The sequence below is a fragment of the Lactuca sativa genome, chromosome 7, assembly GCF_002870075.4.
Source record: "Lactuca sativa cultivar Salinas chromosome 7, Lsat_Salinas_v11, whole genome shotgun sequence".
Taxonomy (NCBI): Eukaryota; Viridiplantae; Streptophyta; class Magnoliopsida; order Asterales; family Asteraceae; genus Lactuca; species Lactuca sativa.
This window is the reverse complement of record NC_056629.2, coordinates 63,663,152-63,726,913: the sequence shown is the minus strand read 5'-3', so window position 1 is coordinate 63,726,913 and position 63,762 is coordinate 63,663,152. Positions and strand designations below refer to the sequence as shown.

General features: G+C 36.2%; 3 protein-coding genes and 1 pseudogene across 5 annotated transcripts; 1 reads left to right on the top strand and 3 right to left on the bottom strand.

Annotated features, from left to right (window-relative positions):
- The first annotated feature begins 17,033 nt into the window (after positions 1–17,033).
- Positions 17,034–19,073, top strand: LOC128127473 (uncharacterized). 2 transcript variants are annotated; one of them, XM_052765953.1, is made up of 3 exons: positions 17,034–17,137; positions 17,235–17,367; positions 17,991–19,073. In XM_052765953.1, exons 2-3 carry the CDS (start codon positions 17,243–17,245, stop codon positions 18,949–18,951), a joined length of 1,086 nt encoding a protein of 361 aa, XP_052621913.1. In that variant the 5' UTR covers positions 17,034–17,137; positions 17,235–17,242; the 3' UTR covers positions 18,952–19,073. The 2 variants fall into 2 exon arrangements, with proteins under 2 accessions (XP_052621913.1, XP_052621914.1); XM_052765954.1 differs by having other exon boundaries at positions 17,662–19,073.
- Positions 19,074–19,429: 356 nt separating this feature from the next.
- On the bottom strand, positions 19,430–20,540 carry LOC111877797 (1,4-dihydroxy-2-naphthoyl-CoA thioesterase 1). The gene is made up of 3 exons (XM_023874298.3): positions 20,079–20,540; positions 19,819–20,010; positions 19,430–19,753 (listed from the first exon to the last, which is right to left on the bottom strand). Exons 1-3 carry the CDS (start codon positions 20,217–20,219, stop codon positions 19,616–19,618), a joined length of 471 nt encoding a protein of 156 aa, XP_023730066.1. The 5' UTR covers positions 20,220–20,540; the 3' UTR covers positions 19,430–19,615.
- A 25,945-nt stretch (positions 20,541–46,485) lies between these two features.
- Positions 46,486–53,317, bottom strand: LOC111877817 (uncharacterized). 2 transcript variants are annotated; one of them, XM_023874326.3, is made up of 20 exons: positions 52,181–53,317; positions 51,438–51,924; positions 51,278–51,365; positions 51,015–51,196; positions 50,749–50,885; positions 50,475–50,541; positions 50,280–50,400; positions 50,007–50,106; positions 49,823–49,898; positions 49,414–49,596; positions 49,107–49,267; positions 48,930–49,032; positions 48,641–48,830; positions 48,208–48,506; positions 47,859–47,980; positions 47,626–47,770; positions 47,459–47,551; positions 47,267–47,340; positions 47,057–47,110; positions 46,486–46,960 (listed from the first exon to the last, which is right to left on the bottom strand). In XM_023874326.3, the coding sequence occupies exons 1-20, from the start codon at positions 53,203–53,205 to the stop codon at positions 46,663–46,665; spliced, it is 4,005 nt and encodes a 1,334-aa protein (XP_023730094.1). In that variant the 5' UTR covers positions 53,206–53,317; the 3' UTR covers positions 46,486–46,662. The 2 variants fall into 2 exon arrangements, with proteins under 2 accessions (XP_023730094.1, XP_023730093.1); XM_023874325.3 differs by having other exon boundaries at positions 51,278–51,924.
- Positions 53,318–54,746: 1,429 nt separating this feature from the next.
- Positions 54,747–62,220, bottom strand: LOC128127261 (inositol oxygenase 5-like; annotated as a pseudogene).
- Positions 62,221–63,762: the final 1,542 nt, after the last annotated feature.

Genomic DNA, 63,762 nt, shown 5'->3' with positions numbered 1-63,762 from the left:
TGGTAAGAAAGTCAATAGAGTATTGATTTCTAGAAGTTCAGCTGATCTTTGAGTACATGTCAGAGCTAGTGGGAGTATAAGTGTTATGCTAATAATCATCATGTTAGTGGGAGAATGATAATTATGATAATTATTGCAAGTTAGCAATGTTAATTATAGAAAACAAAAAGTTTCAATTCGTGAGGTTGCAGGGGTTGGAAAAGTTGTTTTGCTATAATTAAGGGAGAGGAAATTATACTTCATCTCAAATCTATAAGCTTAGATCGTGAGGTTTCAATCATTTAGTCAAGGATATATATGAATTTCATGTTGGAATGGCTCAACATAAGGAAATTCTGTATATGGATCCATTATTTGCGTTCTAAAATTCGATTATGATTACGGCATCCCTTTTCATAATCTGAATTATGAGAACTTGGCAAATTGAAATGGACATATTATAGCAAAAGACTGGTTTAGTCTTTATGTGAGACATCATTAATCGATTCCCATATGCTTCGGATATAGGATCGATTACATGTGCTATATTCATCCTTTCTAAATTTTTCCAAATGCCTAGGGCATTAAGAAGGGAAAAGGTTTAGAACTGGATATGACTAAAAGGATTAAACAATTGTCGAGGACAATCTAAGGTTTACCAAAGATTGGTTGCTCAAGGACAGTTGGAAGTATAGTGATAATTCTGGAAGGACCATATTGACATAATCTGTAAGGAGGCAACTCTTGTTCAGAAGTGATAGTCAAAATGGAATCTGGAAATGTTTCAAAGTTAGAATTTTCAATCTGTGTAAGATTAAGGAAACTTAATGCAAGAAGGATGTTTCCAAGGAGTTGATCTCCTTTGGAATGCTCTGTAATGATTGTTGTCAAGTCTTTCTGATTTTGTACATAATCATTACAAGAAGATCAATGCATATAAGTTTAGAATCTAACAGATTTCAGTAAATGGCATGAATTTGGAATTCTTGCATTTGCAGTAAGGATTTGGGAGTGTGAAAAAAGAATCATTGAAGTTATGTTCAATTGATCTAGTTCACAAAGTAAAGATCATAGACAAACATAGTATGCATACTTGGTGTGTGGCATGACTAGTGTTTAAGAAAACATAGTGTACATGCTTGGAGCATGGGACAACTACTGTTTTAAATTCAAGAATAAAGTTGATAGCTGAAACAGTATACAATGAATAATGTGTAATCATATGGTGATAAATAAAAGGTGTTTTATTTATGTTCAAAGGGTTGATACCATATTGGATTCAATTATTATTGTGTTTCATTTTGCATGTTTTGACTTCCCGAATAAACTGAGTTATTCTTCCGGAATGACTAAGTTATTCAAACCATCCACAGTCGGTCATATGTTGGAAGTAGATATGAATTAAGACTGTCATGGGTTGGCTTGTAGAGGTCTAAGGTGTTGGACAAAGGGCTACAACACTCATGAGTGCTCATAAGTTCTGAGTATTGGATTCAACCCGCGCTCATTGGAATCACTTCATGGATTTTATCACGAGTGATCATGAGACGATAATATCTTATATTCTTCAAACCTAGAGATATGAGTTGTTACTATGAGTTGATAGTACATTGATTGCACGAAAACGCATTTGGTAACTCGATGCTATAAAACGTGCCTTTGTGTATGATTCAACAAGTAGTAGAGCAAGCCATATGAGTCGAAGTTTATCCGTTCCTTTTACCTTCGGGATAAAAGCGATATCTGTGGGCCCCTCGATGATTTGATGATGACAAATGGAAGTGCTCGGCCGGGCCAGGACTGATTTGATTTGTTCAATTAGTCAGTCGTCATAAATCGCAAATCGGGAAACAACAAATGGACAGAGAGAATGATTATAATCCATGTCTCAGTCCATATGATATCTAGAATGGAGGAATATATGATCCCTTATCTAATGGACAAGTCATTGACAAAGGTCAGAGTTCATCGACAAGGTCAGAGTTCGACATAAGCTTTTGAGAGCTACGATTGCATTTGGTTCCTGAAGTCATACGTAATAATAGTTTTAGACTTATCCAAGTGGGAGACTGTTGGATTAATGTCTAAGTCCATAACTATAATTGGTAAGACTTGACCCGACCCGGCATGGTCCATTTGGGTTGCATGGCATCATGCACTTGGATAGAATTTAATGAGAGAAATAAGACACTTATGGTTATTAATATATTATAAGTTCTAGTATATTAATAATAAGAATAATAAGATTATTTAATTAGTATTGATCAAGAATTAATCTAGGATTAATTAAGTGATCAAAAGTAGACTAATTAAATATATGGGTTGATTGTGTAAATCATCCATACTTGTATAGTGGGCTAATGCTCCATGGATAATCAAGTTGGGCTAAAACCCATAGGATGGTTCATGGATGCTCCATGGTGTATTTGTACCCATGGATCATGGAAATGAAAGGCCATGTCAATTAGGGTTTACATGGTGTAACCCTAACTATATAAGCATCTTATTCTTGACCAAAATCGGCCACTAGTGTGTGGTGTAAGAGGGCTAGCCGATTTCATGAGTTGTAGTTTTCTCTCAAGTCATTCCATGTGTATTTGGTGTTGTGTGAACCATTTGAGGTGTCACACTTGGGGCACTAGGCACTCAAGCTTCATGAAGACTTTCTACACCAAAGAGGTATGTATTCTATCTTGCTATAGTCATTGTTTTTGTATGCTAGATTAGGATAATACCTTGGAAGTTCTTATTTGCATGTATAATAGAGAAAACATAGATCCAAGGTATTTAGGGTTGCATGTACACTTAGGAGTGTTAGAATACTCAAAACCCAACAGGGTAATCTTGGATATTCATTCTAGATTCTCCAAGATTGCAGTACCCCTCACTCGTGTAATGATGAAGGGGTGAATTTTCGATGGGGCCTAGAGCAGCAGTCGGCATTTGATACCCTTCGACAGAGATTACGTGAGTCCCCGGTTCTGACCCTCCCTGAGGGAATTGAGGATTTTGTGGTATTCTGTGATGCATCCATCATTGGTTTCAGGGAAGTCCTCATGAAGAGTGGACGGGTGATAACTTATGCTTTGCGGCCTCTGAAGCCTCACGATACGTGGTATCCCACACATGATCTGGATTTGGGGGTAGTGGTTTTCACCCTCAAGATTTGAAGGCACTATATTTATGGGGTCTGATGTACTATCTAAACGGATCACAAGATTCTGAGGTAAATTGTAAGGTCCTGAAACTAATCTTACCAGTGATCAAGCAAACAAAACAATCAATAACAAGGAGAATGAAGTAGAAACAGAAATCAAAACAAGCTTGCACACGCTTCTATTAATGAAAAATGTCTGGTACAACTCGTCTACAGCAACCGTGAACTCTGATGGCATCAACAACCAATAAAAGACTTATAAGACCTCTATATCTAGTGACATGGGCCGACTTATGTTTTTGGCCATAAACAGCTTACGACCGTAAACTCATGCTCTGGCCGTAAACAGCTATACAAGCTACCAAAAATGTATTTATACCAAAAAGAACCTATTGCAACGAAAGCCTAGACCAAACCATTAATTAGACCCTTCAATCTCCCCCTTGGTTTGGTGCTAGCTTGAAGTTAATCTTTGTCAATTACCATCACATCTGCCTGCCCCATTGTCCCATGCCACATGCGTTTATTTATGATCTCGGCAACCATGGATGTGTATTCCTTCACGACTGAATCAAATATCTCCTCAGCAACTTTAATTTGATGAAGGCTTAGATGATGAATGTCCCATTTCCTGAACTGGAACAAATCCCTTCGATCGTACAAACGGATGCATCCATCTTTTAGTTTGATAACAGTAGATGTTGTATTTTCATCGAATACCCAATAAAGCATGGAGCTTAGGTATCCATCCGGGTAACTTTGAAGCACGAGGATTTGTTTGACCTGATTTGTTGTAGGCCACATCACCACCTGAAGTGGATGACCAGTTTTGGGATCTATGACATCAAGATAATTCTTATGACAGACTCATCGGTCTTCATGGAGGGAAAGCCGTTTTTCACAGGATCTTCAAGAAAATGTTTGAACTGAGTTGCCTGTTGATTATCTGAAGGGTTTGCAAAAGGAGATTGGGACAGCTCTAAAAGATCCACCCTAGTCAACGAATTAAAATCATGACAATCTTTATAGAGCTCCGTGTTACCATACTTTCTCCGCACGATCCACATATTTAGGGTGTCATGAAATCCCCAGGAAATGATCTCTGATCGATCACCATACGTGTCTCTAAACCGTACGGCCTCAAGATCCGTAACAGTGATTGCGGATTGACTCCCTGGTGCGTTTTTGTCGGAACTTCACTTGAACAAGAGTTGTCCCTTTTGAGCAGCTTTAGCTTGTCTATCACGAATAATTTTTGCAACATGTGGAGCATGAGCGGGTTCTTCTTCAAAACGGTGCACGACCCGTGAAGTTTGAGCAGTTGGCACAACAATAGGATGAGATTGAGAATAAAGATTGATTTTGTACTCATCTACATATGTTTTATATTTGGCACCAATATCTTCTTCAAGCTTCTTCTTTAGATCAAAATAACTAGAGGTCAGGAGATTAAAATGAGCTTGAAGCTCAGAGATTTGCTTGGTCTTTGTTGCCTTATCTTCCTGAAGATCAGAAACTTGAATCTTCAGATTTGTATTCTCACTCAAAAGATCTTCGACTCGAATACTGAGCTCTATATTCTTCTGGTCAAGCACATTCACTCTCCTTTGAAGCTCATCAACCACAGAGTCATCTTCTCCTCAATGACCTTCTCTAAAAGCAATTCATTTAGCTTTAGAAGAAGGTGCAACAGTTTGTTCATGGGCAAGATGCAAAGCTAACCGCACAGAGGCCTCATCAAGATCTGGCCTTGGAGTAGAAAATCCTGGTGGAGCAGAGGAGCCACCGGCTTCAAAAATGGTGCTAGGACCTCCACATAAAGGTTTTGTTGATACAATAGTAGGGGTAGTTGTTGGCGTAATCGGCAAACCATGAGTCAAGTTAGAATCCAGAGGCCCAAACCTAGGATCACGTCTTCTTCTTTTGGATGGAGGTTATAAGGTCTGGTCTGTTGTGCGATCACCCTGAAGTGGTTCAAATGTAGGTCAGGCACCGTCAAGGGGAGGAATCCCTAACACTGTCACCATTGGAGTTGTAGAACCAACCACTTGCTTTGTAGAAATGGGTGTTGAATCAAGAACGTCTTCAGAATCCCTTATCTCCGTTGCTGGGAGAGCAACATCACTGATATTATCAAGCAAAGTGTTGAGGTTGACATTCGACAAGAAGTCATCATTGCTTCCAAAATTGGTAGGAATTTCATCTCTATCAAAACCTGTAAGGTCAAGGTCTTCATACTGATCAGTCTCATTCGCATTCATGGAAGACCCTTCATTGTAGTCACTTTCAATTCGAACTGATCGCAGGTCATGCTCCTCAGTTACAACCACATTAGGAGCAACTGTCTCCTCCCCTTCCTGATCCGATATAGTGATCACATCTCCTTTTGAGATCACCCTTTCTGATGAAGTGTGTTCTGAAGATATCTTATCAGAAGATCCGTGGGACTCGGATGCCTCATTCGGCTCGACAAATCTTCTAAATTTAACCGACGGATATAGTCCTTGAAAAGTAACATTTCCATTGCGATTTTGTTTAATTAGACCAATAGTGTGAGGGCCCAAGGACTTCATATCAAGTGTATCTCCCTCCTTTACCATGTCAGGAAATTGTTTGTTGATGAAGAGCTTAATGAATCTAGGATACATCAAAAAGGTATCCAGTGTGATGGCATTGATGTTGACCACAAATTCATCCAGGATAAACCTTGAAAAGTTGAAACCAATTCTTGCAGCAAGAGAAACTATAGCTACAATGTTTCTCAGGGATATTTCATTTGCACTAGACCTCCTGCCGGAGATGCAGCTCATGAACACATGGGCTAGGAATCTCCAGTAGGGTGGCAGAAGCTTTTTCATTGTAGGAGGAGAATCGCCTTCATACCCCATCTTCCTCAAAATCTTCTGAGCATCTTCAATACCAATTTCGGTGGGAAAACTCGGTAGGTCATTGATCAACAAAGTTTCTCTGGTGAACTGCTCATTTATCACAACTTTGCATCCTTGAACGATTGCGTCTACAGTCACAGCTCCATCATCGTCTCTTGTCATTTTGGCAGTCTGCCAGAACTCTCTTATGATTTCCCGATAAACAACGGCGTTCATGGTGATGGCGAAGGCCAAACAACATTCTCTTAGTCCATGAATCATTGACTTGAAATCTACATGGGCCACCGGAGGATCAGCCAGTACCATTGCCAGATTGTACATGTCTGCGAACTTTAAGACTGTCATTTGATCTGCACTAAAACATACTAAGTAATACAAGAAAGATATCTGAGCAAATAATATTTTAAATGATTTAAATTCGAGCCCAAAAGTGAATTATTAATTTTTTTTAAATTAAGTTTAAAGTCAACTGGGAGTTTATGGTCAACGTGGGTTTATGGCCGTAAACTCGTGACCGTAAGCCTATGGCCGCAAATGGAGTTACGGCCGTAAGCTTGGGCCGTAAACTCCGACGATTCCTTTTTCGTCGATTTTAGGCTCAAAACTCGTCAAATCCCAGAAGTAAACACATATCTATGGACGGAATCATGATACCTTCGAAGTGATCGAAGCAATTTCACAAAAAAACAAGAAATTTTTTTGAGGAGAGAGAGAGAGAGAGAGAGAGAGAGAGAGTTTGCGGCCGGAATCAGAAGAATGAATGGGTTTCCGGCTGTAAACTCTATTTATACCTTTGACCATTTTACCTGTTGACCACACAGTGTAAGGCACAGTCCAATATTTTCAAAAACAAAACTTTTGAGGATTAAAATTAAAATTAAAATTAAAAATAAAATAAAATTAATAAAATTAATTTTCAAAATTTAAAAATTAACAGTTAAATAAATAAATAAAAATAAAAATAAATAAGACAAATAAAATAAAATAAAATAAACAACCTAAAAGTTTTAATTACTGAAAATAATTTTTGTGACATTGGGATCAAAGTTGTTGGACAGCCCTATTCCATTTGTCAGTACCCTTATTTTCATATCTTCGTCTGATCGATCGTCAGTATTGTGGTCCACTTAAGCACGAAACATTTGTGACAGAATTTGGACAATTTACGAATGACACGACATTTTTAGCCCTTATTCTTAAATAAATTTCCTTGGGACCATTTAGCTGATTACAACCATGGATATTGTTGTCCACCTAAATTGAGCAACGAGATCTACAGACAATCTGTATGTGTTTAATTTAATTGTATTAGAACGTGTTTCCCGCTTCCTGATATGCTCCAGCAATCAAGGACTTTCAGAATACTCCTTACACCGAGTGAGCAGACAATTATTAAGAGAGAAGATAGATTTAGAATGCATATGCTATACATCCAGGTCGGATCTTTTCCAATCACGCAGAGGATGAAACATATGACTAACTGGAGTTTTAGAGGGATTGAGAAGAGAATGATGCATATACTGTGTACCAGGTCGGATTATGAGTCACGCAGAGGAGACAGTATATGGCTAACAGATAGAAAGAATTGCATAGAGAGAAGATGCAGAGAGATAGAATTGCATATGTTACAGTCCAGGTCAGATCTCTCGATCACACAGAGGAGACAACATATGACTAACAGATAGAAAGCAAGAAAATAACCTTCTACAGACCTAGTTTATCGGAATTCCCTAGTCACCCCATTAAAACCGGAATTAAGGACAGAATATGCACATCGAGGAAAAGTTAATCCACAGTTCTAGATACAGGTTCTTTTAATGTGACCGGTAGATTCTCATGTATATCTCCCTGCTCAACCTATCCGAGCGTCGTATTGTCAGGCTAAAGGGATCTAACTAGTTCAATATTTGTCAAGTCCTTGAATTCCTTAAGTTCAACTCTTCCTAGTCAAGTCCATTTAAAATCTTTTGTGCCTACCAGCTCATCGAGCACAGAGCGTAAACAATTCAATTTTGGTACGTTATGCAGATTCAGATTGCCCGTTATCACTTGATAATATCACTTCCCATCACAACACCTACAAACAAGACTATTAGCAACTATTAGCAACATTTTTAATAGATCCGCCACATTATTAGCAGTGGGAAACTGTTCCAGCTGGATGAGTGAACATTCATAACAATCTCTGATGAAATGAATTTTAATATCAACATGCTTGGTTTTGGAATGTTGGACAGGATTTTTGGCAATTTGAATCGCGGCCTCATTATCACAGTAATAGGGGTTTCTAAGTAATTCAAACCGTAGTCCAACAGTTGATGTTGGATCCAGATAACTTGAGAGCAACAAGCAGATGCAGCAACGTATTCCGCCTCCGCTGTTAAGGTTGAGACAGTGTGTTGTTTCTTGCACTACCACGACACTAGCCTGTCACCAAGATATTGACACCCTCCTGAAGTAGATTTCCTGTCAAGCTCACAGCCTCCATAATTACTGTCAGCAAAAGCATATAAATCAAATTCAGAATTCTTCGGATACCAAAGACCCAACTTTGGACTGCCTTTGATATACCAAAAAAATTCTTTTGACAACAATAAGATGTGAAATTTTAGGATTAGCCTGATAACGTGCGCATTGACAAACTGCAAACATGATGTCTGGACGGCTTGCAGTAAGATACATCAATGATCTGATCATCGATCTGTAGAGTGTCTGATCTACAGAATCGTCATCAGTATCTGGAGTCAGAAGAGGTCTTTCATCCATTGGTGTCGATGTAGGTTTAGCGTCTTGAAACCCGAACTTCTCAAGAATATCCTCCACATACTTGGCTTGATGTAGCAGGATTCCGGTTGAATTTTGTTTGACCTGAAGCCCCAGAAACATGGTTATATCCCCCCAATGGACTCATCTCGAACCGCTTTTTCATAACGCCTTCGAATTCCTTGCAAAGTTGCGAACGGGTCGACCCAAAAATAATGTCGTCAACATAGATTTGAACCAGAATCTGATCATTACCGACATGCTTGATAAACAAAGTTTGATCGATAGTGCCACGAGAGTATCCATGCTCGAGCAAGTGCTTTGTAAAAGTCGCATACCACGCTCGAGGAGCTTGATGTAACCCATACAATGCCTTGTCCAACTTGTAGACATGATTAGGAAATTTCGAGTCAACGAACCCAGGGGGCTGATCAACGTAGATTTCTTCCTTCACCTTGCCATACAAGAAGGATGTCTTGACGTCCATTTGATAAACAGTGAAGTTCATGTAAGAGGCATATGCAAGGAAGATACGAATAGCCTCTAAGCGAGCTACTGGAGCATAAACCTCAGTGTAATCAAGACACTCGACTTGTCGAAACCCGCGAACCACCAATCTAGCTTTATTTCGCAATATAACCCCTGAATCGTCCTGCTTGTTTTCATATACCCAGTGTGTGTCAAGAGACTTTTTTCCCTTGGTCAACTCAACCAACTTCCAAACACCGAGTTTTTCAAAATGATGTAACTCTTCATGCATAGCATCTACCCAGCTGGGCTCATTCAGAGCCATTTCAACATTCTTGGGCTCTATTTGAGAGATAAAGTAAGAGTAAAGACAGGTATTGACATCTCCACTCTGACTTCTGGTTTTAACGCCTTCGCCAAGCTGACCAATGATGTTCTCGATCGGATGATCGCGTTGAATCCTTGAGGGTATCTCCTTGCTGATTTCATTAAGCGAGACAGGAAGATTGTGAATATTGACACCTCCTGCATTTGCTGATTGTGCCACACCAGATGACTCTGCTACAAACTCATTAGAAATGTTTTCAGGAAAGAGTAGTTCCATAAAGGTTGAAGTGACAACGGAAGCATCTTTATACATTAACTCTCTTTCTACAGGAGTAAGTGGTGTAGTTTCAGCATCAGGAGTATCATTCTGAACTGGAGATTTTAGACTATCAAGTGGTACAGATGACTCCCCCTCAGGCGAAGTAGAGGACTCCCCCTCAGGCGGTGAAGAGGATATCGTTGGGGGTCTGTAGACAACTTCTTCGTCTTCGTCTTCAGAAACATTCTTCGAACCAGAGACAAATCCAGATGAGCTATCCGAAGACACATTTATGGACTTGAAAAGCGATGTGTAATCAAATAACCAATCCGGACCCACTCGAGCATCCGTCTCATTCTCCTCCAACCAGCACACGTCATAAGATTCCACAACCTTCTTTGTCTTCTTATGGTAGACCCTATATGCGGTGCGTGCAGCATACCCTACGAAGTAACAATCATCGGCTTTGGCATTAAACTTTGGGTTGGTCTCTAGGTGAAGAAGTGTGAAAGGGCAGCCAAATACACAGAAATGACTGACTGAAGGCTTGTGACCATATAGAATCTCATATGAGGTCTTCATCTGAGCTTTGTTGATCAACACACGATTCTGAACATAGCAGGCAGTGTTAATCGCTTCGGCCCAAAAGAAAACTAGTAACTTGGAGTCACACATCATCGTCCTTGCAACGTCTTTTAAAGTTCTATTTCTCCTTTCAGCAACACCATTTTGTTGAGGGGTGTGAACTGAGCTGTATTGATGCGTAATACCTTTTTCTATGCAAAAATGATCTAGAATATAATTCTTGAACTCTGTTCCATTATCGGTACGAAGCGCCTTCACCCGGTTGTTAGTTTGGTTCTCAATCAACACAATGAATTTCTTAATTAGATCAACAACACCAGCTTTGTTGGATAGAAAGAAAACCCACGTAAAACGAGAGAAATCATCAATCACAACTAGATAGTATGAATTTATGTTAATACTGAGAATGTTGACTGGTCCAAACAGATCCATATGTAGCAATTGAAGCACCTGACTGATTGAGTTAACCTGCTTCGGCAGGTGTGGTTTTCTATGATGTTTTCCTTATGCACATGACACACACTTTTCAAAAGTTATAAAGTCTTTGACAGGCAAACCACGGACCATCTCATTCTTCACAAGACGATTCAAGTTTTTGGCGTTAGCATGACCGAGTCTTTGGTGCAACAGCAGTGCATTTTGTTCTGAGACCTTTGAAAAGAGGCACGTAACTTGTTCTGGAAGATTGCTATTCTAATCAATGATGTAAGCATTTCCATCCCTCTTAGATTTGACAAGAAACCATTCTTCTGGGATGACAATGCCTGGATTGAGGATCATACATTCCTTATTAGTGAAATGAGTAGAATAGCCTTTATCACATATTTGAGACACACTCAACAAACTATGCTTTAATTCGGGAGCAAAATTGACATTCTCGAAACTTAACACCCCATTTGTGACGGTTCCTCTTTGACTGATCTTGCCACCTTCTCCACCCACAAAGGAAACATATCCCCCATTAAAAGATGAAATGTTGTTTAGTTGAGAGATATCTCCTGTCATATGTTGGGAGCAGCCGCTGTCGACGAACCAGGGTTTGACGACATTCCCTCGCAACTGTCCCTGCAAAATGTGCAGGATCATTCAGATTTGGGGACCCAGGTCATCACTTTCCTGGGTGGACCCATTACTTCTTCAAATTTATCATTATTTACTAATTTTCTAGAGTATACTGATGATGACTTGGAGGTTATTTTGGGCAACCATTAGTAATTAGGTTTTCTAACAGTCCCCGATAGTTTTGAAATAGGATTTTTATCAGTTTGTATTGAGCACTTAGGCTTTTTACATGAATTGGTTGAAGACCCATAGCTGCTTCTTGACGAAACCGACCTTGGCTTAGCCATGTTCGGTTTTGTCAAACTGTTTGGAACTTTCTTATGAAAGACCTTTTTATGCTTTTGAAAAACTGCCCGTTTTCTACTACGATCGTTTGTCCAATGATTATTCCGAGAACGAGTTCTAGAGGACTTTCTAGTTAAAGCCCTTCCTCTAAATTCGTTCTCTCCACTTGGTGACATATAATGTACAAACATTCTATTAAGACAATTCCTAGCTATATGACCACCAATACCACTATTGAAACAAATCTGTTTGTTATTGTTAAAACCTATACTACTCTTTTCAGATTTGCTTTCCATACCGACACCCTTGCTTTTCTCACATGAACAGGAACAAGAAGTAGGTTGTGAGATAAGTGAGGGTGTACCAGATGGAGAAGCTTGTGGAAATGGTGTATTTTCATTAGTATCATTACAAGCATCAGAATTATCAACCATCTCATCAAACACTTTAAAAACATTCAAACCAGTATCAGAAGGTGTAGGAAAATCACAAAAAACATTGTCACTTTCAACATCAGAAAAATTAATGTCTTTATTTAAAACTAAAACTTTAGGTTCAGAATCAGTTTTATTTTCAGAAACAGATCCTTCAACTTCATGCTTTGACTGATTTAAGGATTGATCTACAGGAGAAGTAGAAATGTTAAAACTTTCAACATTAATGAATCCTCCCGAAACAAAACCAGATGGCTTGCCATAAACCATGGATGGTTCATTGGCAATGTCCTCATTGGACAAAGGTTGAAATTGATATGAATGGTTGAAAGGAGGAGGCACTTTATCATACCCTAGACCCTTTGATTGATTATGTTTAAATTTCATGCAGTGGTCTATCATATTGGCAACTACCTCACTTGATACATCAAATTTTCTAAAATCAAAATCAGCAGTTTCAAATTTTCCCTTTAATGTTTCAAGTTTAGTAACTAACTTAACGTTTTGTCTCTTTATGTAGTCATAATTTTCACATTTATTACTATAGTCTTCTTGAAGTCTTCTAAAGTCCTTTATTTTAGTTTCTAACTGGGCCTTAAGAGGTTTTTGTCCTTGTCTAAGTTGATAACCCTAATATCTAAGGTCCTCTACTTCTCTACGTAGTGTTTCAATTTACTCATGAAGAATTTTAACATAATCAATACAAGATTGAGAGCAGGAAGGCATACTTACCTCAATTTTCTTTGGTTCAGAAGCAGAAGAGACCATCAACATAAACTGCAGCTCCATCATTTGATCTTCAGCTGCAACACTCTTTGCGGAAGCTTCACCACCAACTTGAGCCAAATGAGCATTTTCAAGTCTTGATATATTCAGGGCCTGCATCTGATCCTCCCAGTCAAATGATTGCGCAACCATAGCCTTCTCACTATTGACTTGAGCACCGCTTCGATTGTTTCCTACTGCAACCATTGTCCGGTCATTGTTTAATCTTCTATCCGACTTCGGGCACTCACGAGCAAAATGACATGGCTCATGACAGTTGAAACAACGCAGTTTTCCCTTGCTGAACCCTACCTTTTTATCAGCACTCATCCCTCAGTTATTCTTCCCGGTCTTCTTTGCAAACTGTTTTGCCCTGAAAACTGCCATGGCAATTTGCCATGTAATATCCATTTCTTCTACGTCTTCAGGATGAATTTGATCATGATCAGCAAATGACAGTTGTGGCGGAAGATCCCCAACTACAAGAGCATTGTAGCAGTTAACAAGTCCTGTAGCGAGAGCAAGATTTTCATCACACTCCTTGCCGTTTGAGGAAGAAGCCACATTAGAAAGAGAAGCAACTTGAGTAGCAACGAATGATTGGTTCTGAGAGAAAGGCATGACTGATGCAGCGGGAAGTGAGGTAGCTAATGGAGTGGAAAAGGATTGAATCTGAGCTTGTTGAGCAGCAAATGACTGACCTGCAGAGGAAAAGGTGAGAGATGAAAGAGCATTGTTAGATGATATCCCAAGGTTTGCAGCTGAGTATGAATTCACATGATTTATCTCCTGTTGTTTGTCATCAATATCACAGGCCTTGATAACTGCCATCATTTCAGCAAGAGTAAGCCGACTTAGATCCTTGGTCTTCTTAATAACAGCCACATTCATGTCCCATGACTTTGGGAGAGCAGTCAGTAGCTTTTTATTTATTTCAGACTTTGTGAAAAAGATCTCGGCTACAGTCATCTCAGTGGTAAGAGTTGTGAATAATTGCAGCTGTGCCTCCAGGGTTTCTCCAGGAATGTAGTTGAACATGTTAAACCTTTGCCGCAGCATATCCTGTCGGCTCTCCTTCATGTCTTCATTCCCTTCATATACCTCAATTAGGGCTTCCTACAGAGCCTTTGTTGAAGCATACTCCCTAAAGCCTTGAGCAATATTTGGAGACAAGGCCATGGTCAAAGTGGCCAAAGCCAGTTCCTGCTCCTCAACCTTCTCAAAATCTTCATCAGTGTAATTTTCAACCACTTTGTCAACTACTTGCCCTGCAACAGTGGCGGTTATTCTGACAGGATTTTTAATGATGCTTCTCCAAATTTTGAAGTCCTTCATTTTAATGTACTTCTCTATCTTGTACTTCCATTCAGGAAAACCTTCAGCAGACAGCAGTCTTGGAATGCGAGTGGTTGTGCCCATTACAGAGTCCAGCTCATGGTGATGTGTTTGACTTTGTGAATCCATTGATCATTAATTTCAAAAACACAAATTTTATTTATTATTATTAATTAAAAAAAATTTTAAAAAATATGAGTTTCCGGTCAACACATAGGTTTACGGTCAGATTTAGTTTGCGGCCGTAAACTCGGTTTACGGTCTATCCAAGTTTACGGTTTTTGAATGCAGTTTTGCGGTTAATGAAGGTTCTTGATGTACGATCTACGAACATTGTTTACGGTTCAAGAAATATCTTTAGTTTGCGGTTGTAAGCTGTGTTTATGACCGTAAGCTCTTGGCCGTAATCTCCCATAAATTCAAGAAAATACGATTTTTGGATTAAACTTTGATTCCTTTTCGCAATAAACACCAATTCCAATCTCAAGCAGTGAGGAATATCGCGAAAAACTCGATTGTAAGATGCCTTGACACTAGTTTTGCTCTAATACCAATTGTAAGGTCCTGAAACGGATCTTCCTAGTGATCAAGCAAACAAAACAATCAATAACAAAGAGAATGAAGTAGAAACAGAAATTAGAACAAGCTTGCACATGCTCCAATTAATGAAAAACGTCTGGTACAACTCGTCTACAACAACCGTGAACTTTGATAGCATCAACAACCAATAAAAGACTTACAAGACCTCTATATATATTGACATGGGCCGACTTGGGCTTACGGCCATAAACTCATGCTCTGGCCGTAAACAGCTATACAAGCTACCAAAAATGCATTTATACCAAAAAGAACCTATTACAACGAAATCCTAGACCAAACCATTAATTAGACCCTTCATAAATTATGGATCAGTCGAACCTGAACATGAGGTTGGCAGGTGGCTGGACGTAGGTCGAATTTGAAGTTAGGGTTGGAGGAAGAATTAGGATTAGAGAAGTTAAAGTGAAAGTCGTTCCCCACTACAATACTTTAAATAACGGTAGATGAAGTTTGAAAGGAATTATAGATAGATTAGTTAATGAGTCTGCCATTGATGACAAAAAGGAGCGGATGGAATTTGATGCAACTTCATTAGGCCTAAAGATTAGGGTTAGGGGAGAGAGAGAGAGAGAGAGAGAGATGTAAGCACATTTTTTTTCTTATTTATTAAATATTAAAAAAAATCCTTAAAAGTAAAGAAGTGTATAATAGTTTTTTTAATTTGAACATGGATCAAAACCGCAAATAAACTTGCTGAAAATTAATGACCCTTCATCTATTTTTTAAAGGGTTTGGACATTCCAAATTAAAAATAATAATAATAATTATCAAAGAGACCATTTTTATAGTTATATGACTTTTATCTAATAATAAATAAACCATATGGTTCGAAAGTTCATATTATAAAACTCATTATTCTAACATCTTAGAATACATTTATCCATGATCTTAAGTAGTTCAATCAAGGGCGAGCTTTGTTAGGACGAAGGGGGCTATGACTCCTCCTGAGTTTTTGGTTAGAAGTTGTCCATATACTTTAATTTTATAAATATTAGGCCTAAAAATATAAAATTTTAGGTGTGGTGAAGCTCGGCCCTATGTTCAGTCTTATATTATATAGACAATAATCAAAACGATTGAATATTTTTTAATAAACGATTGTACTTATTTGTGTGGATGATGAATATAGTTTGACTGTCTTTAATTTGTTATGCGAATAACAGAACATCTCGGAACAAATTATGACGACTCTTGTGACTCTTGTGTTGGACGTATATTAAACTAAACTCAAAATGATGTCAATACAACAAATCACAATTAATGACAGGTACACATGTCGATTGTATGCGTCTACATCTTACTATTTGTTTGTTTTTTAATTGTATAACTAGTTATTCATGCATTAGACTTAATGAAACCAAATTGGTTGTCACTTCAAAGAAACATGAATCCGGCCCCATTCCCCTCCTAATCCTGAAATTATATAAAAAAGTTAAGTAAAACTAGATTTATTCTGTGGAACAAACATTCTTGTATCACTAACACTTACACTATCACGTGTCTACATACATTTTTGAGTTTTTTGCAAAAAGGGGCACTTTTTAGAAAGCTTGGTAGAAATCTATAGAGCTGTTTTAAATGTGTTTGTAGAAATGGGGCTCGCCCACAGAATAAATACGTAAATGTATATTGAAATGAAGGATCCCTCACAACTTACAACAATAGTCCTTTCTTTTTTATTATATGTTCAAATTTTATCTTTTTATATATTTTTTCTACATTTACCTAACTATTTACCTAATTTATGTAGCTTAAATATATTATTAAATTTTATATATAGCATTTAATTATTCTTACTACACAAACGATCTCATTTATATTTCAAAATTTTAGAATATTATATACTATTTTAATTATACAAATACAATTAACATATAAATATTGTTAGAATCATATAAATTAAAAAATAAATAGTAATATTTATATATGATTTGTCAAATCAAATAGTGAATCTGTAAAAGCAAACACTCTATCCAAAACAAAAGCAACACTCTATCCAAAATAAAATGTCACTATTTATTGAAAACTCTTAAAAAGCTAAAGCTGCATGAACTGTCATGTCTAAAAGTTTTAATTGAACTAAATTTACTTTTTGATGCTATAAATTTGATCTTACGAGCCAAGGTTCTTCATCATTCTTACAAAATTGTTTCCACGCAAATATACATTCTCAGTCTTTCATGCTTCCATAATATTCACATTATTAGTTCTTTCATATATTAAACATAAGGTATATATAATTTCTAAATATTTTTGCATATTTTTTTGTCAAAACGCTATATATATGATACTAATTTACATCTGTTATCATACAATTTGTCTTGCAGTTATATTTATGGCTCTAAATCGTCCATTTATGATTACTCTCTATTGGGGTGGCAATGTTGAATATGAGAATGGAATCATCAAGGGCGACGAATCAACTATGTCTGCTTCAGACATTATTAGGCAAAAAATACGGTATGAACAATTTCAAGATTTGGCTTATGCACTTGTTGGAGTCGAAAAATCTTCATATAAGTTGAATATGTCATTATGTTACCAATATTCTGGGAGATCTAATATCGCACCACTTATAAATGATTCAACCTTAGACATGTATTATTTAGTTGCGACTGATGAAAATTATTGGGGTGAAGTTTGTGTTGAAATTGAGAAAATAGTGATACCTACAAATACTAGTTTGGTAGATCTCCTTCGTAATTTTGAAGTACCATTTCCTTTGCCGAGTGATGATAGATTTGAGCTTTGCAGGCTTCAAACCCTGATACAATTGTCAAGTGGTTTCATAACCAAAATAGCTCATCACAAGTGGCAAAATTCAAATATATTTTTTGGGCTTTTGGACCAGCTATTAAAGCATTTCATTTGTGTCGCCCTGTAATTTCTATCGATGGTGCTCATTTGAAGGGTTCTTACAAAGGAAAATTGCTTGTTGCTGCTTCAAAAGATGCTAACAATAATATATTACCAATTTCTTATGCCATTGTTGACGAGGAGACAGTTCATAGTTGGTGTTGGTTTTTGGGTCATTTTAGAAATTTTGTTGCTCCAAATAGACAATTATGTGTTCTTTCTGATAGGCACAAAGGAATCATTCATGCAATGGAAAATCTAGAGGAGTGGAAAGAGCCATTAGCATACCATCGTTTTTGTCTGAGGCATGTCAGAAGTAATCTCATGAAAAGGTACAAGAATGTAAACCTTAAAAAAATTTGTTGGTCTATGGGTAGCACCACACAAAAAAGGAAGTTCACTAAGTATATAAGGGAAATAAAAGCAATCAATAGAGAAGCTTGGCAGTATTTGAGGGAAATTAAAAGAAGTCAATGGTGTCTTTTATATGATGAAAATCACCGATTGGGTTTCTTAACGACCAATATCTCTGAGAGTATGAACAATGCATTACGAGGAGCGAGACAATTGCCAATTAGGGCGTGTATTGACCTTACATTCAATAGAACTGTGCAACTTTTCAGAAAGCATAGTGGTATTGCAATGAACTGCATTACACCTCTACCAAAATGTATGTGGCGTCTCTTTCTTAAACGTGACACTCGTGCACAAAGTCATGTTTTATCTGAGTTTCACTACAATGAACGTGTTTACAGAGTTGTCACAAGGTCACAGATAAATGGAACCGGAGGAAATACACATACTGTTAATTATTTTCAACATATGTGTACTTGTGGTAAGTGGCAAATGGAGAGATTTCCATGTTCACATGCACTTGCAGTTTGTCGGAATAGAGGGGACAACCCTCTTTCCATTGTGAACAATGTGTACACTACTATGACATACATACAACAATATAATTTTGGGTTTGTACCACTTCCTCATGTTGATTATTGGTTGGATTCAAACTGGACGATTGAAGCAGATTACTCAAAACTTTCTGTTCATCGAGGACGAAGGCGTGCAAATCAAATTCATAATGAGATGGACATTCGTCATCCTGATGAACCTCATAGATGTACACTATGCCACCAGCCAGGTCATAATAGAAGAAATTGTTCAAATTCTCAACCAAGATTCAATGAGTAGTAAACTATGTTTTTGTTTTATTGTGTTGTAATTTCATGTTTCATTGATCTTGTATTTCCTATGTGATTTTGTATTATGATTTTTAAATTTTAGTAATGTAATCTTAGTTATGTGTTTTCTTATTTCTTATTGTTATAATATTAAATATTAGTATTAATGGAAATGTATAAATGAGATATATTTGGTATTGAAAACTAATAAGCATTAGTTATAAATTGAATAATATATTTACATTAAATATTATTAAATTAAGTAAATGTACAAAATACAAATAAAAAATAAAATAAGATGTAGTGGTAACATATTTCATAAAATAAGGGTCATTGTTGAATATTTTTATGGACTATTTTGTATATTTAATATTTACGTAAATATAATAAGTAAATATAATAAGATGTAGTAAAAATGTAGAAAAAAATATATAAAAGGATAAAATTTGAACATATTATAAAAAACTAAGGACTATTGTTGTAAGCTGTGAGGATCAATATATATTTACGTATTCATTTAGTGGGCCAGGGGCCCCATTTCTACAAAGACATTCAAAACAGCCCCATTTCTACTAACCTTTTTGAAAACTGCCCCATTTTTGCAAATAACTCTACATTTTTAGTATGCAAGTCATTGTATGAAGGAAGTGAAACAGGAGATTATAACTTCTAAGTTATAACTTAGCATACTTCTTGAAATTTTCAACACCATCTTTAAGATTATCTGGAATAGCAGTAACCATTGATGACGATATAAGCAATCTACTTTCTGAGTTATGAGGATCAATCTTCCATAGCCTCACCTCCCATACCTGTTCCAATTCTCATCATATCACATATCAAGAAATAATCAAGAAAGAAGGGAAAAATCAAGAACCTGAATGGTTTTGCCAACGTGGAGAGGTGTAGCCTCAGCAAAAACAAGATCACCGATGTCAGCACGTTTGAGGTGGTTGATGCTGAGCTGTACTCCGGCGACTCTCTTCCATCCCGACGCTAGGACTGCTCCCTTACTCGCCAGGGACTCTGCTATTAACGCGGATACTCCGCCGTGTAACACCTTAAACGGCTGATTGTTGGAGTATGATTCAGATTTCAGTTTCGTATTTGGGAGAAGATTGAAAAAACTAATCTCACCTGACAAGACTTCTCGGTGACCTGAAGATGACCGGTGACTTTGTGTGGCGTTAACTCATCGATCTCAAAGCCGATTGCATGCAGCGGGTGATCCACACACTCCCAATTCGGTTCTGTCGTTGGTGGTGAAGGTGAATCCATGCCGGATTTTGTTGGAACTATGAGTTGATGTTCGATTGATATGTAATGGAATCGGAGAATCAAATAGAGGATAATTGATGAAGATGGTTGTTGGGTATGTGTGGTTTGTGGATATCGTTTTATAATGGATGAGTCAAGAGGTTAAATAGTTGCTTTCTTTTTTCCATTTAAGAACAACAGTCAATGAACAGAGAGAAGTTGAAAAGAAGCAGCAAAACACGGCGGCGCCGATTAACTAACGAATGAAAGAGAAGTAGAGAGAAATGTAAGAGAAGCGGTGGTTTTGAGAAAGCTGGTTTATGAATTGGTTTGTCGAAATAGGGTAATTTGCAAAGGAAACTCACTAATTTTTTTATTTAAATTTTACATTACAAACATTTTAATTTTTACTATACAGTACATAAATTGTCTTATGCAAAATATGTAATACCCCTGAGCATCCTTTTGCGTGTGGAATATTGCTTTGCATTTCCACGATAACCCAATAATTTGGCGATTTATATGAATGTGGTAAGTAGTAACATCCATTATGCATTATTTTAAAAATTATATAATTAAATAATATCAATTTTTTTTATGGTTTCAATTCAAAAAATAATAATAATATTTAAATCAATGGTTTAAAATTGGGTTTTTATTTTTGTATTTTAATCTCTTAAAATTTTGAAAAATGTTGAAATTGTTATAAATTTGACATACTTAAAACTAAAACTAAAACATTATAAAATAAAAGAAAGAGATTTTAGAGAATTTTTGAACGCTTAGAAGATTAAGATGGTGTAATTTTCTCCTTACATTTGATGGGTATTTATACTACATAACATCATATTCATACATCATCAAAATAGTAATTCAATAGGTAAATGAAATTATTCAAGGGGTGAAAATTAGTCATTCATATGCATTGTCTACATTAATAATTTGATGTAATTTTTATAACACTTTCCCTTTGATAATAATTTTTCTAATCTGAGTTTAAACTTGAAGTGCTGTCTCATTAAAAACCTTGCTAAAGAAAACCTAATGAGAAAAAACTTTAACGAATGAAAAAAGAGTGTAATATATAGTTAACTCCCCCTCATTTAGACATATGTTACGTTACGTGTTATTCGCATTCCAATGTCATGTACATGTTTTCTGAATATTGCAGTAGGAAGTGCTTTCGTGAAGAGGTCTGCTACATTGTTGTTGGATTGAACATATTCTATCTCAACCTTTTGATCTTTTATAAACTCTTGAATGTACTCAAAAAACTTTGGAGGTATATGTTTTGTCATGTCGCTTTTGATATATGTCACAACTAGGAATTTGAAGCCTTGTAAACAATGAACAATGATGATATATGTGAACCAACAATGTGAAAACATGTAAGATGCTTATTCAATAACAACAAAATTTCAATCAAACACTTCATACATGCACTGCAAATAGCCAACAAACAATTGGAAACCCTACAAATCCTTATGTGAGTCCATTTTGGACTAGGATTTCCTTATTGGGCCTAATGGACCAATAAACTTCCAATTTGACTACTTTGGGCTTAGAACTCTTAAATGGGCTCTAATTGGACCCACTTCCATTTATTTTAAAATTTTTGGGCCATAGTGGGCCTAGAATGAAATAAAATACCTAAATGGACCTTATTGGGCCATAACTAATTTAATTTAGCCCTAATAGGTCATAAAAATCATATTTTTATTTATTTGGACCAAAATCACCTAACTTAACCATAAAATGGGCTTAATCATTCAAAGCCCAATAATTTTTCTCTTTCCCTCTCCATTTTCGGCCCAAGCCCACAAAGAAAGGAAGAGTTGACTTTGTGGTGCCAACTCATTTTTACCTAGTGGACTTCCATGCAAGCTCTCATACTTCCATGCAACAATCCTATCAAGGTCTCTCTCTTCTTCTCCCTCTCTCTCCCTCTCGGCCGAATCAAAACAAACACACACACACTTCACTCAAAATTCTCTCAAGAAACTCTCTCCATTTCTCTCCAAATTTTCGATATCTAAGGGACTTTCAAAGAGATTCTTCCACAAAATCATCATCCAAGAGCACACTAAGTTCGAGATCCTCCAAGAAAGGTTGCTAGGATCAAATTCTTCTTCATTTTTTCTTTCCAAAACCGAAACCACGCTCAAGGTGAGTTTCATACCCCTTTCTTTTCGGTTTTTATGAGTTTTATGGGGGAGAAGACAAGAAAATGTGTAGAGCTATGTGTAAATGTATGCTATGTGTGATTTGATGCATGTATGTGTGTGATATCATGTGTTTTGTGATGAATATGTTATCAAAAAGTGTGTAAAACCGAGATCTAATACATGAGAAAGGAAATAAACATAATTTAAGCTATTTTACACTAATCAAGTCAAGAAAAATAGTTTATAAGGTTAGAATGAACATACTTGAACATAAAACCCATTTTTGGGCTTAAATTGTCAAAAATACAAACTTAGGGTAAAAATCAACAAGTCACGGTTTCTTGAAGGTTAAAAGGGGCCAAAACAGTTTCCATAAATATTTTTCTGATTTTTAGAAACTTCTAAGGACTTAAAATGTAAATTTTTAACCTAATGGGCTAATTATGGGCTTCTCGGCCCAATAAGCCTCCAAATGCGAAATTTTACAAGTTGAGGGGCTGGAAATGTAAATTTCTGTAAAACAGGGGGTATTTAGCATAACAAAATGTTTATAAGGGTCAAAAATGCTTTTCATTATCAAAAAGGACCAAAAATGCAAACTTTTTAGATTTTGGGCTAAAACTGTAAAAGTTGTGAAAAATGAGTCCTTAACCGAGAATCACTATTCTAGGGGGGCTGAAGCCGTCAACTAAGTAAACTTTGGGCTAAGAATCATGTTTTCATCAAATAAATTATACAAAGTGTCAAGAAAAGTATTTTAAGAACTAAAAATGAAACTCTTTTATTAAAAAGGACCAAAAGTGTTATTTTTATAAAAGGAGGGTAATGAAAAGGATAAAAATCCATTTTCAAACAAATTAAGTCACTAATACAAAATACAAGATCCACGACTACCAAAACACAGAAAAACAAATACATTCTCAACAACAAATATCGTTACAAAACGAATTGATTCGGTCTCGAATCAATAACAAAACAAAATCATAAAACCAAAGCAATTCAATAAACACGCGATAATTATGATGAGTTAACTTACAAACTTTGGGCTTGGAAGTTTCAAATTATGCTTGTTGGGCCTTGCTAGCCCAATAACATAATCTTTGGGCCCGAAGGGAATACGCTTACGTGTTAATGGGCCTTCTATGACCTAATTCCATGTAAAAGGACTTTCAATAGCTCTGACGTGCTATTGGGCCCTAGCGGCCCATTAGTACTGCTAGTGAGGTTGAGAAGTCAAATGCGAGCTGGGCCAAGTGTCTTTCGCATTCCCGATAGCCTTGAATAACTCATGGAAATAAAGGGGGCTTCGTACCCTCCTTTCTCCTCAGTTGTTGGGCTTATGAGAAATCAAAGTAAACAGATTCAGGATGATAAACAATAGTAATCAGGGTAGGTGGATTAAGTGAGTTGTAACGGTCGACGCCTTTAAGGATCGTTCGTAATTTGTAGTTATAAACTAGTCATTTTCTTAATGCGTGATTATAACAGCTCACAAACCCTAATTAATCCAACGCCACCCGGGTAATCAAAAACATTTGACGTATCGGTATAACAATAAACAAGTCATGTATTTTACGTATTGGGAAAACATCGGGTTTTCCTGGGAAGTTCAACATTTTCACTTGTGTGATGTATACAAAGTTCAACAATTATACATGTTTTGAAAATCAACAAGCATATTTACGGATCTTCACACTTTTTATAAACAAATACTCTTTTCAAAAAATATCGGATTTTGTGGGTTTTACAAGCTACACCAAATCATTTTACTACAACATTACTTATGAACTCACCAACATTTCATATGTTGATGTTTTTCAAAATAACTTGTATTCTCAGGTAACAGGTAAGCCGAAGAATAAGTACCAAGGTATGTCATGGTGTTTTGCTTAGATTATCTATCGAACGGTTTATGTTATGAAATTGTAATGACTAAAACAATGTAATGGATGTAAACAATATCAGTTGTATTATTTCAATGCATGGTGATGAATGATGTTATGATTCATGTATAATCACTGTGATGGTATTCAATTTAAGTCACAAGAGCCCTTGGACATTTCCGTCGTTTGGTTCGGGGGTGTGACAGGTTGGTATCAGAGCTCTGTTTATAGTGAACTAGCATATCTAACCACACATTGATATGCAACTATAAACCAAAAAGAGGGACTAACACAACTCTAAACAAAACAAGTAAAACATAATGATAAAAACATCCTTGCTTGTATTAGGAAAAAGAACATAATACCGAACCAAACAAGATAATGCTAGCATCTCGGTTAAGCCAGGACTGTTCTTAGTCGTATCAAGGAGTGGATGTAGCCTGATCAACTACATTTCCTCCAAGGTACAACTATGACATGTCCCGAGGAAATCGTGATGACTAGGGAACCTAAAAACATACCCCTTTATCACCAAGAAGAGAACATCAGCTCAATATATACAATAATTGTAGGGACATAGGAGTAATGATAGTTTATTCGTATACCTCCTCTCAGTCGCTATGGAAGGGGAGCAACAGGGCATTCAGTTTCATCAGGTCTTAGTGGCTCACGAGATGATAGCAGATGAGCCTGAAGAAGATCAAGGGGGAGCACACGATGTTGGGCCTGATGAGTACACATACACTGACTACGATTTCGATGAGGCCGAGGATAACATGGAGGAAGGCCAAGACTCAGGTGAGGACTCCGCCACATCACCTGACAGCGAGGTGCAGCAAAACCATCCCACCCCACCGGTCAATCCTGCAAGGGAGAATCGCTCCCCCGAAGCTGAGATTGTCGCCCTGCGGCAACAGCTGTTCTCCATGGAAGCACGTGCAGTGCGAGCTGAGCACGAGAGGGATGAGTTCATTGGAGAAATGACTGAGATGGCTCAGTTGTTGGCTCAGCACTTCGGCATATGATCTCGCTACTGCCATAGGGCGCTCCCTAGAGTGTTAAGAATAGACTTATCTTACTAGTACTAGGATCTATGCTATGTATCCCGACTCTATATTTAAGTGATTACACTACTCATAGAGTCGTTATGCTGTCGGACTTGTACCGCTTATGTATGCTCTTTCCGGCAAAATTTTCATATATCAAAGTGTGGGTAATAGTAATGAAAGATTTTACATGTTTTACTGTGACGTTATAATCTGCTATGTGTTACGTATCTATGATTGTATGCTAAATTGTGGAATTACTTAAGTTTGTGCCACACACCTAGTTTATAGGATCACAACCTCACAAAAACCACAGACACTCAACATCTTTCCGTTCCATGACAGAAAGATGCCTCAACGACCCACTCGTAGAAACCCTGGACCAACCCCACCCGAAGTCGACTCAGCTGCATTCCAAGCAGCTGTATCTGCTGCGGTCACCGCAGCGATGGCACAAATTCACCAAGGGAACAATGGAGGAGTCAACGGACAAGGGGCTAGAAGTTCGAACAACGGGATGAATCAAGGACCTACCCAAACATGTTCCTACAAAGACTTCACCAACGCCAAACCACGAACCTTTAACGGCACTGGAGGAATGATCACCCTGAAACGATGGATCGAGAAGGTGGAATCGGTATTCGAGATATGCGATTGCCCTGAGGAGATGAAGGTGAAGTTTGCCGCATGCACTTGCGTTGACCAAGCGCTCACTTGGTGGAACGGACATGTGGAAGCCATGACACTCCCCGTAGCCAATTCCATGCCATGGACAGAGATGAAAGAAATGTTGATGGCTGAGTATTGCCCTCGAGGTGAAATTCAGAAAATGGAACAAGAGTTGTGGAATCTCACTGTCTGAAACACTGATATATATGCATACATATCAAGGTTTAGCGAACTGTCTCCGCTGTGCCCTGGCATGATCACCTCAGAAGGTAAGAAGATCGAACGATTCATCTGGGGACTGACTCCCCAATCCAAGGGAACGTGATAGCCGCAAATCCCAAAACTTTCGATAGTGCCAAGAGATTGGCCAAGAAGCTGTATGACCACAACAACAAGAAGGGTGAGAAGCCAGTGGAGGCTGAAAGTAAGAAGGAAAATGATAGCAAAAAGGGGAAGAACAACAAGAGGAAGGGACGTCAAGGCTCCGAATCTTCCAAGAAGCAGCAAACTGTGGCATTTAATGTTGCGACCACTCAAGTTCCATCCACACCACATGCTCCAACCTCAGCTGCTCCAAGTGCTCCTAGACCTTATTCCGGTAATCTTCCTAAGTGCAACAAGTGCGGTCTCCATCACAATGGAGAATGCAGAGAGATGCAGTGCACCAGTTGCAATCGGAAGGGGGCACACGGCAAAGTACTGCAGGACCTACCCTCCTCAGAACCAACAACAGGGAAACCACAACAACAATAACCGCAACAACACCAATAATGGTGGCAACAATGCAGGACCTAGCCACACCTGCTATGGATGTGGAAGGACTGGGAATTTCCGTCGAAACTGCCCCAACAACAACAATCCCAGAAATGGAGGAACAGGAAGGGTGCTGACCATGGGTCAGAGAGAAGCGGTTCAGGATCCCGCTGTCGTAACCGGTACGTTCCTCCTAAACCACACTTATGCATGCATCCTATTTGATACTGGAGCAGAATGACGTTTTGTGAGCAATAAGTTTAAACAGTTGTTAAAATAACAACCCCAGAAGCTCAATGAAACCTTTACGGTGGAAATGGTCAATGGGAAGACAGAATCCACTGGGGAAATCTATATTAGATGTACCCTAACCCTAAATCAACACGTCTTTCAAATAAACTTAATGTCTGTTTCCATTAGGAGTTTTGATGTAATTGTTGGCATGGACTGGTTAAGCCCCCACCATGCTGAAGTTATGTGTCGCGAGAAGGTCGTTCGCCTTCACCTTCCAAATCATGAAACCCTAGTTATTTACGGAGACAAACCTAGCACGAACCTTCGTCTCATTTCGTGCGTCCAAGCACAGAAGCATCTGCGAAAGAACGATTTGACCTTCCTGGCGCACATAGTAGATAAAACCAAGGAAGAGGTTAACGTTCAAGACATTACTGTAGCACGTGAATTCCCAGACATATTTCCTGAAGATCTTCCTGGAGTACCCCCAGAAAGACAAGTTGAATTCCGAATTGATCTTGTTCCAGGAGCTACTCCCATCGCTAAATCGCCTTACCAATTAGCTCCTGCTAAGATGCAAGAATTGTCCAGCCAACTCAGTGAACTCCTGGACAAGGGATTCATCCGACCCAGCTTCTCGCCATGGGAGCTCCAGTCCTCTTTGTCAAGAAGAAAGACGGATCTTTTAGGATGTGCATTGATTATAGAGAGCTGAATAAGCTCACTGTCAAAAATCGCTATCCACTCCCACGAATTGACGATCTATTTGACCAGCTCCAAGGAGCTAGTTACTTCTCTAAGATAGATCTACGATCTGGGTACCATCAACTCAAGGTCCGGGAAGAGGATATTCCCAAAATCGCTTTCCGAACTCGTTACGGACATTATGAATTTGTCGTAATTCCCTTCGGTCTAACGAATTCCCCTGCCGCATTCATGGACCTAATGAACCGAATCTGCCGACCATTCATCGGCAACTTTGTTATTGTATTCATTGACGACATTCTAGTTTATTCTCGAAGCGAAGAAGAGCATGGCCAACATCTCCGACAAATCCTGGAAACCCTGGGAAATGAGAAGTTATACGCAAAACTCTCCAAGTGTGAGTTCTGGCTCCGTAGCGTGAACTTTTTGGGTCATGTTGTTAGTCAGGAAGGAATACATGTGGATCCTTCTAAGGTCAAAGCCATCGAAGGATGGGCAGTCCCGACAACACCCACATAAATTCGCCAATTCTTAGGACTAGCAGGTTACTACAGGAGGTTCATTCAAAACTTCTCTAAGACCGCCAAGCCACTTACCTCGCTTACACAAAAGGGCGTACCATTCAAATAGACGGACAAACAAGAAGTTGCATTCCGAACTCTGAAGCAAGCACTCTGTAGTGCCCCGGTACTATCACTACCAGAGGGAACGGAAGATTTCGTAGTCTACTGTGACGCATCAAATCAGGGTTTAGGTTGCGTTCTCATGCAGCGTGGAAAGGTAATAGCTTACGTGTCCCGGCAACTAAAGACACACGAAGTGAATTACACAACCCACGATCTGGAATTGGGAGCAGTGGTCTTCGCCTTGAAGATTTGGAGGCATTACCTTTATGGTACGAAGTGCACCATCTTCACGGACCACAAGAGTCTCCAGCACATCTTGAATCAAAAAGAGCTGAATATGAGGCAACAAAGATGGGTTGAACTATTAAACGACTACGAGTGTGAAATCAAGTACCATCCAGGCAAGGCTAATGTGGCAGCTGATGCCTTGATCCGGAAAGAGTACTATAATCATCGTGTGAAAACTCTCTCAATAACCATTCAATCTCACCTAACCACTCAAATCAGGGAAGCCCAGTTAGATGCCATGAAGGCGGAAAACAAAACAAGCGAAGCGTTACGCGGAATGGAGAAGAATCTAGAGGTGAAAGAAGGCGGAGTATATTATTTCATGAACCGTATTTGGGTCCCTAAACTTGGGGGATTTAGGGAAGTAGTCATGAATGAAGCCCACAAGATGCGATACTCCATCCATCCGGGTTCGGACAAAATGTACTTGGATATTAAACAACATTATTGGTGGCCTAACATGAAGGCAGAGATTGCCACCTATGTTAGCAAATGCCTTACTTGCGCTAAAGTAAAGGTGGAATACCAGAAGCCCTCGGGGTTATTATAGCAACCAATAATTCCCGAGTGGAAATGGGAAGGAATATCTTTGGATTTTGTGACCAAGCTACCCAAGTCGTAAGATGGATTGGACACTATATGGGTAATAGTCGACCGACTGACGAAATCCGCTCATTTCCTGCCAATAAAAGAATCCTACAAGATGGAGAGACTGACAAGAATATACATTCGAGAAATCGTGAGACTTCACGAAGTGCTAGTGTCTATCATCTCAGATAGAGATAGTAGGTTCACTTCGCGTTTTTGGCAATCCCTTCAGAAAGCACTGGGAACCCATCTGGACATGAGCACTGCTTATCACCCACAGACAGATGGTCAAAGCGAACGAACCACTTAGACGCTTGAAGACATGCTTCGCGCATGTGTGATAGACTTTGGGAAGTCCTGGGATACCCATTTACCCTTAGTTGAATTCTCATACAACAACAGTTACCATTCGAGCATCAAAGTTTCTCCTTTCGAGGCGCTATATGGACGTAAGTGTAGATCACCGTTGTGTTGGGCTGAGGTGGGCGACACCCAGCTAGCAAGGGAACTAGCATCAGACAAGACGTTAATGGGACAAGAGATCATACGGGAAACCACGGAAAAGATAGTTCAAATCAGAGCTCGACTACAAACATCACGCGACCGACAAAAGAGCTACGCTGATAAACGACGAAAGCCCTTAGAGTTTCAGGTCAGGGATCGAGTGTTGTTAAAAGTTTCTCCCTGGAAAGGGTTCATTCATTTTGGAAAACGGGGAAAACTGAATCCGCGATACATTGGACCTTTCGAGATCCTTGCCCGAATTGGTCCAGTAGCGTACAGACTGCAGCTACCCGCTAAGCTCAGCAGCGTACACCCTGTGTTCCATGTTTCCAACCTAAAGAAGTGTTTATCCGACGAAACTCTCGTCATTCCCCTTGATGAAATTGAAATCAACAAGAATCTCCTGTTCGTCGAAGAGCCAATCGAAATCATGGACAGGGAGGTGAAGCGTACCAAGCAAAGTCGCATCCCAATTGTGAAGGTACGGTGGAACACAAAGCGTGGACCAGAATTCACGTGGGAACGCGAAGATCAAATGAAGCAAAAGTACCCTCATCTGTTCTAACATTCTCAAATATGGCTTTCAAAAGAATTTCGGGACGAAATTCCCTCTAACCGGGGGGTGGGGGTGATCTCACAACTAGGAATTTGAAGCCTTGTAAACATTGAACAATGATGATAAATGTGAACCAACAATGTGAAAACATGTAAGATTCTTATTCAATAACAACAAAATTTCAATCAAACACTTCATACATGCACTGCAAATAGCCAACAAACAATTGGAAACCCTAGAAATCCTTGTGTGAGTCCATTTTGGACTAGGATTTCCTTATTGGGCCTAATGGACCAATAAACTTCCAATTTGACTACTTTGGGCTTATAACTCTTAAATGGGATCTAATTGGACCCACTACCATTTATTTTAAAATTTTTGGGCCATATTGGGCCTAGAATGAAATATAATACCTAAATGGACCTTATTGGGCCATAACTAATTTAATTTAGCCCTAATAGGTCATAAAAATCATATTTTTATTTATTTTGGACCAAAATCACCTAACTTAACCATAAAATGGGCTTAATCATTCAAAGCCCAACAATTTTTCTCTTTCCCTCTCCATTTTCGGCCCAAGCCCACAAAGAAAGGAAGAGTTGACTTTGTGGTGCCAACTCATTTTTACCTAGTGGACTTCCATGCAAGCTCTCATACTTCCATGCAACAATCCCATCAAGGTCTCTCTCTTCTTCTCCCTCTCTCTCTCGGTCGAATCAAAACAAACACACACACACTTCACTCAAAATTCTCTCAAGAAACTCAAAATTATTTAATGAAATCGGATCACGGAAAAGAATATGGGCTCAATAATACTCACGAACAGTAAAGAATTTGAAAGTTGGATTAAGTGGTTAATGGGCTCAAGATGAACAGTAAAATGACTAGAAAATTGGTTTGGCACAATTCGTGAACAGTAACCAATTGAATCAAGAAAGGAATTGTGAACAAAATCATTTATGATGAACTGAAAAAAAAATGATAGAATATCATTTTGATTTTTGTAATTTGATCTAAACAAAAATTAATTGGATCAACAAAGGGATTGAAACGGATTAGATCCAATGAGGCAAATCGATCAAAAATGAAAAACGCAAAGTACGAATCGAAATCATGGATGTTTTGGAATCCATTTGAGAATTTGTGATACCTTTTTGACGAATCGAGTTCCGTTTTCAACAAACGAATCAAATTTGGAAGATCTTGGTTCTTTTGTCGGAATGAGAAAATCTCCAAATCGAACATTGTACCACCCACCATGCGAGATGTACAACGCGTTCTTCGTGTTCTTTGTGTTCTTCAACGATCCAAGAACATCTTCAAAAGAACCACCAACACATTTGAGTTTTGACTTCAAATTCAATGCAACCTTTTCAGATTGTTGCTTTGGAACCCAAATTTGCTTCACGGATTTTGGCTTCACAACATATGACGATTTTTGTGAGTAAACCCGCTTATTCTTCCGATTCATCTTCTTCTTCTTTTTCTTTCTCATCTTTTTGCATCTTGAAGACTTGACTTCATGAACAAACCCACTTTCAACAACATGAACATTTTGAGTTTGAATCAAATCTTTTGGAGTTTGATATTTGTGAATTTCTTGAATCACCGGCTTCCGATAAGGAATCATTCCTTCAAACGAATCACAAGAACACAAAATATCATCGGTTTGAACTGCAATTGAGCAAAAAACTTTTTCATCTTGAGAATCAACTTGAACTCCTTTTTCTTGAACATCAAGAACATCACATTGAACTCCATTATCAAGAACTTCAAGAAATTTAAGAGCGCGAAGATCAATTGGGTCTTCAATAAGAGAAACATATTTCTTATTGAACAAATCCCTTTCTTCTCCTTCCTTTTGATTTCTACTACAAACTAATATGGACAAGGCAATTTTATTCAACCATGCAATCTTACAAATTGGTTGAAATACCAAGATTCCATGATCATCCTTCAAACCTCCATAAGAAACCATATTACCCCATGAAATCAATTTGCTTAACACCAACCCATAAAATTGATCTTCATTGACTTTGTATTTCACATCTTTAATGATCACAATCCAAGAATCATATGGCAAATCCACCATGATCACAAGAACTTGAAATTTCTAGAGAGAGAAAGTGAAAATCAAGGAGATCTCTAGAGAGAGAAAGTGAATATGAACCAAATTCTAGTGAGAGAAAGTGGTACAAACAAGTATTCTAGAGAGAGAAAATCGAATTATTGATCAAATCAAGAAAAAATTCTATTTCTAGAACACAAAACACGAAGATCAATAAGAACATGAAGAATCACCAAATCAAAATAGCCATCAAGGATCAATTCTTGATGAAATCAAAAACACCCGCTCTGATACCAATTGTAGTGGTGTTAATTATGATGGCATGTGCGGAATTAGAAAGATCTAGTGAATCATCATATAAAGTTCAAGAACACAAGGAGTAAATAAATCTGTGTAAGCTCATATTAGATCTAGAAAGGATATACAAATGGGTTTGTACAAAAATTCTCTCTCTAGTCTAACACTCCAAATGGACTATTTCATAATGGGAGTCACTCACTTCCTATTTATAGGAAAGACTCAACCAATTTACACATACAAAGAGGAAAGCCTAAAACAATACATCCAAGCATGACTTTGCACCCTAACACTAAGGGACTTTCAAAGACATTCTTCCACAAAATCATCATCCAAGAGCACACTAAGTTCGAGATCCTCCAAGAAAGGTTGCTAGGATCGAATTCTTCTTCATTTTTTCTTTCCAAAACCGAAACCACGCTCAAGGTGAGTTTCATACCCCTTTCTTTTCGGTTTTTATGAGTTTTATGGGGGAGAAGACAAGAAAATGTGTAGAGCTATGTGTAAATGTATGCTATGTGTGATTTGATGCATGTATGTGTGTGATATCATGTGTTTTGTGATGAATATGTTATCAAAAAGTGTGTAAAACCGAGATCTAATACATGAGAAAGGAAATAAACATAATTTAAGCTATTTTACACTAATCAAGTCAAGAAAAATAGTTTATAAGGTTAGAATGAACATACTTGAACATAAAACCCATTTTTGGGCTTAAATTGTCAAAAATACAAACTTAGGGTAAAAATCAACAAGTCACGGTTTCTTGAAGGTTAAAAGGGGCCAAAACAGTTTCCATAAATATTTTTCTGATTTTTAGAAACTTCTAAGGACTTAAAATGTAAATTTTTAACCTAATGGGCTAATTATGGGCTTCTCGGCCCAATAAGCCTCCAAATGCGAAATTTTACAAGTTGAGGGGCTGGAAATGTAAATTTCTGTAAAACAGGGGGTATTTAGCATAACAAAATGTTTATAAGGGTCAAAAATGCTTTTCATTATCAAAAAGGACCAAAAATGCAAACTTTTTAGATTTTGGGCTAAAACTGTAAAAGTTGTGAAAAATGAGTCCTTAACCGAGAATCACTATTCTAGGGGGGCTGAAGCCGTCAACTAAGTAAACTTTGGGCTAAGAATCATGTTTTCATCAAATAAATTATACAAAGTGTCAAGAAAAGTATTTTAAGAACTAAAAATGAAACTCTTTTATTAAAAAGGACCAAAAGTGTTATTTTTATAAAAGGAGGGTAATGAAAAGGATAAAAATCCATTTTCAAACAAATTAAGTCACTAATACAAAATACAAGATCCACGACTACCAAAACACAGAAAAACAAATACATTCTCAACAACAAATATCGTTACAAAACGAATTGATTCGGTCTCGAATCAATAACAAAACAAAATCATAAAACCAAAGCAATTCAATAAACACGCGATAATTATGATGAGTTAACTTACAAACTTTGGGCTTGGAAGTTTCAAATTATGCTTGTTGGGCCTTGCTAGCCCAATAACATAATCTTTGGGCCCGAAGGGAATACGCTTACGTGTTAATGGGCCTTCTATGACCCAATTCCATGTAAAAGGACTTTCAATAGCTCTGACGTGCTATTGGGCCCTAGCGGCCCATTAGTACTGCTAGTGAGGTTGAGAAGTCAAATGCGAGCTGGGCCAAGTGTCTTTCGCATTCCCGATAGCCTTGAATAACTCATGGAAATAAAGGGGGCTTCGTACCCTCCTTTCTCCTCGGTTGTTGGGCTTATGAGAAATCAAAGTAAACAGATTCAGGATGATAAACAATAGTAATCAGGGTAGGTGGATTAAGTGAGTTGTAACGGTCGACGCCTTTAAGGATCGTTCGTAATTTGTAGTTATAAACTAGTCATTTTCTTAATGCGTGATTATAACAGCTCACAAACCCTAATTAATCCAACGCCACCCGGGTAATCAAAAACATTTGACGTATCGGTATAACAATAAACAAGTCATGTATTTTACGTATTGGGAAAACATCGGGTTTTCCTGGGAAGTTCAACATTTTCACTTGTGTGATGTATACAAAGTTCAACAATTATACATGTTTTGAAAATCAACAAGCATATTTACGGATCTTCACACTTTTTATAAACAAATACTCTTTTCAGAAAATATCGGATTTTGTGGGTTTTACAAACTACACCAAATCATTTTACTACAACATTACTTATGAACTCACCAACATTTCATATGTTGACGTTTTTCAAAATAACTTGTATTCTCAGGTAACAGGTAAGCCGAAGAATAAGTACCAAGTTATGTCATGGTGTTTTGCTTAGATTATCTATCGAACGGTTTATGTTATGAAATTGTAATGACTAAAACAATGTAATGGATGTAAAAAATATCAGTTGTATTATTTCAATGCATGGTGATGAATGATGTTATGATTCATGTATAATCATTGTGATGGTATTCAATTTAAGTCACAAAAGCCCTCGGACGTTTTCGTCGTTCGGTTCGGGGTGTGACAATATATCATTCTTTCATTTGAGTGACACATGCTAAGTTATCTTCATAAATTAAAGTTGGACCTTTATCTTTATCTAGTCCACATGAAGACAAAATGAGTTATCTTCCAAGCTTTTTTTAGTGATTTGTGATTCCACTTGAGGCTTACACACTGTTGGGGTTAAGCTCTTAAAGCTTGAAGACATCAAGCTACACCAAAAGGTATGTCATCTAACTAGTCTTTGTAGTATAGTTGCCTCATACTATGCTAGTTAGAATTAAAGCCTTGGAAAGTTCTTATTTGCATGTATGATAGAGAAAACATAGATCCAAGGTTTATAGGGTTGCATGTACACCATAGGAGTGTTAGAATGCTGAAAACCCAACAGTGGTATTAGAGCCTAGGCTTGTTTTCTTGTTACACTTGCAAAAACTGCTGAAAAAATCGAAGTTTTTTGCTGTCTGGACAACGGACTCGACGAGTCCATGCCATCAAAATGTTCAAAACAATCCAACTCGCCGAGTTGGTTCATGCACTCGACGAGTTGGACCCCAAACAGCATATATTCGACTTTTTGGCTAGAAATGGACTAGGAACATTACCTTAAGTTGTTTTTGAACTTATAAACCTATTTTTGATGTGGTAATGTTCATGCTAATCCAATTTCAAAGATAATTGTCAATAGATTCATGTTTTGTATTAGTTTAAGAGTATTGTTAATTATATGGAAAAGTTTGATGTGAATTATCTTTGTTCATATGAGTTGCTTAGATTAATAGAAAAGTTAATTGAATAGTTGTTTTCAATCCATTTTAATCTCAAAGTTGATTCTAAAATGTGTTTGTGTAACTTGTCCTCAAGTTACATGAAAAGTCACATTTAAGTTTCTTAAAACTCATAAAAATTGTCATAGGTTACAAAAACGAAGAGTCTTGTTCTCATTAAATGGTTTTATGACTCCATAACTTGTCCTCAAGTTGTGGAGGTTCAAGAGTCTCTTCATTAAATAAAATATGTGTAACCTTAGTTAAATTCATTAAGCCTCCATAAGTTATGAATTATGAAGAGTCACTTTCTTAATTAGTTTAAAGTCTTCCATAACTTGTCCTCAAGTTATGGAGCTTGAAGAGTTTTTGATTAAAACTACTTTAAACACATAAGTTATGGAATAGAAAAGTTTTGAATATGTTCAAAACTTTCCCTCAAGTTTTGGAATTTGAAAAGGTTTTCTCTTATGAATACTTTAATTCCAAGTTTAGCCCTTAGAATTTTAAAAGTTAAAATTCAACCCTTATACTTTATAATATTATAAGATAATATATATATATATATATATATATATATATATATATATATATATATAAGAGCAAGTCAGTCTTACCATTAGTAGGCCTCATTCACAAAACCGGTCTATAAGGGGGTATAAGGTTATTGCCTATAAAATGGCAGTTTAATGGGTGTCCACTCTCACCCACCGCTTCCTTGACTGGTAGAGGGTCGTTAGCCAAATGGGTAGGACAAACACTATAAATTCTCCCTTCATTAACAGTATTAATGATAAATACTAAGTAACTAAACCTTTTATAAATACGCAATCTTAGTTACTTAGGAAAATGTGAATAAGGTGCTAATACATGAAATTACACTTTGCACTTTGTTTAAGTCGGTTAGTGGAGCGTGTGTGGTTAACCAGCACACTAACTCGTATTTAACAAGGTAGGCAAAGGGTAACTTAATGTTTATTATAGTATCGATGGAGCGTGTGTGGTTAACCGACATATCGATTGAGGGGTAAACACTTAAGGGTACCAAGTAATTTGCATGGTTACTTCACACCTTGTTTTGTGATCCTCGGCATCCCAGTCACAAAACCTGAAGGGCACACTCGAGACTGAAACATGCCATTGAACAGTTCAATGAATCTCAAAAGATCTAGGAGTTTCAAATCCAAGTAAAACCTAATTAAATTATTTCATTTTCATGGTGGAAATTGGTGAATCGTCATTCACCTACCTTCAAATATTCTATAGCTTTGATTACAGCATCCCTCTTCCAAGTTATAAAATATTGTGTTGGGTCCTAGCCTTAATATTTCATATTGGGTGTTATATTAAGGACTTTAAATCAACTATCTTGAATATCTCCCAAAAAGATGTCTAGTTCAGATATCTATGATCTTCCCAAATCTCTTGGAACTTCACTTCCTCCACCTCCTCCAATTATTCTCCCTATCCCACAAGTTCAAGGTCACTCTAGCCCTATTGGCAATCAAGGTCTATGTGTGGTCATATCTTGGAGATGAAGTCACATATTAACAAGCCGGGAGAGTTGGGTGTCAAATTCTTGAGAAAGTTGGTGGTTCAATCACTTTCTAAGTCACATAGTGAGTTCCTTTGGGACTCCTATGAAACAGACTATGACAAGACCCTTAATGGTCTTATCTATTTGCTTGGTGCTACTGAATCAACAATGATTTGGAAGGCTAGTAAAGCAAATTTGATTAGATGATTGACTTCCCAAAACTTTATGGACATTGACAATGGTGACACTGGAAATCTAGAAAAAGCATTCTCTTCCCAATGGAAAGGGATCAGCCATAGTCAACTCAGTTGACCAAATGGTAAAGAGAAAGACTAAGTCTGTGATAGTCCCATGTACCATTACCAAAGGGTTCGTATGTTAAAGTGCCAAAAGGAAAGGGCATTGTTTGCCAAGCTGCCAAATTTACCTGAAAGATCATAAGGCTGGTAAAGTCAATAAGTTTGACTCTACTTCAGGTAAACTCCACTATCAAACTCTACTAAGGTTCTATTCTGAGATTCTTATTACATGATGTGATTAGGTCACATATTGATGTTTTAAAAATCTAAGAAAAAGTGAAGAAAGAAGTATATGTTGATTCTGATCGCGAAGATGGATTTCGATCGCATTGTTCGGTGATCAGAATTTTGAGCTGTTACTTAGGAGTCATGTAATATTGCTTAGGAATAGATAACAAAAAGTTTTTCATATGCTTTTGCATTGTAAGGATAAGTTTTCCGCAAAGTTTTAAAATAAAAAAAAATTATTTATTCTAAGTATCCTTACAATGGCATTTATGAAAAATTGTTGTTTATATGATTCCATTGATAGCAATATTGGAAAGCGGATTTGATTCTTTCATTTGTGGTAGTGTCTAAATTTACCAAGTAAGGAAAGATTCTCATCACCCAAGTTTCAATTAGATCGAAACTTGGAATCATACAAGGTGTTTAGTGTGATGTATGAGAATTTTCAACTTTGGAAAATTAAGACTAGTTCCGTGGTCACATGTATATGTAACTCAAGAGAAGGACTAAGGGATCAAGTACACTTTCTTGTGCACTTGTCAAAGTCCACCACAAAAGATGTAAGACTATTCGTCATGATTTACTAAGGTTTAGTAAATATGATTATACTTACAAGCTTGAGTATAATTCTGAGACATTGGAAAGTTTCAATGTATGACAGAACGAATAAGAAGAATCAAATTAGGCAGAAGGATAAAAGTTTCTCAAATCTGAAAAGATGGGAGAGTACTTTAGTATCATGTTTTAAGATCATCCTAATGATTATGAGACCTTATCACAATTCATCCGCTAAGTGCATTCTGATAGTTAAGAAGAGGAGTTATGAATTGTTGAAGTGGTTAAATCAAGAAGATGATTCATACTTCGTTCCAAAAACAATTCTTAGAGTTATACTCTAAGATTGTAACTTGAGTGACATGTCTTAAAGAAGGTTTAAAAACACTTGTCAAATGTAAGAGTAAAAGTTTTCTACTTTTGTACATTTGAAATTGGTAATTTGTGATGTTTTGGATAAAACAAAGATCAACTAAGGCCAATTGTGTTAAGTGCCTGTCTTGATTAGAAGCCTCACTATCTCTTGAATATTTTGCAAGAAAGTCTTATAGGTCAAGGAGACATTGGGAGTATAAAAGATCCTAAAAGGGTTTCAAGAAGTAATCAAGAATAAAAACCTGTATTTCACCACTATCACACAACTAGAGGTTTATAACCTATCGTGTTGACATTTCTGTGCCCATTCCAGTTAAGTTGTCTATACATTGGAGTTCTACATGTTCTCAACTGTTTGCATAGCTACTTGGAAGCAATGGCAGGCCCTTGAGCTGCCAGGTGGCAAGAAGTAAAGATTGCACAATTTCAATCCATATGAGTTTGGATTTGTCATTAACCTAGTCTTATGATTAGGGTTTGACAAATTCACATGGATAAGAACACATATACCATAAAAGCTAAGTGTCATAAGGTTTCGATTCGATTCATGAAAATGATGGTAAGGAAACTCTTTCACTAAGTAGATTTTAAGTAGATAGCAATTGTGATATTTGCAGTTCTCAAAGTCATTAGTGGAGCGTGCGTGGTTAACCGGCACACTAACATTGACTTATGAGAAATGGCAAAAGGTCTAAACAATAGAGACTATGATTACGGCATCCCTTTTCATAGTTCTGAAATTGCTTAGACACACCTGTGATCTACCTAAGATAAGGTGTATGATTTTGATAAAGTCTTATCAAAGCAATCTAGTATCAGAAATCTGAACTTTGGTAAGAATGTCAATAAAATATTGACTTTTAGAGGTCCAACTGTTTTCTGGATACATGTCAAAGCTAATGGGAGCATAAGTGTTATACTAATAATCATCATGTTAGTGGGAGCATGATAATTATGATAAGAATTGCAAGTTATTAATGTTAATTATAGAAAACAAAAGGTTTCAATTGGGAAAAAGTTGTTTTGCTATAATTAAGGGAGAGGAAATTATACTTCATCTCAAATCTATAAGGTTAGATTGTGAGATTTTAATCAAATTTAGTCAAGTATATATATGAATGTTATGTTGGAATGGCTCAACATAAGAAAATTCTATATATGGGTCCATTATTTGCATTTTAAAATTCGATTATGATTACGGCATCCCTTTTTCATAATATGAATTATGAGAAATTGGCAAATTGAAATGGAAATATTATAGCAAATGACTGGTTTAGTCTTTATGTGAGACATCATGAATCGTGTCCAATATGCTTCGGATGTAGGATCGATTACATGTGCTATATTCATCCTTTCTAAAATTTTCCAAATGCCTGGGGCATTAAGAAGGGAAAAGGTCTAAAACTGGATATGACTAAAAGGATTAAGCAATTGTCGAGGGCAATCTAAGGTTTACCAAAGATTGGTTGCTCATGGATAGTTGGAAGTATGGTGTTAATTTTGGAAGGACCATATTGACATCTTCTGAAAAGAGACAACTCTTGTTCAGAAGTGATAGTCAAAATGGGAATATGGGAAGGTGGAAGTTATTTGTGTAAGATTAGGAAACTTAATGCAAGAAGAATGTTCAAAGGCAATGACTTTTGAATATGAGACTTCGGTTCCATGGAGTTGATCTCCATTGGAATACTCTTTAATGTTTGTTGACAAGTCTTTGTGACTTTGTGCATAATCATTACAAGAGGACCAATGCATATAAGTTTAAAATCTAACAGATTTCGATAAATAATAAGGATTTGGAATTCTTACATTTACAATAAGGATTTGGGGGTGTGAAATTAGAATCATTGAAATTATGTTCAATTGATATAATTCACAAAGAAAAGGATCATAGACAAACATAGAGTTCATACTTGGTGTATGGCAAAGCTATTGTTTAGAAAACATAGTGTACATGCTTGGAGCATGGGACACCTAGTGTTTTTAATTCAAGTATAAAGTTGATAAAACCGAAATAATGAATAATGAGTAATCATTATGGTGATAAAAAGAAAGTGTTTTATTTATATTCATAGGTTTTGATACCATATTAGATTCATTTATTCTTGTGTTTCACTTTGCATGTTTTGACTTCCATAATAACTAGGTTATTCTTCCGGAATGACTAAGTTATTCAAACCATCCACAATCGGTCATATGTTGGAAGTAGATATGAATCAAGATTGTCATGGGTTGGCTTGTAGAGGTCCAAGTTGGTGGACAAAGTTGTGCTACAACACTCATGAGTACTCATAAGTTCTGAGTATTGGATTCAACCCGCACTCATTTGAATCACTTCATGGATTTTATCACGAGTGATCATGAGACGATAATATCTTATATTCTTCAAACCTAGAGATATGAGTTGTTACTATGAGTTGGTTGTACATTGATTGCACGAAAACACATTTAGTAACTCGGTGTTATAAAACGTGCTTTTGTGTATGATTCAACAAGTAGTAGAACAAGCCATATGAGTCGAAGTGTATCCATTCCTTTTACCTTCGGGATAAAAGCGATATATGTGGGCCCCTCGATGATTTAGCGATGACACATGTGAGTGCTTGGCCAAGCCAGGACTGATTTGATTTGTTCAATCAGTCGGTCGTCATAAATCGGAAACCGGGAAACAACAAATGGACTGAGAGAACGATTATAATCCATGTCTTAGTCCATATGATATCTAGAATGGAGGAATATAGGATCCCTTATCTAATGGATAAGTCATTTACAAATATCAGAGTTCGACAGCGGCTTTAAGAGCTATGATTGTCAGTTAGGTTTTGAAGTGATACTCAATAATAGTTTTAGACTTATCAAAGTGGGAGACTGTTGGATTAATGTCTAAGTCCATAACTATATTTGGTATGTACTTGACCCGACCCGACATGGTCCATTTGGGTTGCACTTCACCGGCACAATTTATATGGATATTCTTTTGAGAATAGTATATTAATATATTATAAGTTCTAATATATTAATATGGAATCATATTATTTAATTAGTATTGATTAAGAATTAATTTAGAATTAATTAAGTGATCAAAATGAACTAATTAAATATGGACTCTTAGATATATGTGTGTGATGGGCCAAGTTCATTTAGGTTGGGCTAAGCTTTCATGGATAGTCCATGGAGTGTTTAACCCATGGATCATATGAAATGAAAGGTCATGGGTTTAACCCTAGTCTACACACTATATAAAGATGTCCTTGGTTGGTGAAATTGGCACTAGTGTGGGTACACTAAGAGGGCTAGCCGATTTCACTAGAGATAACCAAAATATTCTTATTCTCAAAGTCTTCCAAGGTGTTTTTGGTGATTTGTGATTCCACTTGAGGCTTCCACACTATTGGGGCTAAGCTCTTAAAGCTTGAAGACATCAAGCTACACCAAAAGGTATGTCATCTAACTAGTCTTTGTAGTATAGTTGCCTCATAGTATGCTAGTTAGGATTAAAGCCTTGGAAAGTTCTTATTTGCATGTATGATAAAGAAAACATAGATCCAAGTTTTATAGGGTTGCATGTACACCATAGGAGTGTTAGAATGCTCAAAACCCAACAGTTAAGTCGCGGTGACATATCACAATAATAACTATGACCTTAACAAAATTCTCATAACACTCGCAAGAGTGTCCTTTCTTCTAACTACACATCAATCACCCTAGACGTGTAAGTCTAGGAGAAATTCAATCATTCCTAAGTAATCACACATCTTTCTTTTCATATTTTAAGCCTATGAAGTTAAATACTTTCGTAATTCGCTTAAACCATGGATCTGATACCAAATTATAACATCATACTTTTAAAACATCATTTTCTTATTAATAAAATGTGCTTTTACAAAAACACTTTCAAATCATTATCAGAGTTTATAGCTTTCGGTATTAAAAAACAATATCAACAACCATCGTAAAAGATAAAAGGATTCTACAATCTTCCCTAATTTCATTGCACTCCTTGTTATCAACCCTCTTTGCTTCCACTCCCATACATGAGAACATAGCACAAACTTATGTAAGTACGGAGACTCAGGAGTTACAAGTGATTTGACCTATGCATTAATAAATTTTAAACACTTTAACTTGTACTGTACACAACGAATTTAGCATGTAAAGTCTTATCACGTAAAATCCTAACACATATACAAAAGAACAAATCAATTGGAGGCCAAGGTCACATATAAGTCCTAGCTAATGGGAACATGAGCCATAAGTGACAAATCAATGTCGCTACATGAAGACACAAGATCGTGGCTCCAAGTAAAAAGGATATTCCAAGCCTTCAAGTCGCCCTTCCTACAGAAGAACAAATCAATTGGAGGCCACGCCTTCAAGTTGCCCTTGCTAAATAAGAATCCATAATATGCCATGTAGGATCCGTAAGTCACCCTAAAGGAATCTTTAAATGTAAAAAGGATATCCCAAGCCTTCAAGTCATCCTTCATGGAAAGCTTTGCACCCCAACAATCTCCCCCTCAAAGCCTAGAATGGATGAAGAGGCTCTATGATCTGAAACGACAACTAGCATATACAAAGTCTCATGACCATAGTGAAAAGAAAAGGTGAATGTGAACCAATAACTCGAATCTTCAATAGTCTTCAAATTCGGTTCATGGGGTATAAAACAACCCGAATCATGCTCTAAATGATAAAACCACCCTCGAGCACGAAAGTAATTCCAAAAATAAGCATCTCGTAAGTGAACCCATCATGAAAATTGTCATCAGAAACAAAATATTCGAATCACCTTTATGCTTCCTAAATCAGTGAAGATCTCCCCCTCAATGTCACACTAGTATTCAAATAGTCAATGAAGAACATTTGCTAACGGTATAAACACCCAAAAACCACGATGTAGAAAATCAAAACCATGATTCTCATTCAAACATGATCAAGAATAACCAAAATCGAGTCAATCAAAGCACCACAACACAAGGAGAAAATATACTCAAATGCTCAACATGACCTCAAGTTAATATACCCAACTTCAAAAATTCTCTCTCAAGATTCACCAAAACTCACAATCTTGAAAACCATAATCTTCTTTTCGAATGAATATACACATCTTCTCACCTAATAAAATGTTGAAATGGTTATAAGAATGTGCTCGTAACGGATATACCAAACAATAACTCCCCGAAAAATGGAATATCAGTCTAAGCTCGAAATGGAACAATAGGAAGATAATAACAATATACCGAATGGCGTCCCTTTCCTCCTTTTGCTTAAAAATAAAATATTGGATTACCATGAACTGCTCATCTAATCAATGCTCGTAACAATTTGTTGAATCTGCCCCAAACACCAAAGTAATAATATGCTCATATCAATCTGCCCGTAATCATCTCTCAAAAATAATCGTTGAATTTCGAATAAGTCTTAAGACAATAAATGTCGAAACTGTGTAATACCAAAAGTGATGGCGAAAATCGACCCATACTCTCCAAAGATTGTGTCGAAAAATAAATCTCGAAAGCTCGAAAGAATCTGAGCATCTATCCTGCAAAAAATCATCATATGTAGAATTTCAAAATGAGGCAACGATTGCAAATTTGTTGTAGAATTTCAAAATGAGGCAACGATTGCAAATTTGTAACATATGTAGGGGGCAAAATGTAACTTCAAGAAAAACACCGCATCTAAATGAGAATCTCTAAAAGCCAAAATGTTATATGACGAAAGTCAATAATCAACTTTGACGATATGTTTCGCTTGACCATGTGAGATCACCTTCTTATAAGACTAAAAATATACGAACCAAAGTAAATAATCTCTAATTCGTACACCGTTTTTGAACAACAATTTATTGTCATCAAAATCACAATCTCAAACGTTTTATTAAATTCAAAGTAACCTATGAAAATCGGAAAATTTGATACCAAAAGGCCTCGCAAATCAATAAATGTGAATCTTTAAGACCATACCATACGGGACAATTATCATGCATTATGGCTGACATGGAAGTGCCTTAACGGCGTTATGGTAAGAAATATTATCTCGGCCACGGGAAGTAACGTACACATTAACCAATCAAAATTGTGTTAAGGATTACATGACATGTGATCCTTAACATTTGAACATCATTTTCTACATAAATCAAATTGTGTTAAGGATTACATGACATGTGAGCTCACAAAAGGTGTTGCTAATAAGACACCCTTTAAACAACCTATTCATATTTTTATAAAAAGTCAACCAATAATTAACTGCTTATAATCAGTTTTTTCGGAAAACAATGTAATTTCAACTAATAAAAATATTTAAAAGATTCGTTAGGGTATCCATATTGTAATATGGGGTGTCTTTTTAGCCAACCCGCTGACAAATTTAGGTATGATAACATATCTTTTAACCCCACACCCAATAGCCTAAGTTTAGATGGCATCCAAGAGAGAGTCAACAAAAAAAACTTTGACCATATAATCCATTTAATGCTTTTTGAGAAGCTGCCAATCTCGTTGATGACCCAATCAATCACCTACGATCCAAATTTACTTCAAATGAAAACGTTGTTTACATCCTTCTTCAATATAATGCTAGTACAAGTAATGTTAATTCCGTTATCTAATATAAAAAAAGTTGATGAAATTTTTGTGTGTTTATAGGTCTTTTTTTCTCTTTGGTCCCAGACCCAAAATATGTTTAGAATGACCTTGAATAAAATTCATACCTTCAAAAGTCAAAATTTTGCTTATCATTAAATATAATCCAGAGACAAAATATGATGCGGAAGTCAAAAATTGAAAACGATTATCCCATCATCGTTCATCATAAAACCCACATCTAGGGGCGAGCAAAACCAAAAAACCGATAGAACAAAACCGAAGAACCAAAAACCGATAAAACTGACGGTTTGGATTTGAGTTTTTTTAAAACCGAAATATTAGGTTCGATTTCGGTTTTAAAAAATATAAAAAAAGAAAAAGATAAAAACTGAAAACGAACCGAATTTATAAAAATATACTTTTTAATAAAAAAAAGAACTTACGGTTTCCAACATTTGTTGAACTTTTTTTCTATCCAATTTAGTGAAATCAAATAATTTATTTTTGATCCATCATCTTCCTTCCCATCCGCTAAGATTCAAAGCATGGGGCGCAGAAAAAAGAGCAAAATGGACAGCTGTATAGGATTTAATTTTTTTGGGGCCAATTTCTTATTATTATTATTATTATTATTATATATATATATATATATATATATATATATATATATATATATATATATATATATATATATATATATATATATATATATATATAAAATAACGATAAGGCCATTTTTTTCTCATTAGTACATGGCATTTAAGAGTATTTAAACGCTATTCACGATTAGACTTTTTAATTGGAAAGTGAAGCTATTAGGCTATCCGGTATGCATGAAAGACATGTCACATCATCAAGAAACTCACTCAATAATTGCTATTAGGCTATCAAACGGTTTTCATATAAAACTTTTATCAATAATTGCTTTATGGGAAAGAACATCACTTAATACAACGTTCTTTTCAGACAAATCTTAAACCCCAAATGATTCCTCAACACAAAATACACTTCTTTTCCGTACATATCGACTCAACACAAACAAGCAAAAACAAAAGGATGCAGAATATCATGAAGAACACAAGTCCAAAATTGCACAATATCGTATCATCTTCTCATACTTACAACAACAAAAAATAAATATCGACTATCAATCTATAACGTTGTATACCACTTTGTAAAATGAATGTCAAGTTGTACCTTGTGCTTTACCAAAAGTATATGACATGACAGCATGGCATTTATTTATTTAATCTATAAATGGTTGAGAGTCCATGCAAAGGTGAACAAGTTTCTGTTGGAACTGTCCGTACAATTCACCAGCAGCTATTACATCTTCATTTTCCGGGTTTAGACCCGGCAAAACCACCAACTTTTCTTTAATTAAAGAATCCGACTCTTTTTCGGGATCTAATTTTTCAATAAATTTGGCATGAATTTCACGACACGCGATTATAAACATGGCTGCAGTATCCGGTTGCTGGGCCCTACGGAGTGCCGCCAGTGCATCTTGTAATGAACCCGCTGCTATGTACAGTATCAGGGACCTGTCATGTTTGTTCCAAATCCCAATCAGACAAAAATTGCATTTTTTTTTTAATTCGAAAAAGAAAAAAAATATATTTTAGAAAACTCAATAATACCTCCAGATGTTATGTTCAGCATGAAGGACATGTTCAGCCCATCTGTGTAATACCCTGCAAAATCCACAAAATATATGAGACTAGATCTTAATCAAATTAAATATCTTTATGAAAAAATAAAATCCTTTTAATATGTTAATGTGATATGCAAAATTTACATATAAATATTCAATGAAATGACAGGAAATAAAAAATGAAAAAAATTCAAACCTTGCATAATCAGTTCCTTTTAAATGTGTTGCTGCTAATGTTGCAGCATCTGTCCAACAACCCGCATCTTGTAGCTGAAACATATATGTTACAATAATTGCAATGTGACGAGGGTATTTTGGTCTTTTTGATAAAAAAAAAAAAAAGGTAGAATGAAATTGGATATATTTTTTTTTAGGAATGAAAGAACACCTGTGAACAAGCTTCTTGATACCTCCCTACAGCACATAGCAAATGTGTGCCAGATAATGACCTGTCAGTGCTCACCATACTTGCTGCAACCACCTACAACAAAATTAAATTATATATTAAAAATGGGAAATTATATATAATATAATATATATTGGATTTTTAATTACCTTTACAGCTAATTCATTTAAAGATCTTGAAACAGCTGATGAAAGAGCAACAGCACGCAAAGCATTTGGATAAAAATAAGGGCTTTCTGGAGGAGTAGAAAGCATTAAACTTACAGCACCTTCCAAGTTACCAATTGACACAAGCCTGATAATTAATTAATTACATATTTAGAAAAGTAAAAGAGAATTATTTATATATTAAAAAAAAGAATAATAATTATTATAATACTGACTCATGCACACGGTTCTGAATAGATTCTTCATCTTCTAATTTTTCATGCCATGGAATACGCTCGTTAGCACTTTCCCATAATTCTTCTTGCTCAAAAGCCATTAATTTAAGTTCACCATCACTCTGATCATAAATAAATATCTATCATTATTAAATATTAGTATTGTAAAGTAAAAACACATTCCTAAAACACAAAATATAAGTTTTTTTTCTAGATTAACCCGAAAAAATTAGTTCAATATCCTATTGAGTAAAAAAAAACTGATTACGGACTTAAAGTGTCAAAATGGACAAGCATATTGTTATTCAATCACATTAACCCTAAAAAGAGGGAAAAAGTTTATTTATACCACTGTGTTGGTGTTACTTGACCCAGTTCCGGATTTACCCTTGGAGGAAATCCTAGTCAGCAAAGACACGTCATCAATTTCTTCAGACGATGATTTTACAGGGGTTTTTTCTTTTTCTTTTTGTAGAGACTTGTTAGCTAAATTGTTCATTAAGTGGTTAAGTGCATGAGGCAATTGCAACCAGAAATAAGCCTCTGATGTTTCACCAAATATTGCTGCTGAAAAAGAGAACCTTGCAGCTGAACCTTTATTCACTATACTACCATACTCTTGCACCATTTCATCATCAAGTATGCAACCTAATAATGTAAACAAATATAAAATACGATAAAAAATACATATATATAAAGAAACTAGATTTGTAAATATATATATATATATATATATATATATATATATATATATATATATATATATATATATATAAACTGACCTTCTCTCTGGTAAGGCTCTAGCACCTTAAGAAGCAATTCTGGGACAACAGTGTCACCAATTGTTGGTATATCAATTAAATAGCTACGAAGATCTCCTAATGATAATTCATTATTTTTATTATTTATAATCGTACTGCATGTGTTAAACCATGAAGGCTTTACACCACATTGCAAGATCAGCCTCAATGCCTGTTAATAATAATAATAATAATAATGTTATATTTTCAATTTGTGTGATTAGAGAGAATATCAATGTTTGTTTAAAGAAAAGGTTAAGGGCAAAATTACCAAGGCATGTGCAGTAGGAAGTAATATAGGAGAACATAAAGGCATGGGCCGAAACCGCTCCTTTATTGATCCATACTGAGCTCCATAACCAGATCTTTTTTCACTGCATAAATAATAAATCATTATTATCAACTTTTTTTAAAAAAAATATTAAATAAATATAGTTATGAAACATACATGTTAACTTCAATAAGGCGAAAGCTACTATCTGCTCCAGTAATACACAAAACCAGAGGATCATTTTTATCAGTTCTTAGAGGCAACCAATCAAGTTCCAGCACTAGTGTTCCAGGAAACTGAGGCTGTAGTAATGAGTTAGCTAATGGATCTGGTGAATCCTGCAAAAAAATAATAATTTTTTTTTAATTTTATAATAGTAATGTACTTTATCTTTGACCTAATAATACCAACATAGGCATTGCTACATATTGCTATTATTGGTAAATAATGATTTACTTATTTTGTAAAAAAAAAATTTGCTTACAAGGTCAAAAACGGAAAATGTATTGTCATTAAACAATACAGCAATACGTCCACGGCTTCGGTCTCCAGGAACAACGGGTGAGAATTTGATTCTTCGAATGCCTTCACGGTGAGTGTTGAAAGAGGAGGATTGTCCAGTTGTAACATCCCACCACCTAATGTTACCTGACCTGTCCCCCATCACCTGACAAGGGTATTTTCGTCATTTAACAAAAAAAACAAATGGAATTGAAATTGTTCCACCGTCTTTCTTAGGTATATGGTGAGATGAAATCCATCAAACATGGAATTTGAAGGATTCCGGAAGAATTGAATTGATTTCCATCCATTTGGGAAGCAAACGATGGAATGGAATCTTGAATTCCAATTCAACTGGAATCTTGGATTCCAATTCTAATAGTATTACTAACCACATGAGGCAAACGATAGGCCATAGCTCTAACAGGTCCATCAGAAGAAACAAGTGAAGAAACAGGCCACTTTGGTCTGTAAAGTAATAAAAGTAAATTAGAATGAGATATAAATAATAAATTAAATGAAAAAAAAAAAAAGATAAATTGGATAATGAGTTTTTTTTTTTGGAAAGAATAATACTTGAAGTCTCGGATCCTTCGCCCTTGAACTTCAAACACCCCAAGTGCACCATTTACAAGTGCAAATGCAAAAGTCTCTGAAAACTCTTCTTGACCTCCATCTGCATTAGAAGTTACTTTTGACTTTACTTTATGATAATTAAACTTTGATGAGAAGAAAAGAAAGTAGGATGTTATGAATTATAATAAACAATAAAACAAATAAATTAAAGTGTGTTGCTATTTCTTGCATTTAACCCTAATGAAAATGCTATTAATATTATACTATACTCACTAGAGTCTGTTTCAGGAGGGGCAGAAGTGTCAGATTGCTTAGATGCTGCAGTCTGGGTTGGTCTTGGAACAGTAGGAAGAGTCCACTCCAATACTGTAAATGGAAGAGCCAAAGACCTAAGCTGCAAAAAAAGAAAACATTATTTGAAAAAGAAAATTAAACAATTAAAAAAATAACACAAGTAATCTGGTTTACCATGACTGGAGTCTTTGTCATTGCCCAAACCTCAACAGGAGCATCACGAAACAATATCAAAAGATACCTACAAAATTGCATCAAGAATGTGTCAAATAGGTTTAGATTAAATGTCAAGATTGGGTAACAAACTATTCATTCTTTTTTTTTTAAAAGTACAATCAAAAGGTAAGCAAATGGAACATTTTGTTCACAAATAGTTCATTACCCATTAATGACATTAACCCTATCAAATGGATTGAAGAATTAAAGAAAACCCTTTTTCAAGAACAACCTTCCGGAAGATGAAGCCCTTAAAGCTCTTATGGGAGTACGTTCTGGTTTTTGTAAAACCCTAAATGTTCGATTAAGGCCAGTTCGAAGATTGGTGACAACAAGCCTATTTGTAAAGCCACCAGTTTTCTCATTTCCCTAAGTACACGGAGTAATAGTTATATGTCATTAGTCATTACTCATTTCAAATTGAGAAAATGAATACATGTGATTACTTATTTAATAGTTTAATACAAGTTTTTTTTGTTACATACGCATAATACATACCTGAGTGTATGAGAATGAGACTAGTCTTGTATTACCCAACCACCTTAATCCTCTTACAACACTATCATGGATACAAAAACTTGCAGCAACAGCATTTGCAGAAACATCAACAATGTCAACTGAACCACTCTGAGTTCCCAAGGCAACTAGTGGAACAGCTACTGCAGGATGGTTTCCCCCTCCTTCATATGTTATTAATTAATGAGTATAATATTTAATATAAAAAATCTGATATTTGCTTTTAAACAGCAGAAAGAACTCACGTGCAAAAGTGGCAGTTAAAGAAGGGGATGGTACAGCTAACATAGTCACTGATGAAGAAAGAAGATGCAGCTGCCCAACCAAACTGATCTGATTGAAGAATTTTATCAGTAAGAATGAATAAATAACCAAAGTCAACATTGAGTAACAACAAGAATAAACCTTTAGTGACAGCTCATCCTTGTTCTTTTTGGAGGATGATCGACGACCTTTTCTAATATTCTCCTTATCTGTTTGTTTGACTACATCGTTCACAGAGCCAAATGAAGAATCCACTCCAGAATTTGTATCTAAAGATGAATCTTTATCTTTACTGATTTCTGCAACAATGGCAACATCTGATGCAGCTTTTTGATTCTCTGTTGGGCCTTCAGCAGTCAGAAGCCAGTTCCATATTTTTCCATCATCAGAAATGGATAACAGATGGGTTTTAGAAATGACTGGAGTTTCATCACAAAAATCGAAAGGGTTGTCAAAATCCATAGCAGGTGAAGAAGTATGATGTCCATCGGAAAGATGTTTGTGAACATTTTGCAGGGTGGAATCTGATCGAGAGATGACAACTGCAAGAACTGAGGGAGATGGGATAGGGGTGCCAAGTGAGGGCATCAATTCTTCCATCATGCACATCACATGCACCTGCTCTCCTCTGTTGTGATATGAAAATAAGTAAATCCCTTTATGTTGAAGAAAACATGTAGATACATAAACTATATACATAGACACTCATATATAAGCAAGCGCAAAGATGAAGATGTTATCATGAAGGTTCCTTAAATGTAGAGAAATTCAGATTAATAAATGAATATGATTGAAGGTTAAGCAATTATGGCCATATTCATATCTCAATGCAATAATCAAACATACTTAATATAGTTTTTCGATTGAGTAGAAAATTTACTTACTCCTTCCTCCTCCAAGCGCTGAGGCGTCCATCCAAATGAGCACAGTAGACCACCTCCAAGCTTGGGTCAGGCAACACATCGAGAAACTTTCCACATCCTCTAGGTAAATTGATACGAGACAGAGCCGTTTTATATTGCATATCGAACACAACCAATTCCCTTGGAAAAGTCACATACAAAATGTGCTTCCAATGTGGAGAAAACGCGATTTTCACTACGTAAGTGGGGAAGGACGCCATTGCCGGAGAATTGTTGATTGAACCGGAAGTACTAGCGGCAGCTGCATCTCTCTCCAGCTTATTCAATTCAGAGACATCGGTAGGTATTTGAAGTTCTTTCAATACGACGTCCGATTCCGAATTGTCGCCATGAACTTTGATCGCTAGAAGGAAGCCTCTGAGACCTACAACACAGAAATGGCGGGAATCAAAGGGGTCACGTTTAATGCACGAGAAGGTTTCCGGAGCGGCGTCGTATTTGAAGAAGCAACGCCCAGTGGATGTTTCGAATAGAGAGAGGAGCGAGGATCCGGTTATGGCAGCAATGATCCACGAATCAGGTCTGGATTGGATCCAACACAGGTCTTGGATACCTAATTTGGAATTCGGATCGGTTTGAAGGAAAAGAGGAGCAGATGCTTTGACGCGTGGATCAAGGAGGCAAACACGGCCTTGGCGGTCGCCGGCAGCGAGGAGAAGGTGGGAGTGCGAAGACGTAGGATCATGTGAGAGAAGATCGAGGCGAAGCGGAGTAGGGCACCAACGGACGGCGGTGACAAAGGGAGACAAATACGAAGACGTTGAGGAACTTGTGGTGGAATTTGCAGTGCTGGCGGACGGAGGAGGAATCGGGAGGACTGATACGAGTTGCATTGAGCGTGAGTCGACTATGGCAACACTGCTGCCGGCGGCGTAGGCTAGAAGTCCGGTCGAACGGAGGTCGGCAGATCCGCCGTTGTTGCGGGAAGGTGGACCTGGTAGCATGTAGTCCCAAGAGTCGTTTGGTGGCCGTTGAATCGACGACATTGTCGCCGGCCCGATTCTCCGCTGAGCTGATTTTGGCCGTAATCGGGATCAGACAGTCGTCAGTTACATCCCCGTTTCAACTGTTGTCAAATAAATGGCATGACTAATTTTGTCTGCGGGGGTGGTTGTATTTCACCCTTATTTTATTGCATTCAAGTACCTAAAGTTTTAGATATATGACAAAATGCCACTAATTATTCATTTTTATTGAAAAAGTTTATATTTTACATGTATCTAAGTTTTTCAAATTAAATCATTATTACTTTAAGACGATATATATACCAAAACGTTTACTCGTATAGCTTTCTACGAACAAATAATATTATTCTGAAAAATCATAATTTGGGACATGCTTAGTTGATTATCAATAGTGGTTTCTATAGAAGTTTGTTAGAAAAATATAAATTAATGTTTAGATTTCATCTTTTCTTCATCAAAAACTTAAATATGTCATTAAATATATCAATAATTGCATAAATTTCAAATATTATCAGATTTATCTTTTTATTTACCTTTGATCGGGATTATATTTGTGTAAGATAATACAAATGTTTAATGTTTAGATCAAAACATGAATATTTAAAAACTAAAAGTCCAGTGAGTCAAATACGTCAAGCAACCAATCACTCATTTATATATAGTTGGGTCGACTATTTCTCCGTATTAATCATTCTTGTCCTTCAATTTTGGTTTCGTTGGTGAACAAATTACTCCAAAATCTTTGTTGTGTAAGTTGTTTATTGCAAATTTTTCTCCACTCCATTTGAGAAACTTCAATTCCAAGATACTAAGAAAGTAGTCTCAAGTCATGCATTTCAAAATATTTTTTGTTTCTTGAATTCAACAATGTCTTTGGTGTTCGCCCCAATAATGATTAAGTCATTACATAGACACCAACAATAAGAATTTTGACTATCCATAATCTTCTGGTCTTGTGAAATTTTTGAAAAACTAATCACTTTCAAGTTTATCTAAAATAATGTTCCAAACTCGAGGAACTTGTAGTAAACCATAAATAGTTTTGTAGAGTTGGAACGCCTTATCAATATTTACTTTCTCAATAATCCTTCCGATTAGATAACATAGACTCCTTTCTCGATATATCCACTAAAAAAAGTTGGCGTGACATTAAGATGGTGGATAACCCACTGATGTTGAGAAATAAAATAAAAGCAAGAATAAGTCTCTCATTCTCGTGCTACATGTTTTAATTTTTCTATCAAAGTTGATTTCTTGATTTTGTACAACCCCTTTTTTTCAACACGCTGAACTTTATGTTTCACTATGATGTGTTTATTTTACTAGTTTTGAATGAGAATTATCACAACGGGTGACTTATACACAACTAGGCAAATATATCTAACCGATTAGAAGTATAGTTATAGTAAGATCGGATTTATCGAACACTCAAGGAACGAGTACGATTTGATTTGAAATTTTCACTATTAAATAAACTAATTTAAAAGTTATTAAAAGGAGATTTCTAATTTGTAAGTTCAAACAAAATTAGAGCAAAAAAAAAGGCAAATAGAAAATAGATTTTAGACAACTAAAAAAAATGAAATAGATTACAATTATTCAATATAAGAAGGGGTGGAATTTGTACGATATCGGTCATTTTTTCATTAAACTCAATTATAGTTGGTATAAAATTTATTTTACCACTATCTTACCATGTATATTTTGTATCAACTTATTTTGGCTACCAATAAATTTGGTTGGTATATGTTGATAATGTTATATACCAATATGTATGTGGCTTTGTGAATGACGGTTTTTATGTTCTTGAGCATTGTGAAATAAGAATGGGATTTTGTAAAGGAGATTTTTGTTATGTTTGAGATTGAAAATTCAATCCACAAGAATATTATTAATTTCTACCATGAGTTTATAAGTTAAAGTAGCGGAGGAAAATAGGACACGCCAACATTAGTTTAAAACTTTAAACTATACTAATACGATAAACAATAATATCAAAGCTCTTAAATCTTAAACATGTTACATGTTGGTTAGTATGGTACTACTTGGTATTGAAAACTATGTATCACTACCGTACCATCATTACTCAATTGGTATGGTACTACCAACCGAACATGTTGGCTACCTGGTTATCGACAATCTTGGTTCAGTTTGTAAAATGTTGGTTGATTTTTCATAGTACATATTTGTCAGCTACAAATATAAGAAAGTAATTATGCTTAGATTTGATTCTCCAATTGATTATAGTTGATTTCTCTAAAGGTGCAATGGATTAGATTTTGTTGTTTACCGATTCTTAGAGTTTGACTTTTTACGTAATTAATCACTAAATTTGGTTTTTTAATTCATGTTTCTATATAGTGATTTCAGTTTTGATTTAACCCCACGTTTGATTTTGGTTCGATTCATGTTGATCACGAGATTCATTTAATCTAGTAAAGCACTTGCTAAAAATCATAAATGTTTAATAATAAGTAATAAGTAACAAACATCATATTGGTTCTGTAACAAGATTTAATGTTGATGTAAGCTAAAAGTTACATATTTTTACGTTTTCTAGCTTATGAGAAATACTGAATATTCTAGAAATTTTACACTAATCTTAATGCGATTTTCTAGAGCTTGTTTTGATTAAACAACATGATAAAAGAGGATTGATAGTGATAACCTAGATAGAACGCATATTAAATAACCACTTATGGATTAATTGCATGTTTAAGAGAATTACAGCAGGATCATCTTATATTCTGAAGTTTCTTGCACTTTATATTTTATGTAGTTTTTATTACTTTCAATTATTGGTTTTTATAATTAACCCCCCCCCCCTCCCCCTTTTTAAATTATGTCTTCAGTAGTATGTGTCGTACACAAAGAGACATTAACTTTTAGGTTGTGTCCATATGGATTTGGCATTGCTTACTAATGTGTAGTTAACTCTCTCTCTCTCTCTCTCTCTCTCTCTCTCTCTCTCTCTCTCTCTCTCTCTCTCTCCAGAGAGAGAGAAAGAGAGGGTTGTATACGAACCGAATGAACACGAATCATGGCTTGTTCATGTTCGTTCGTTTAAGTTAGTCGAACAAATGAACGAACTCGAACAAATAAATTAACGAGTTTTCTTGTTCATGTTCGTTTGTTTAAAAAAATTACATTGTTTATGTTTGTGAACATTCTAAACGAACATAAACGAAGGAACATAAATGAACGTAGATAAATAAATACAATTGAACATATATGAACATAAACGAACATATAAAATGGTAATGTAATTATACATAATTGAACATATATGAACATAAAATAAACGAACATAAACGAACGTAAACGAACTACATAAACAAAGGTTCACAAACATAATTGAATGAACGAGACAATTGTTCATGTTCATTCGTTTAGTTAAACGAACGAGAATGTGTGTTCATGTCTGTTCATTTATTAAATAAACGAACATAAACGAACTTCCCGCCAAACGGTTCACGAACAGTTCGTCGAACGTTCAGTTTGTTTACAGCTATATATATATATATATATATATATATATATATATATATATATATATATATATATATATATATATACTCTTAGGTTATTCTGTTCTAACTAATTATTGTGCGGACGTATGGACAATGTTATTATTTGAGAATGATAAAGAAAATATGTTGTTTGATAATATAAATACGTTCAATCTTACATAACTATTGTCAGTAACACACATTCTCACTAATTAAATCGACTATAAGGTTATTATACACTTATTATTATTATTCTCATTTCTGTCAAAATATTGTCAGAATATTTATTGAGTCGTATTCTGTCAGAATGAAAATAAGTGAAAAACGATGTATGAGAACAAAAATAAATAATAATTAGCGAAAATGCATGAAAATGACGATATTTTTGTAAGGTTGAAAGTATTCGCCTTGCTAAACAACTTATTCTCTTAGTAATTCTCATACAATAATATTGTCCACACATCCACACAATAATTAGTTAGAATACTTGAACCTAGCTCTCTCTCTCTCTCTCTCTCTCTCTCTTATATATATATATATAACTAATTATTGTACTTCTACCACCACTATCACCCTGGTATCTGATCTGATTTGCTTTTAGTGCAATCAGAGGGGCCACAAAAGGGCCTGATTATCCAAGTTTGGCTAAGCAGGACCGATGTTAGTAGCTACCCCTGTGACTTTGAGGATTATTGACGGCCGTCAGGGCCGAGCTGATGCACCAACGGTGACGAACAGGGCTTTCAGCTGACAGCGGAGGAGGCGTATGCATCTCCCGATGTTGTGACGAGACCGTTCCTCATGAACAGTATCTCTGCTTTGGTACTACTTAATTTTGGGGCTACCCGATCTTTTGTATCTCTTGCTCTTAGCAAGAGATTTGTTGGAGCTCCAGAGGAGCTGGATCGTCCTCTTGATGTAAAGATTGTTGATGATAGGACAGTCAGGGTTGTGAGAGTTCATCGGGATTGTACACTCCAATTGTTTAGTGAGTGGTATCCGATTGATCTGGTTCCCATTCCTCTTCGTGGGAACATGGTCATCGTGGGAATGGACTGGTTGATCCCTAATTGGGTAGTGATCGACTGTGAGTAGTAGTTAGTTCGGGTTCAAACCCCAAGTGGGGGAGAGCTGGTGATTCAGGGAGAGAGACCGCAATGTGGGCCGATTATGTGTTTTGCAGTGAGGGCCAAACGTTATCTTCAACACGGATGCTTGGGTTTCATCGCCTATATCATGGATACCCGGGATAAGGGTAAGGCTACCATGGACGATGTGCCGATTGTGCAGGATTACCCGGATATGTTCCCAAAGGATTTGTGTGGGGTACCTCCAGAGAGACAAGTAGAGTTCAGGATTGATTTGATTCTGGTCAAGGCTCCGATTCGAGGTATATGCTTGAGGATGACAATGATTACTCCGTTCTTGGAACGGATTTGAGAGGCTCAGTTTGATGCTATGAAGGAAGAGCGTCGGAAGTGTGAGCAAATTGTGGTTCAGGTGGCTTCCTTCGATTATGATAGTCACGGACTGTTGACTCTGCATCGGAGGTCTGGGTTCCGTATTAGGGTGGGTTGTGCCAATTTCTGATGGAGGAGGCTCACAAGTCGAGATTCTCCATTCATCCCAGGGCAACGAAGATGTATAGGGATCTTCGCCCTGATTATTGGTGGCCCTGCATGAAGCGGGATATAGCATGGTTAGTGAAGCGGTGATTGAATTGCAAGAAAGTGAAGGCCGAGCATCAGTGACCTCAAGTCAAGATGCAGTCGTTGGAGATTCTCGTATGGAAATAGAAAGACATCACCATGAATTTTATCACAAAGCTTCTCAGGACCGCAGGTGGAGTGGATTCTATTTGGGACATCGTGGATTGATTGACCAAGAGCGTGCATTTCATCCTGATCCAGGAGAGCATTTCTGCAGAGAAGTTAGCCAAGATTTATGTTCGTGAGGTGGTGGCATGTCATGGGGAGTATCGAGGTGGTGCTCAAGACCACTGAGCTGATTTAGCAAGTTCGGAGCAGGCTCTAGACAGCTCAGAGTCGGCATAAGAGTTATGATGACAAGTGTCAATCGGACTTGGAGTTTCAGGTGGGAGACATGATTCTCCTAAAGGTGTCACCTTGGAAAGGTGTCATCCGGTTCAGGAAGCGGGTCGATTTGGGCCACATGTATATTGTTCCCTTTAGCATTTTGGATCGGGTGGGCTGGGTAGCTTATCGTCTTGATCGTCCAGCCAAGCTCAGTCAGATTCATAGCACCTTTCATGTCTCTCAGCTGCGGAAGTGTTTAGTGGATGATTCTGCAGTTGTACCTTTGGAGGATATTCAGGTGGATGGCCGCCTTAATTACATTAAGAGATTGGTGGCAATTTTAAATTGGAAGGAAAAAACCTTGAGGAACAAGGTTGTGGAACTGGTTAAGGTGCAGTGGCTACACCGTAAGGGGTCTGAGTGGACATGGGAACTGAAGGAAGAAATGAGGGAGCATTATACTGAATTGTTCAAGGCAACGGACTTCGAGGACGAAGTATAATTCAATTGGGGGAGAATTGTAAGGTCAGATCCAGGTATTATTCATTTTTGGTCCCTTATATATTAAGTTATTGCTTTTTGGCCTTATTTTGCAAGGTTATGGGAGAGGAGGGACCATTCTTGCCAAGATTGGACTTTCGGAGGTGGAGCTCGAATGCGGGGCGTTCCCTTGGGGAACGCAGGGCATTTACACTTGGAGCTCAAACCCTAATTTTTAGGTTTTAAGACTATCCTCAAACCCTAATCTCGAAATCCTAGAGCCTCCTTGAGTGTTGTGGGCTCATTGTGTGTGTTTGAATCTCATTCAAGAAAGAGAAGCTTGGTGTAAGGTGGTGGTTCAAGTAGGAGCTTATAGATCCTGGTTCTCTGCTCCATTTCCAGCACATTAAAGGTATAAAGCTCTAACCTTGCTCATTAGAAGCTTAGATCTAAGTTTGTATGGATTTTGGTCCCTTTTTGGTCCCATGGTTGCGATCTTGTAGTTATGATCACTCCAATAGCTTTGAGTTGCTTCTCTTGGTGTTTATGATGTTTTAGATTCATAAAGTTTACATCTTTGGAGTTGTATAAGCCCCATGCATGAGATTAATCCTTTTTTATGGAAGTTGAATGCTATATCCTGAAGTTGGGACCTTTTAGGGTATGCAAAGTCACCAAGTCAGTGACTTTATGGTTCTAGATGATCTTTAGGACTTGGATCTAGGTTCTGGTCATGTGGCTTTAGGCATTAAGTGCTTTTGGGCATCAGTGTGCGAATGACCAACGTTGGGTCAGGGAACGCCCAACATTCTGGCTGAGGCTCGTGATCTGAAGCATTCCACAAGGGAACACCCACTGTTCGATCCAACATTGGGCTTTCCTTGGTCCATTTTCTTGGACCTTGTTGCTTTGGGCTTCAATGGACCATCAGAAATCAGGTTTTTGGACTATGTATATGTTTGGGCTTTAGGGTAAATCCCACTAAAGGAGTTTGGGCACAATCTGGAAAATCGGGCCATACGTGGGCTACCAGTGGGCTTTGGAAGATTATCTAGTGATGGACCTTTTATGTTATGGTTTTGGACCTTAGTCATGAACCAACTTAGGCCAGGGGTAAAATGGTCATTTTACCCTAAGTTGGATTATTGGATTTTAATTGGATGTTATTTTGCACTAATAGCTCAGGAGTCGTCAGGGCAGCAGTTCGAGATTTCCTTCTTGGAGATTCAACTTTTCGACGTGAGTTTCCTCATTGAGTTTAGCGGGTCTAAGGCATCAAGGCCGACCATCGTTTAGTTATGTTACTATACTTATTGTCTGTGTAATACTTGTATGTACTTGTATATGTATGTCTCTTGGGCCGGGCCCGTAATATGAGTGTGGGCGAGGCCCGTATCTCATTATTATCTTAGTGTGGGCGGGGCCCGTATCTCATTACTATCCGAGGTTAGGCAGGGCCCTTATCTCATTTGGCGGGGTCCGTTATTCGAGTGTGGGCGGGGCCTGTATCTCACTATTATCTGAGTGTGGGCGGAGTCCGTATCTCATTATTGCATGATATGTATGGTATGTGGTATTTTGGGAGCTACTAAACTTTGTGCTTACTGTTTTTAGTTTATGTTTCAGGTGCTTCTGGTTGCAAAAGGAAGAGTTCGGGTTGACTGCATCGCACGCACCATTGGGATTCCGCACATGATGTTTTACTCTAATTTTATCGCAATTGTTACATTGGTTTTTATTTGAAATGTTTGGATGATGTTGGAAAATACTATTTTATCTATTATTAAATAAATAAAAATTTTGGGACCATATTTTGGAATGTTACATGAGTGATAGTAATACTTAACATTTTCAACATCAGCATGGACTTTACTTTTACTTGAAGATCATGCTTACTGCAAATAAAAATTAAACATAATCATTAATTAATTATTATTATTATTAATTATATTTGCATTACATGTACATAAAATTTACATACTTACTTGAACATTTGAAGCCATTTCAACTTCTCAACATCCTCTTCATTCATCAAATGCTTATAAGCTCCATACCGATGCATTGCTGCTACAATTTAAAACATATAAATTCATAATTTGTTTTTTTGGAAATAATATTATTAAATATCGCAAATTTACTTAGAATAGAAAGAATAATAAGGAATGATAAATAATCCACATTGAGGCAAAGTAGTCGCATTTTCCTTTGCAACCTGCAAATTTAAAATGAATAAATTGTTTTCTTTTTTTTAATTTTTTAATTTGTATCAAACTTATTATGCTTCTAAGGACCTACATTGAAGGTAACATATCTGCAATATATATATATATATATATATATATATATATATATATATATATATATATATATATATATATATATATATATATATATATATATATAAGTTTTAGATCTCATACCAAGTACATATAATCATCATGACCCCATGATATTATCATATTTTCTAGTCCACATCCTTCCGAATAAATCTCATTTGATAAACAGGATTCTTAATATCAGGGTTATAAAAGATAATAAATAGTCTTTATGAATTAATTATAATCTTTAGATTAACAAATATATATACATATAACTTGTCATGAAAAAATGATTCGTCAAAAGCACAACCAAGAGGGTGTGTGTCATCCACAACTGCCCACTGTGGTAGCTCCCTAAATCTTGTAAGGAGTAGAACTTTTCCAAGGTCTACAAAAAAATATCATAGTAATTAAGAGCTTAATCCACCATGAACATGTATATATATGGATTAATGGATATAGATATAAATTTGTAGTATATTAATATACCATGAATAAGGGCACTTAAATGAAGGGAGTCTTCATTTGGATAATATTTCCTAATTACTTCACCTGTCTGTAACAATTGGTCGATTTGCAGTTCATCCAAATATCGTCTACAACTTCATTCAGTAATTCACAACATTCCCATATACTCATTTCAAGTTTATCCAATTTCTTATAGTCTTCTCTCACAATATATCCATAATTCATAAATCGATATATATATATATATATATATATATATATATATATATATATATATATATATATATATATATATATATATATATATATATATATATATATATATATATATATATATATATACTACCTTATAAAAGAAATCCTACTATTTCTATAAATAAAATCAATATAATAATAATATTTTTTTTAAGATGTTCAAGTCTTTAAGCTTAAAGTACAACCAACTATTAATATAATAATATTATAATATAATGTTAGAGATACAAGTATTAAAAACACATTTGAATTAGTATTTTCATCAATTTTGCCCAACTTGTACTCCTAAAATATCTCTTCTCTGGTATCTGGTGCATTCGAAATCTGAAACACTTCTTTTCGACAAATTGAAATTTAAAAACTCATTCAAATTGGAGTTCCCTAATTTTTTGCATAAAATATAGTTAGCTGGAGACTAATTCAAATTTTCATCTCTTTTTCCTCCATGGAATCCACCACCACAATATTTTTTGGTTTTGGCATTGCACTTTTTATTTTTGTCAAACCGATCGATAATTGTGGAAGTGTTCTTAGAAATATAACATGTCTCCAAATGGAACTAATTGCTTGAAAGAAACTATTCGCCGCCGCCGCTTTGCGCGGACAAACGGCTAGTGTGTATATATATATATATATATATATATATATATATATATATATATATATATATATATATATATATATATATATATACCTTAGTGACAAAACATTCATGCTCTTCAATCTGTTGAGCGATCTTTAACTGCTTGTTATGACAATATTTCCTCATTTTTCTCTTTTGTTTGACCAACTTTCTAAATAAACCAAGAAATTCTCAATTCAAAACTTCAAAAAAACCATGCAAAACAATCAACAAAAACAAAAAACATCGACCATGAAATCATACCCTGCATCGATCTTTTAACCTCCGATTCACCACTTGAAACCGATGGTCAGTCAACCAAGAAATTGTACACATCTGGATTAGGATATACAGAGTTACATTTAACTGTGTACAAAAAAGTTTTGCAAAAATATTGTAAGTGATGAATTAATATAATCAGAAGAACGTTTTAGGAAGATAGTTTCTAATTACACAAATACTGGAGTTGTTGTTTGCTAGTTGCATTTGAAATACACAGTCCATTTCTCCAAGTTTGGAAATTTCTAACCCTTTTTCTCATTTCACTTAGACTTTTGTCATGACTATGTCTCATGTAACTTAAGAAATTTGCTACATTTGAGCTAATTGTTCATTGGGTATTAATTATGTAGATATGCAAAGGTCCAAACCTAGGGAGAACAATATGGGAACTCCAACCTCTGTGTGTGACATTCTACTTTCTGTATAAAAAAAAAGCTTCTTTCTTTTTTTTTCTTTTTGATTCTTCCCTTTGGAGTATAGTCTATAAACTCATCTATTATGTTTTTGGAACTGAAGGACCTCGCCGGTCCTTTTCCACCATTTGCCAACCGCTTGGATTTCATGAAATCACTTGGAGCCGATGATTCCCAAAAGAAAAAAAGATTGGA

Excerpts from the sequence above, each read along its gene's own strand:
- LOC128127473 (XM_052765953.1), top strand. The coding sequence starts at position 17,243 with ATGGCTCTAAATCGTCCATTTATGATTACTCTCTATTGGGGTGGCAAT. Across the intron at positions 17,368-17,990 it reads ATTATTAGGCAAAAAATACG|GCACAAAGGAATCATTCATG; the intron begins GTATGAACAATT and ends TCTTTCTGATAG.
- LOC111877797 (XM_023874298.3), bottom strand. The coding sequence starts at position 20,219 with ATGGATTCACCTTCACCACCAACGACAGAACCGAATTGGGAGTGTGTG. Across the intron at positions 20,011-20,078 it reads TCACCGAGAAGTCTTGTCAG|CCGTTTAAGGTGTTACACGG; the intron begins GTGAGATTAGTT and ends TCCAACAATCAG. Across the intron at positions 19,754-19,818 it reads ACGTTGGCAAAACCATTCAG|GTATGGGAGGTGAGGCTATG; the intron begins GTTCTTGATTTT and ends GAATTGGAACAG.
- LOC111877817 (XM_023874325.3), bottom strand. The coding sequence starts at position 53,205 with ATGTCGTCGATTCAACGGCCACCAAACGACTCTTGGGACTACATGCTA. Across the intron at positions 50,886-51,014 it reads TCTCATTCTCATACACTCAG|GGAAATGAGAAAACTGGTGG; the intron begins GTATGTATTATG and ends CCGTGTACTTAG. Across the intron at positions 49,597-49,822 it reads CCTATCGTTTGCCTCATGTG|GTGATGGGGGACAGGTCAGG; the intron begins GTTAGTAATACT and ends TACCCTTGTCAG.